The sequence below is a fragment of the Punica granatum genome, chromosome 6, assembly GCF_007655135.1.
Source record: "Punica granatum isolate Tunisia-2019 chromosome 6, ASM765513v2, whole genome shotgun sequence".
In the NCBI taxonomy this organism is placed as follows: Eukaryota; Viridiplantae; Streptophyta; class Magnoliopsida; order Myrtales; family Lythraceae; genus Punica; species Punica granatum.
Window position 1 is genome coordinate 3,191,798 of NC_045132.1, and position 60,110 is coordinate 3,251,907.

The 60,110-nt window shown below is 38.6% G+C and overlaps 4 protein-coding genes across 5 annotated transcripts; all 4 read left to right on the top strand.

Annotated features, from left to right (window-relative positions):
- The first annotated feature begins 410 nt into the window (after nucleotides 1-410).
- LOC116211309 (AT-rich interactive domain-containing protein 6-like) lies at nucleotides 411-6,251 on the top strand. The gene is made up of 13 exons (XM_031545629.1): nucleotides 411-644; nucleotides 1,084-1,883; nucleotides 1,984-2,023; nucleotides 2,346-2,398; nucleotides 2,653-2,698; nucleotides 3,358-3,447; nucleotides 4,177-4,284; nucleotides 4,385-4,436; nucleotides 4,577-4,652; nucleotides 4,873-4,939; nucleotides 5,029-5,079; nucleotides 5,159-5,251; nucleotides 5,719-6,251. The coding sequence occupies exons 2-13, from the start codon at nucleotides 1,093-1,095 to the stop codon at nucleotides 5,818-5,820; spliced, it is 1,569 nt and encodes a 522-aa protein (XP_031401489.1). The 5' UTR covers nucleotides 411-644; nucleotides 1,084-1,092; the 3' UTR covers nucleotides 5,821-6,251.
- Nucleotides 6,252-24,328: 18,077 nt separating this feature from the next.
- LOC116211112 (RNA-binding protein 24-A-like) lies at nucleotides 24,329-29,337 on the top strand. 2 transcript variants are annotated; one of them, XM_031545339.1, is made up of 8 exons: nucleotides 24,329-25,009; nucleotides 25,686-25,809; nucleotides 26,353-26,485; nucleotides 27,060-27,096; nucleotides 27,249-27,462; nucleotides 27,878-27,997; nucleotides 28,120-28,219; nucleotides 28,709-29,337. In XM_031545339.1, the coding sequence occupies exons 1-6, from the start codon at nucleotides 24,812-24,814 to the stop codon at nucleotides 27,967-27,969; spliced, it is 798 nt and encodes a 265-aa protein (XP_031401199.1). In that variant the 5' UTR covers nucleotides 24,329-24,811; the 3' UTR covers nucleotides 27,970-27,997; nucleotides 28,120-28,219; nucleotides 28,709-29,337. The 2 variants fall into 2 exon arrangements, with proteins under 2 accessions (XP_031401199.1, XP_031401198.1); XM_031545338.1 differs by having other exon boundaries at nucleotides 24,335-25,009; nucleotides 27,222-27,462.
- Nucleotides 29,338-34,650: 5,313 nt separating this feature from the next.
- Nucleotides 34,651-42,009, top strand: LOC116210785 (trafficking protein particle complex subunit 11). The gene is made up of 9 exons (XM_031544838.1): nucleotides 34,651-35,143; nucleotides 35,404-35,468; nucleotides 35,631-35,745; nucleotides 35,863-35,986; nucleotides 36,685-36,765; nucleotides 37,287-37,628; nucleotides 38,371-38,537; nucleotides 38,640-39,484; nucleotides 40,094-42,009. The coding sequence occupies exons 1-9, from the start codon at nucleotides 34,803-34,805 to the stop codon at nucleotides 41,581-41,583; spliced, it is 3,570 nt and encodes a 1,189-aa protein (XP_031400698.1). The 5' UTR covers nucleotides 34,651-34,802; the 3' UTR covers nucleotides 41,584-42,009.
- Nucleotides 42,010-54,568: 12,559 nt separating this feature from the next.
- Nucleotides 54,569-57,966, top strand: LOC116211258 (plant intracellular Ras-group-related LRR protein 4). Its single transcript, XM_031545550.1, has 5 exons — nucleotides 54,569-54,846; nucleotides 55,204-55,897; nucleotides 55,996-56,909; nucleotides 57,318-57,480; nucleotides 57,570-57,966. The coding sequence occupies exons 2-4, from the start codon at nucleotides 55,225-55,227 to the stop codon at nucleotides 57,459-57,461; spliced, it is 1,731 nt and encodes a 576-aa protein (XP_031401410.1). The 5' UTR covers nucleotides 54,569-54,846; nucleotides 55,204-55,224; the 3' UTR covers nucleotides 57,462-57,480; nucleotides 57,570-57,966.
- The last annotated feature ends 2,144 nt before the right edge of the window (nucleotides 57,967-60,110 follow it).

The window sequence follows — 60,110 nt, forward strand, 5'->3', positions numbered from 1 at the left end:
TAGCAATGTTTAATGCACCCGCTCAATTAAACCGTCCCGACCATCCCGTACGTGCGATTACTTTCTGGGCCTATATGGGCTTTTGAAAAACTCAGCATCGAGCCCAAACATTACTCGCCAGGCCCATTTCATCGCATGGCTCTTTTCCATAACGGCCCAGGCCCATTAGCTCAAGCCATTGGTCTAAATAAACGACGTCACTTTAAGGTCCATGTCTCCGGTGCCCGCGTGTGCAGTGAAACGAGTTGATCTTCAGGTAGGCAGCAGTCTACTGTACACCGGGTTCATGTGAGCCCAGAATTGGCAGAATCCGATCCCTGCTGGTCCTACAAAGGGGGCTCTCGTGGACCCGGTTCAGAAACAACTCCCCTTCCCCGGCATCAAAAGCGTGATGTGATAATTGCCTTTGGCTTTTTTCCTATGTACATTCTCAGAGGAGCGGAAACAGAGCGGGGAAGGGAAAGGAAAGCTTTTCCTCGGCGATGGGCGGTTAGGGTTTTCCTCCGGCGACCTGAGTTCCGGCCACTGAATCCCAACCTTCTCCCCTACTCTACCTCTGCGGGATTTTTCCGGCTCTTTCAGAGGCGGCGACAGCTTTTCCCTCTCTCTGCCCCTCTCGGTCTCTCCCTCCCATTCGCCCCCAGGTGCGTGCGCTTTATTTATGATAGCTCGTATGTTTAACATTCCTAGAGGTTTTCGGTATTTTTCTCACCTCTCTGCGAGGATTAGGTCGTTTGCATGGTGTTTTACGCTGAAGTGTGCTGAGGCTACAGTGGCTCGTAGTTCTAAGTGCTCATTCCGCAATGTGGGTCTTTTTCTTTTAATCAATTTAGATGCGAATAGGTAGGTTAGGGTTCCGGTTAGATTGTAGAGTAAATTGGAGCTGAAGAAAGTGAATTGTAGTCTCCTTTTAGCTGTAGCGAAGCTTCCATGTTAGTATTGAGGATTTGTAGCTGTAAGGGCTTCCGTAGTCTATAACATGGACCCTAGAATTATTGCTAGTTACTAAGATGAGATTTCAGTGTCAGGGCACTCATCAATTCTGAGTGTAGTTTGTGAATTTTGTCATTTTTTGTCGTCTAGAAACAAGAGATGGGTGACGCGAAGGAGAACAAAGAAGTAGGACAGGATTTGCCACCTGCTGAGGTTCCTGTGGAAGCGTTGGAGCCAAGTGAAGTTCGTGTTGAAGCCCTTGAGGAAGAATCTTCTCAGGCAGGGACCAAAGAAGAACACCCGAATTCTGTGCAAAATGGTGATACTCCTGTAGCAGGGATGGCTCATGATGATAAGGAAAGTGAAAATGTGTCCTGTACAGTTGAGCCTCCAGCTCAGCAATCGGCTGATTTGGCTCCTTCGGAAAATGAGAAAGCTTCAGCCAAGAATGAGAGTGAACATGTCGAATCTGATCCAACTTTGGATAGCAAAGGTGTAAGCAATGCATTGCCTGAACAGAAAACCAATGGGGTTGATGATAGTAATCTCTCTTCGGCTGAACCTGTCGCAGGGGAGGCTCTTGTGGATGCTAAGATGGAAGATAGTGGAAAAACTGAATCTAAAACTGGGGCAGATGTTGATGGTGTTGCTCCAGTTAATGATGACACTTCTATTACCCCCAATGTGGCAACTGGTGATGCAAAAGCTGAAAGTGCTGGTGGAGAACAAATGAAAATCAACGCACAGGAAGTAGAGACTCCAGTGCCAAAGGATAAAGGGAATGTTAGTTTAAAGGATATATTTCTTTTGGATGAAAACGATGAAGGCAGTGAATCTGGCACAGAAGAAGAGCAGGCAGCCTTCATGAAGGAGCTCGAGAATTTCTTCAAAGAAAAGAACATGGAATTTAAGCCTCCTAAGTTTTATGGAGAGGGGTTAAATTGCCTTAAGTAAGCTCTTTTACTTTAACATGTTGTTCGTTGTAGTTGGATATTTCTATACCAGGAATTGCTATTGAGCTAATGGTAATCTACTTCTGTTGATGACAAGGTTGTGGCGTTCTGTAGTTCGATTGGGAGGCTATGACAAGGTATGCAGACCATTCTAATGTGTGTTACTATGCATTATTCTGTTTTATTGTTAGTTTAAATTGGGCTGGCATGGTGCATATGTCTTGGATTCCAACATTAATCCCATGCAGATATTGCAAAAAATGTCGACTTCAAAAAGAAATTGTCACAATTGTGGTCTTGTAATTACATTCCTGTATATTGTCATCAATAGATAATATGTCTTTTCAAATCTGTGTAAATGCAAATTTGCATAAGTAGGTTGTGCTTTAGCATTTTCTTGAATTATATATTCTCGGCATTTGTAGAGAGCTAATAGGTCGCCTCTTTATTTTCCTGCAGGTTACATCTTGTAAGTTGTGGCGGCAAGTTGGAGAGGCCTTCAGACCCCCCAAGTGAGGATTGACTACTTTCGTCTTCCGATGATTCTGATTTATTCCTTTCATGAATAATTTTAGTGCCATCAGTTGGTTTTCTGGAGAATTTCTGTTTACATGGTTGTAAATTTGACCAACTTCTACAATTCTAAAACATAGAAAAGAAAAGCAAAATATGCTTCTTTACTGCTGTATGCTCCCCCTGGGCACAATACGTTTCATAGTTTTGCTGTTTTAGTTGACATCTGATCTTGCATACTATTTGTGTGCAGGACATGCACGACAGTTTCTTGGACATTTCGTGGTTTCTATGAGAAGGTGGTTCTTGGTTTCTTAATTTTATACAATTTTACTGGTTGACACCTTTCCTATGTCAAAATGTATCAGCACTCTCCCCTTCTGAGCATGCACGGTGACCCTCAAATGACTCGCAGAATTTGTTTTTGCTTAAATTGTAAAATAGAGTTTCTAGATTTCAATTGGTGATGAATCATGTAAAAGCAAAGATGGTATGTCTTACTGAAATTGTTGGTATTTCATGTTTGAGAATGTCTAGAATCATTCTATTCTGTGCAATGAAGGCATTTAAAGGAAGTAACTAGCAGGTGCTTATCCTAGAGTATCCAATTGATTGTTGAAGTGTGTGTGCATTTATTACTCAATAAATCCACAAAAAATTTCTTACTGCTTTCCAGTTTAGTTTTACTTGATGCCCTGCAAAAACTTCTGCACAGATTCTAGCACATTTATACATTATGTAAGATAGTCCTTGGAAATTTTGGCACCACACATGTTCCTTTTCTGTAAATTGGAATTTTAGATGCCTATATCAAACACCTAACAGGCTAATCTCCTTCCGCATCTTGGGGGTTTTCATTCAATTGATTTCATGTTGGAATTTTAATTTTTCAGACATTTGTTCTGCTGGAAATCTTTTCCTGATTTTATTGTGACTGACATTTTCTCTTGTTTCTCAGGCACTCCTCGACTATGAGAAGGACAAAATTCATGGTGGAGAGCTTGGACCTGTTGCTTCCCCTGTGGAGCCGACGGGTGCTGATAATCCGGTATTCCCTGCCTTAAGTTAATTGTCTCTTTTAACTGACTTTCATGGTGCCATCGTTTATCTGAACCATAAATATCAAACATATGAATGTGCTGAAAAAATTCCAACATCATGAACATGGTATGATTTGGAGTCCCATCATACTTAGGAGCACCGTGCAAATCCTGATCAGGCTTTTGGAGCAAATCTCGAAGTTTAAATCCTGATTTAACTATCTATGAGGCTGCCCCGTGCGGGGTTCAATTCCAGATGTCTGCTTCTAACCTTTTGTGTGTGTGTGATTTATCGGTTCATTTAACATCATCAAGAGCCTTTTCTGTTTATTCTGCTTGAAATTTATGTTCTCACAATCATTTTTCACCATATGTAAACTTGCCTGGGAAAAGACGGATTTGAAGCTGAACAATTTGAGTTCCTACAAGCAACAGCCAAAGCTATCTGATGAGGAATTGAAAATGGAAATTACCTTTCAAAATCTCATTGAAGTTGTTCTTTAATGGGACCACACCCCATACTAGAACTAACTTTGTAAATGGGAACCGCTGCCCATTAAACACGAGAGCAATGAAGGATCCAACTTTTATGCTTAAAGTCATGCCGATTTTTCTTTTTTGCGAGTGAATTGACTAGTTTTATCTACTGTCTGATTCTTTGCCTAGTTTACAAGGAGGAACATGGAGATACAATTCACTGTTAATGTAAAGAATCTCTTTTTGGTTTTTATTATTAGGTATCTGGATCCAATAGAGCAAGGAGGGATGCGGCAGCACGTGCTATGCAGGGTTGGTACTCCCAGCGTCTACTTACCAATGGCGAAGTTAGTGATCCAATTATAAAGGTACCCGTATTGGATGATTTTTCCAGTATACACCTTACATATTCAGTTACATGCATGAGCTTCAAGTTCATACCCAATTAAATATATTGTATGTTTGCAGGACAAAAGTGCTAAGTCTTTGCAGAAGCAAAAGCAGCAGCTTAAAAGCAGCGGTAAGCTACATAACTGATTGAATTCCTTTACCTTACACTGGTAGCTCTTGAAAATATGGTCCAATGCATCAGCGTTTTTTCCTCTGGAGTATCACGTGGATAAATTGGTTTTACATTCTGGCTAATTCACTGAATTGCAGGTTCACTCAAACGAAAGAAATCGCCCTACATGGAAAATCCCGTGAAATCTGCGCGCAGTAAATCTTCTGAGTCACAGTTAAGACTGCCTTGCTTTTTATGCCTTGAGGTTAAAAGTTTAAATTGCTTTGCTGCTTGAATGAGAACTAGCTATTCATGAATTTTCATGGGTCTTGTTTATGTGGTTCAAATGCAGTTATTTTGTTAGTCTTTTTTTTTCGCTTCATTCGATTCTTTAGAACTGAATAACTTATGTTCTGGGCCAACAAATTGACTGGACTTGAGTGTCGTCTGCTAGATTGGATGTTGTCGTAGTTGACGTGGGACCCCCAGCTGATTGGGTGAAGATCAATGTACAAAAAACTGTAAGACCTCGGATTTTGCTTCACTTTTTCAATGTTCAAGTTATTTGATATAGTATGTTGTAATTTCTTCGAAAATTTGATGTCCACAGAAGGATTGCTTTGAAGTGTATGCTTTAGTCCCTGGGCTTCTGAGAGAGGAGGTTAGTGCCTCTTATCTGAAAATTATCTCGCTTATTCTATTGAAATATTATTTACTCCCCCAAAATGGAATATGTACAGGTACGAGTTCAATCAGATCCAGCTGGGCGGCTTGTCATTAGCGGTGAGCCCGAGCATCCAGATAATCCCTGGGGTGTAACACCTTTCAAGAAGGTTAGTACTATGTTCAATTAAAAGCACTTGCCGCTTCTAACCAAACCACGGCATATAAAAAATGTGGGCTTGCATAGCTCTGATGGAGGACGAATAAGTTAACCTAATAATAATTAGAATGCTGCACGACCCAGACCCCGTGAAAAGGATATGAGGCCCCACTCTATTCCTAAGTCCTATCACCAAATGAAAGTACTAACCGGGATTTCCTAGTGAGCAAAAGCCCGAGTCTACAGTGGGCCCTGTCTTCGGTCCCTGAAAGTTACGGGTTTAGAGTAAAGACGTTGCAGCTTGGTCCCCTATGTTGACTATTGCATTCAGGGATTAGTTGCGGCTCATTTGCGTTTCTTAGAACCTTGAAAATCCGCTCCTTTATCTTCTTTCTGAGAAATAACAAAAGCATGACATCTTTAGTTGCCTTGACGTTTGTTACCTTATCTCACATTAATTTGGTATCATTCGATCAGGTTGTGAACTTGCCCTCGAGGATCGACCCCCACCAGACGTCAGCAGTGGTCACCTTGCATGGGCAGCTCTTCGTCCGCGTTCCCTTTGAGCAGTCGGAGTAGGTAGCCTGCTCTCCATTGGAACCGCCTGTAGGTTGTAGTCTTTTTAGTGTAATCCGCGAGTGGAGTAGACTCTGTTGGTTATGTCAGACAGAAATGAAAGCTCTTGATGGGTGTCACCTTCATACAGGGAAACCCTGTTTTTGCTTCGAGCTTTCAAAGGCTAGGTAGTGGTAGTTTGTAGTAGTGTATGTCCTCACCTTCCGGTTGTGACTTTTCGGATCTTTCTGCTTCCGACTCCTCGGTTGTAGGATTGTTCGATAGAAACAAACTTGTTGTAAATTGAAGGAATTCGGGTTACTTTTTCGTGTAAGGCCTCCTTCCAGGCAAGGATTAAGATGGTGTGAGGAATGTGTGGAATGGACTTTTCAATTCCGAAGGTCTGAAAAGCGTATCGTTGACTAGAATGGGGAGAGATTTTACTGATTAGAGCTCTTTGTTTAAGATTATTATTGCAAGTGGGACAACCGCGTGAGACGATTCTGTTTATACTCTCCTGATTTCCTGCTCGTCTTTTAGTTCTTTTGGCAATTTTCTGCGAACGTGCAATCGAAATATTAAATACGTTTGTTGTGTTTGGTACGGGAAAATACAGTAAAACAGGGATTCGAGTTCGGGTTCTGGCTGAATAGGGTCGCGGCGGTGTTCTCTTGCAACTCTGCATCAAGAGACGGGATTTGGTACTTGAACCAATTGAATAAGTTGTCGGATGCTTCCAGGAATAGATTGTCACTTCTCTTTGCCACTTCTTAGAACATTTTAGTTTCATATGAGAGCATGTGGCACTTCGATCGACTGGTAATCAAATTTAAAGTATCAACTGGTTATCAAATTCAAAAGGTCGAGAATCGTGATGGCTCATCATGGAGACGGACACCGGAGCTTTTCATAAAGTCCGTTTTTATTATTTTTCCTTTTTCGGTGAGAAACGGGGCCGAAGCTCGATCGTAAAGTATGATTTTGATGATTGGGAACGGAGGAATCTGCTTTTCTTTCTTAAATTCAACCAAAGGCAATCTCTTCTTTTTCGTTCTTTCTTTTCCCTCCCTTGCCCTTTTTGATCTTTTAGCAAAGTCAAACTAATGGATTCATTCACCCCACAGGAAAAGTCAGACTAATGGGAAAAACAATCGGAAAAACAACGGTGGGTGTGGGTGATGCAAACTGGTCTTTAGAGTCTCCCATTCTCACCTTCTCTGAACCTTCCCAGATGATCGAGAACGGAAACACTAGCTTACAGAAAGCGCGATTACATCCCGGTTTTCTTCGATTTTCATGGAAACGTATAGAACGATATTTTTCTGTGGTCTTCGACGAAAGGTGCTGGAATATCGGACAGTTTCGGGCAAGTAAACATACTGAATTGTGCCAAAGAATCTCTGTTTGATCTTAAAAACTCAAAATCATGGAAGGAATATACACAGGAAAAGAGATGATGGAGAGCTTCTTAATTCTTAAACCCCCTCCATGTATAACTTCACAAGCCCAAAAAAGAAAAAATGTGAACGATTGTTCTGTTTCTACACAATCTTCGAGAGCAATATCGTGTTCGACGGCATGTCATCATGGAATGACTTGTCCCAGTTGCCCGGCCCATCGTATTCGAGCGGCAACCGGTCCCGGCCTTCCTCCAGGAGCTGCTGCCTCTGCTCAGCGGACACAGAGTTCCTCTTGATGAACTCCAAGCAATCCTTGATGGCTTCCGAGTAGAACGAATTCGACTGCATATAATTCATCTCCCTCACCAACGGTTTCCTGCTGCTGCTGCTGAACCTGCTGTCCCTCCTGCTCCTCCTCAGGACGGAGGCGGCGTTGTTTTCTCGGCATATTCCCCTCCGGAGAGCCCGAAAGGCCCGTCCATATGCCCGCCTCCACCGGCTCAAGAGCCCGACTAAATACACGAACCTCGTCCGGAGTGTCTTAACTGAAAATCTCTTGATGGGATATACCCGGAAACCTCTTCTGCTCCCGCATCGACTGTAGCCCAAGTCGCTCATCGTACTGTTGACGGACCGGACCGTACCGAACGAACTATTAATGGAATGAAAGTTTGATCTAAAAGCTGACAACGATCCGACTCCGATCTTTATAAAATGAGCACTTCGAGGAGGGAAGAGACCTCGGATGATGTTGATATGTTTGAAGGTTGGACGGTGTTGTGTTGTGTTGTGCTGTGATTGAGGGGTATATATATTATATATAACAAACAATGTTAAACAATTAGATTTTTTTTTTTTTGAGGGAGAGGATTAGACTAATTGAGAGTGATTAAGTAATTAATTAATGTGTCTATGTGGGGCCGTAAGGGACAAGAAAGAGCGTAAACGGGCAGTGTCATCACTAAATTTTTTTTTTGTCAAATTAGGTGACTGAGAGAAAACAAATGTGACTATGAAAATATTTATATACACTCGGCTGAAAAACGAGTGAGTGTTATCTAATGTTATCGATAATAAGGGCTGTGGCCCGACCATCGCTAGGAACAAGAAAAATCATTATTAAAATAAAATTATAATATCGTGTATTCTTACCTGAAAAACGAGTGAGCGTAGTAGTTTAATATTATTAATTCTAATGGTTTCGGCTCCGTCTTTCACCGAAAAAGATTAATATTTATAAGTATACATTTATATATTTTGATAACGAGGCTTATCGACGTATATATATATATTGATATCAAGGATTACCCATGGTATGGGACACCATTTATATGGTTATGTAGTTTAATATGCATAATTCTGAGGTGATTCAAATTTGAAGTTTTATCAAGGATATCTCCAATATTAGACCACCAAACAAAACTTATTGGGTCCACGCAAAAACATTACTAATAAATAATAATGTTGTACTTGTGTTTACATGAGTGATTGAGCATATGTTTCCCATTACACATATAATTAAGCATTTCTTTTTGTTAGTGTAACAATTTGACTCGGATGATGCATGTCTTTTGTGTTGTAAAGTGACTATAAAAAGTTTCCATTTTCTTCGTTGAAAATTGATGATATAATTTTTTTGCTTTCATTGGAGTGGGAGGGGAGAGAGATTATATATATTTTCGTAGGTATTGCATGTAATTAATTGTAAGTGTCACATGTTTCATGTTTGGCAATTGCTAATTTTATGGCTTGGGTATAATACGTACTAGAAATTCTATGGTGCAATTATAAAAACTGATGACAAGTACACTCGAGTATTTATTAAAAATTTAAGTAAAACTTTTTTAAAATCCTTGTTATTTACAAGCAATGTGACTAAGAGATCTTTGAAAATTCGTATATATATTTTGCTTCATTGTAATTAATTTTCTAAGAAATTTAAGTAATTTATCTCAACTAATTCTTCAAAATATGTATACCTATTTAAAAGATGTGTAATTTTCATGAACTTAAACTACTTTATTGTAACTTTAAATAATTTACTTGTCTATATGGTGCAATCACTTTAAAATAATTGCATTTTGTACATTTTCATATAATTATGCGAACGACTGTTGAATCTTCAAGTCTTTTAGAAACATTTTACCAGTGACTTGGACTGACTCAGTCGGAAATTTCGATCGCAATGTCGAGCAAGTAGATTAATCTTGATTCCTCAACCGGATTTGATTTAACAAAAGAAATTAGAGACCGTGCATGTCTCTTTCGCTAGATCCCTTCTGTTAATCAATTATGTGGATACACCTGTCTCTTGAAGTGGTTAAAATTTAGACCTAAAAGCGCATATAACGTTAAGACATGCTTGGTATTTACCGACATATATTAAGAAATGAAAATGTTATTAATTCCTCCTTAATAATGCTAAAAACTCCTTTTAATGTTCATAATATTTGATAAATTGTCCATTAGCGGAATAAAAGCTGCGAAACGGTTCGTTTTTTGGATCGTGAAGTGTGATGCAGCTGATAAATTGTATAACGTGACGGACTTCACTTGCAAGCAGACATTCAAAACACATTGACATATGTTTTCGTTCACAATCAAAAACTCTGGGTTTGAATCTCTTTGGTGTACCCTATTAGTGAACTCTTCTTCTATTTTTTTTTAGCTAATGTATAAATATCTTTTATAACCAAAAAAATATTTAATTCTCGTAATTATCTTAATTGTCTAAGTGCCCATTAATTCAAGATCAAGATGCCCAGGGATTTGATAAGTCCAGCATAGATAGAGGGTGAGAATTGTCAAGTGTGTAGATAGGTGATCGAACCTTTAATTGCCATGGGAACAGAGAACTTTGAAGCCCCTTCGATCGAAATATGTTTGCTCCAATCAGAATCTGAGTTGGTAGCCCAAAAAAAAACACAAAAAAATCTTTGTTCCCCAATCTGTCAGGAAATATGATCAGACAGGAATATACGTGTCAAGACATGCACGTCATCCTCTACAGATGTGCTGACACGTGGCTGGATGAAAATTAAAACTTGCATGCAGGTGCAGCAGACTTTGATTTATTTCATTTTTTGACTTCAAAATTAGCAGCATGCCTGCTCATTCATTTATATATTTCATTCAGTTCCCATGCATATATATACAAGAGAAGAAGATCAACGAGAGGGGGAAGTATTTACAAGATTTCAGAGCTACCTTGACTTCAGTGATAATTCTATTAATTCTGCCTCAATTTATGGATATCTAGAAGAATAGCATCACATATATGTATGAATATACATTTCACCCCGGTATAAAGTAAATAGAAACGAGGCTGGAAAGCTCGGTCAAGCTGATAGATTGGCGTCACACGAATTATTAGCAATCCTTTTATTGAGTACAATAGATATATAACGCATACTATACATATTTAACAAAATTAATCTTTTAGATTAAATGGTTGGTCATCTCAAAATTTCACTTGTTTTTCTTGAACAATTAATGAAGTTCAATTTTCATTGCTATGCAATTGATGCTAATGTATAGTGCAGTGCATGTTCACAACCCTCGACCTAATACCAAGAAGTCCCCTGTCTGATTCTCAATAGTAAGGCTATTACGTTACTTTTATTTCCCCTTTTACATTTGTCTCTATTGAATTTTCATTTAACTTATACAGACTTGGGACCATTTCCACTTAAAAGTTCAAGCTGATAAGTGTCGGTACCCAAATATTATATAAATCAATGGATATTGATTCATATTTTTCATGTGGAATTAATATCCTCAACACCCGCTCTCACGTAAAACGTGTGGTCCATTTCTGCCTATACACGTTGTTTCGTGCCCTTAAACTTCCGCCCTCAACAACTGACCTTGAGTCGGGCTCATTTCTTGTGCTCGAGCGAGGAGGACTAACAAGAGACGCTCTTTTTTTGGTTGCTCCCGAATATACTAGGCTTGGCGTGGTATGTGTGCGCACACGCACGTGGATACGCATACGCGTAACCTGAATTCTGATACCATATTAAACAGTCTCTTTCGAAAAACATGGGTCTCATTTGTCATCAAAATATACGCGATTTTTGGCGAGGTATGACTCAAAAAATAAACAATTTTTTGGCAAGGTATGAAATAAGAGAATTTGGACATACTATTAATAATATTCTTCCTTGTCTCCTGAATATTCGAAGAGCACATATACTAATGTATACATTTAAATTAGTCTTGCAGAGGTAAGCAAAGAATTAATGAAAGAATGTAATAACTAAAATAAAGCCACCCCAATCCATAAAGATAATCGATAATAACTTCTGTAGATATAGACTGGAACTAGCTGTGGAGAAGTACCTATATACTGAAGATAATGATCCCATTTTTTTTGGGGGGAGTAATATTGATCCCACATTAAAACGGGCTCCTTTGAAAGGAAAAAAACTAAAATGATTATATCTTACAAATAAATGACTGTAAGACAATGTAAACCAAAAAAAAAAAAGAAGACTGTGTAAGACTAACTTCTTTTTTCCCTAAAAAAAGAAAAAAATCTTTTTCTTTGAAAAATTAAGATGATCTTCTTCCGGTTCAAGTTGTTGGATCAATTTTACTTGGAAGCATGAACAATGACGGATGCACAAGATTAAACCCTCTCCAAGGGCTAATTGCAAACCCACGTATTCCAAGTGTCGTTGTTCCAGAAGAAATATAAAACCTGCAATTTTTTTTTTCCGTAGGCGACCTGAATATGTTTTAATTGAGACTAAGATTGTGTTTGATAACTTCAATTAAGTGCTGAATTTAATTTTTCAGCACTTAATGAAATTAAGTTTGTTTGATAATATAACATAATATTTGACTTAACTTGATGATTCAGTAAAAAAAAATGTTGAATCATTAAGGTTTATGATAACTTCATTTCAGGGGCAACTTTTGGCTTATTTTCAATGATGCCCCTAAACTTTTTTATTTTGCAATCTAGTCCATTTCATGATTTTCAATCAGAATGTTAGAGAGAGAGAGAGAGAGAACGGGGGTGGGGCAAGAAAGGGCGACGGATGAGGGAGGAGGGCAGTGGTGGCCCCAATTCCGGCTAGGACAGCGCTAATCGAGGTCGCCAACAACGTCACGGGTCGCCAGCGGCCTCGCCTGCATGGTGGTGGCTGGGATCGGGGCCACCACCGCCCCCTTCCCTTTCCCACCCTCTTCAATCTCATTGTCTTCTCCTCTTTTTTTCTCTTTTTTTTTTTATATATTTTCAGTAATTGAATTAAAAAATATGGGGCTAAACTATAAAAAAAAAATATTGGGCAAAATATAAATATACACTAGAAAACCATGAATTTTCAACGCTTAAATTTATCAAACAATTTTGACTTAATCAATTAACCACTTATTCTCTTAAGTGATTAAATTTTAAGTGCAAATAAACATAACCAAATAGTACAGATTGAATATTTGTTAATGACCGATTTTACTTTTGGAGTGTGGACAATAGTGCGAGGCCAAGCATCCTCGCCTGGAAATAAGAGATTTTAAGAATGAATTTTCGTTTAACAACTCGTTTTGCTATCTAATTAAGATCCATATTATGGATGAAAAAAATAGTCTTCAATCGATTGCAGTTAATAGATGCCACGAAAGTGATCGCATTTCTTTTCTTTTATCCTTTTTATTGGTGTGAACCATATCGTATTTAAAAAGTTCAATGGGTTCCGCCTAATTTAAGTTTAAACGAAATCGGCACAATAAGGGTTAAAACTCTTTATGTCATGAATATTTTCCATTCATAATTCGAATTCGAAACCTTAATGGTCCGGGAGCATCACATTAGCAAGTATTTCTGCACACCTCTACCATTATAAAGGCCGAAGAGGTAGTTTCATCTCACTTTCGTATTTCCAGATTTGCCCTTATAATAATTGCATTTATCTATATTATCTACATTACTATATAAAGAAAACTTTTGGTGTCCCACTTATTTTTCGTATATATATGTGATATGTGAAGGAAACGTTTGGTGTCCCCCAGTAGTTATTTTTGTATAATTTTACAAAATTACCCCATCATCTCTTATTATTTTATTGGAGAAAAGTAAAATTAAATGATAAATGCATGAATAAAACTGTAAAATTACTTAAATTTTAAATTCACATATCTTCATCTCTCATCCTCTTACACATGACCACCTCCCTCTTTCCTTTTCTTATCCACATATCTATCCCGCTCTCACAACCTAAGTTGCCTTTTTTCTTTCGTACGAACAGTTATTTCTTTGTTTTTTGTTCAAATTTATCAGAATTTTTAAAAAAAATAAATAAATAGCCTAATTATGTATAGTTAAAAATGGTTTATAATTTTTTAAGGCATAGGATTTCAGTTTCGTAATTCACCCAATAAAGTATTACATAATGATAAGAATACACTGGTGAACCACGAAGGTTTCAATCATTTTTTTATTATGTATGTCGCACGTAGCGAGAGGGTACAAAGTCTAATATATATAGATATAGGTGGCCGTCGCCAAATGGATACAATGATTACAGACAATAATTTGAGAGCACTCCAGATAGTTTAAAAGATCAAGAGAAGCGACAACTTTTACTGTGTCGTCCAATGTTGCTCTGTATTAACCCGAATAGGATCCTTACTTGGTTACTCCTAGCCAAAAAATTAGAAAAATTAGTTGAAAGAATTTTACTTGAATTTCATTTCCCGATAGATTGTTCATTGTCTTCAACCGCTTTTGGAAATAGCAATTTTATATTAGAATTATCAAGTAATTCCCGATAGAGTCGAAAGGGAGCTCCTGCATGTACAATTCGGTAAGCTTGATGTAGGCTATAGTGATGCTCTGATATCGGCCTTTGGAAGCCGTTAGAATTTGTAAGCAGTGGACTGCTTAGGAAATGAGGCAATTTGGTCACATATCCTCTTTCCAGGTTAAAAGATCGTCCAATGCCACCGCAGGCGCAATGTCTTGCCAAGGTGAATGGATTATTTCCTCAATCCAGGAATGTTTCTCAGACACTAATTGGCATGCTTCTCGATTATGGGGAGAGGGACCATGCTACCATGTTGATCAGGTGGAAGTTCCGGAAGGGATATAGGCAGCAAAAGGAAGATGCACCGGACGTGATATCATTTACTTAAATGATAAAAAAGAATATGATGATTCTTTTCTTGGGCTGCCCACTGATCCGTCGACAAAAATGCCGTCTCCGAAGATCAATAGGACATTTCAAAAATTCACGGAGTTTACTAAGCTTGTGGGATGATGGAGGTGAAACAGTGTACTGGACCGTGGAATGTCGTCATTTAGATCTAGAAACATCAAATATATCTCGATTATCCTGTATTAGTTAAAAAAATAGAAGATCATTTGTCATACTTTCTAGAGGATTATCGTTATCTTGAAAAACAATAACCAGAGTGCACTGCAATTCGCCTAAAGACCGAGGAATGGGTGCTTCTCGGTTGTGAAACGTATAAAGGAACCAAGTGTAGACATGACCAAGGAAACAAAAGCGATTGTTTGGTTATTTTCTAAGCTTAGTCGAGGGATTGGTTTCAAGCTGATGTTGTTGGCTTCCAATTTCTTTATCCAACTGCAGTTGTAAATCATCATATGAAAAAACTCTTCGGAGGCGGCGGCAGCTTCTCCGTCTCACCGTCCCTCTCGCTCTCTCCCTCCCATTCCTCCCCATGTGCGTATGGCTTAGTTATGGTAGCTCATGTGCTTAACATTCCTAGAGTTCTTCGGCATTTTTCTTACCTCTCTGCGGGGATTAGGCTATTTGCAAGGTGTTTTTGCTGAAGTGGTGCTGAAGCTATGGTCACTCGTAGTCCTAAGTGCTCGATCTGCAATGTGGGTCGTTTACTTCGAATTGATTTGCATGCTAAGGGGTAGGTTAGGGTTCCGGTTAGCTTGTAGAATAAACTGGTGCTGAAGTATGGGAATTGTAGCCTCCTCTTAGCTGTAGAGAGGCTTCCATGTTAGCATTAGGGACCTCCTTAGTGTAATTACATGGCTACAAGAATTACTAGTAAATACTAAGAGGAGATTTTAGTATCAGGCATTTGACTTATATATTTTAGTGTTCATATATTTAATTCTTAGTTTCATCCGGGTATTTTTTTTATACTTATATATTACATTTTATGTATATATGCCTTACTCTAATGCATCTTCTTCTTCTTCTTCTTTCTTTCTTTTTTTTCCCCCCTTTCTTTGCTGCGAGTAGCTCGGGTAGGTCGTCCACTAATCTATATTAAGACACAAACAGAACTATTCATTTGTTAGTTATGAAATGAAAATTATTTGTCTTCTTGCATTTGATTTATATTTTTTAGTGTTCATATATTCAATTCCTATCTAAATGAATAGATGTGAATAAGTGTTATCACATATATAATGTTTTATCCAGGTAAGTTCTTTTTTTTTTACGTATATATTACATTTTATGTATATATGCCTTACTCTAATGCATCTTCTCTTTTTTTATTTATTTTATTTCTTTGCCGCTCGTAGTGCGGGTGCATCATCCACTAGTTCCCTTTTAGGGGAAAAAAAAAGAAGAAGAAAATATACTATTTCTAAATTTAACCTATTCTATACTTCTCATTATGCATATTTGAGACCGGGCCTTCTGTTCAAATCTGACATCCCTCTATGGAATAATGGGCTGGGTTGGGTCTCGGGCTTGGACCTTGGCCCTCTTGTGTACCAACTTGAACATAAACTTCTCTTTTCCCTTCACACCCTAGGAAAGTTCATTAGCATCATCTTCTTGGACTGAGAAACGAGACCCAGTGCAGGTGCATCCCATCTAGAATCATGAGGTTCAATGTTTGAGTTCGAGTTTCGCCGATGGAGTACTCTAGTAGCCACTACTTTAGTCCCGAATAAGGCGTACAGGCTCCCCTGCATAAACAAACAGGAAAAAAAAAAACCTCCTTTTATATTTTTCAAATAGATTGGAAGGTTTTGTTTGTTTTTCAAGTAATAATTTTACTCAACTCAATTCGATTCTTTCCTAAATTTAATAATATAACCATTACTGTTTTATCTTTTTCTGTCATTTAATAAGTTTTCACTCATATTTTTTTGCTAACAATTTTTTATAATTAATTTTTTAATAATAAATTCTCCATATACTTTCATATATATTATATACATACATATATATATATATATTGTCATATATTAATATATTTGTCAACACTTATAATCATTGCACAAAATTAAATTGAGTTGAATCACTTATCCAACTCGTAAAACAAACGCAAGGTTAATTATTATCATTTGAAATGAGAAATCGCTACTAAGTCACTATCTTCTTCGGTGAAATCATCTGTTTTATCAACTTATTAGCCGAAAATAATTTCAATATGGATTTTGGCTTGTCCTTGAAATGTCATTAGCCCATTGAACTTATAAAGGGGTTTTTTGGATTGCAAGTTTTTTCCATTGTGTATCCTATTATCCAGATACTCAACAGTTCTCGACTAATCTAGTTCAAGCTGAGTCAGCTCACTAAGGGACAAGACTATCATAATTAAGAATTTTCTTCTTCACAAGACTTAAATCCTAATTTCTATTTGAGGGGAATAAATGCCCTAAAAGTTTGAGAAAAAGGAGGTTAACACTTAACACAGGGAGAAAATTGACATGAATTATTTCTGATAGGTAAATGTTACGGACAGACCTTCCTAACCTCGAAGATGATCGAGAGAGCCCGAAGTCGTTGAGGTTTGCTAGGGAATGCATGCGATGGAGTCTTCTAGAGAGCCTCGGTCCCCGAACCTTCTAGAAGTTTTCCGATCCTTCTGTAATTAATGTCGGTAGTTGGGATAATTGCATTTATACCAGTAGATGGTAGAAGTAGTTGGATGTACATTAAATACCGAGTGCCTATATAAGGGCCTCACCTTCTCAATTGTACATACACTTAAAAAAAGCAATACAAGTATCATTCTCCAGAGCTTCTCTCTCTAGTTTCTCTCTCTAAAAGTTCTGTGAAGGGAAAGGCTGCCTAGAATAACAATTCTAGGGCCACACAGGTAGGGAACGCTAGATAAAATAGCAAGCCCGTGACAAGTGGTAACAAAGCGAAGGTCTAAGGCGATGGCAACCACTAACCAATTGAAGGTGGTGATCGATGAGACGAGGACAAAGTCCAAGAAGCAGAAGGAAAGCTCGAGGGATCCACTAAGTTCGCTTGAGGGCCGCATGACAAAGATAGAGGTTGTCATGGCGGACATCCAAGGCAAGACCGAGGATGCGTCCAAGGGCATGGAGGAGCTCCGCTCGGACTTTGAGGAGCTTCAAGAGGGTTTGTAGGGCACCTTGAACACTGCGGTGGACGAGTTGACCAGGCGGGACAAGACGCTGGAAGCCCTTTGTCTCGGCCATGCACGCTGAGATCGATGAGCTCAAGGCTGAGCTCGTGCAAGTGCGAAGGACTCGTGTCGACAAGGGTGGCATGAGTCAGCTTAACGCACATCCAGATGTCCCCAGGCCCAAGGAGTTCAAGGGAACTAGGGTGGCCAAGGACGTGGACAACTTCATATAGAGTATGAAAACTTACTTCCGCGCGACGGGAGTAGAGGATGATGTTGTCCGCGTGGGGATGGTCTCCATGTACCTTGTGGACGTCGCTTTGCTATGGTGGCGTCGGAGGTGCGACGACCGAAGTGGTAAGACGGTCAACACTTGGGAGGAGTTCAAGACTAAATTCCGCCAACAGTTATATCTTGAGTATGCGAAGGATGAAGCTCGCGCCAAGCTTCGACACTTTGAGTATAAGGGTAAACTTCGGGAGTATGTGCGGCAGTTCACAGAACTCATGCTTCAGATTCCGTCGCTGACTGACAAAGAAGCCTTCTTCCAGTTCATGGATGTGCTGAAACTGTGGGCTAAGCAAGAGCTACAACGCCGCGGCATGCAGGATCTACACAAGTCTATGTCGACGGCGGAGTCGCTGGTGGAATTCCGCTCATCAAGCAAGTCTGACTCGAAGGAGAAGGGCAAGCCCAAAGGTGGGGGAGATAAAGAGAAGTCCCACCGATCTGATGGCGGCAAGACGGCCAAGTCAACTTTCAAGGACAAGGCGGGGTCGAGCAAGCCAAAGGGGAAGGATGAGCGGATGCTCAAGTGTTTCTTATGCGATGGTCCGCACATGGCTCGAGAATGCCCTACCGAAGCCAAGCTCGCGGCATTGGTGAAAGCCGATGAGGATAAAGAAGAGGAGACGCGGTTGGGCTCGCTGCGTATCCTTAGCTCCATTATGACCAAGAAGGCCAATCGGTCGAAAGGCCTCATGTTTTACGAATGTTGAAATTGTTGGGAAGGCATTTAGCGCTCTCGTAGACACAAGAGCCTCCAACCTCTTCATATCCGAAGAAGGCGCGAAGAAGCTAGGACTTCGCGTTGCAAAGACAAGGGGGCGGCTCAAGACAGTGAATTCCGAAGAAGTCCCGACATGCCGTGTTGCTAAGGACATGGATATTCGGATCGGACAGTGGAGCGGAAATGAAACTATTGAGGTAATCCCTCTTGATGACTACGACTTTGTTATTGGGATGGATTTCCTCGACAGGATCAATGCACTACTCGTCCCATTTGTGGATTGCATCTGTGTGTTAGATGCTATGTGCCAATGCGTGGTGCCGGTCAAGCAATCGATGGGAAATGGGCAAAAGACCTTGTCGGCCATGCAACTGAAGCGAGGGATCCAGAAAGGAGAAGTCACGTACCTTGCGGCTTTGAAGGTAGATGGGGATACGGGCTCGAGAGACGATGTACCAGAGAAGGTCACCCAAGTCCTCGATTCCTTCAAGGATGTGATGCTGATGGAACTTCCGAAGAAGCTTCCACTTAAGAAGGAGGTGGATCACCGGATCGAGTTGGTGCCCGATGCTAAGTCACCCGCCATGGCTCCTTACCAGATGGCGCCGTCAGAGTTGGCGGAGTTGAAGAGGCAGCTCAAGGAGTTGCTTGATACTGGCTATGTCCGACCTTCGAAGGCCCCGTTCGGTGCCCCGGTGCTATTCCAAAAGAAGCACGACGGATCGTTGCAGATGTGTATAGACTACCGAGCACTAAACAAGCTGACGGTCAAGAACAAGTACCCTATACCGTTGATTGCGGATCTCTTTGACCAGCTTGGGAAAGCTTAGTGGTTCTCTAAGTTGGACCTTCAGTCGGGGTACTACCAAGTGCGGATCGCGGAAGGGGATGAGCCTAAGACCGCATGCGTAACGCGATACGGTTCCTACGAGTTCCTCATCATGCCCTTTGGGCTGACTAATGCACCAGTCACTTTTTGCACCCTCATGAATAAGGTACTCCACCCATTCCTTGATCGATTTTGTGGTGGTTTATCTTGACGATATCGTTGTATATAGCCGGTCACTCGAGGACCACGTCGAGCACTTGAGACAGGTGTTCGAGGTGCTACGGGAGAACTCCTTGCACGTGAAGAGGGAGAAGTGTGCATTCGTTAAGAGGGAAGTCCCTTTCCTCGGCCACATCATTAGCAGAGGTCGGGTCCGAATGGATCCATCGAAGGTGGCCTCGATCATGAAGTGGGAATTGCCAACCACGGTGACAGAGTTGCGTTCGTTCCTTGGTCTCGCTAACTATTATCGACGATTCATCAAGGGCTATTCAAGCATCACCGTGCCACTCACGGACCTCTTGAAGAAAGCCCGAGCCTGGGAGTAGACAGACGAATGTCAAGCAGCTTTCGATCGCTTGAAGTGGGTTGTCACGGAGGAGCCCGTTCTCGTGTTGCCTTGTTATGGGAAGCCATTCGAGGTGGAGATGGGTGCCTCGGACTTCGCTATCGGCGGGGTGCTGATGCAAGATGGCCACCCCATCGCGTTTGAGTCCCGGAAGCTTAGTGACGTTGAGCGGCGGTATACGGTCCAAGAGAAGGAAATGACGGCAGTAGTACATTGTCTCCGGACTTAGAGGCACTATCTCTTGGGCTCAAAGTTCGTTGTGAGGATGAACAATATTGCCACGAGTTACTTCCAAACGCAAAAGAAGTTATCCCCGAAGAAAGCTCGTTGGCAAGATTTCCTAGCCGAGTTCGATTTCGTGAAGGAGTATAAGCCAGGGAAGACCAATGACGTGGCTAATGCATTGAGTCGACGGGTGGAACTCCCCGCGATCAGCCGACTTAAGAGTCCATTGTTGGGTCAGATCAAGGAAGGGCTGCAGCATGACGCTAAAGCCCGCATTCTCTAGAAGCTCGCTCGCAAAGGGAAGTCGCTGCAATTTTGGTGCGAGGACGACCTTGTTTACTCCAAGGGTCGTCGAGTCTACGTGCCGCTCTATGACAACCTCAGGCGAGAGATTCTACGGGAGTGCCATGACTCAAAGTGGGCTAGTCACTTGGGGATTCACTGCACATTGCCCCTCGTCAAAGAGCGGTACTATTGACCCCAACTGCGCGATGATGTGGAGACTTTCGTGAAGACTTGTCTTGTGTGCCAACAAGACAAGACAGAGCAGAAGTCGCCCGCAGGACTCCTCGAGCCTCTCCCCATTCCAGAGCGTCCTTGGGAGAGTGTTTCGATGGATTTCATAGTCAACCTTCCGAAGTCGGAGGGATGTCAGACGTTGATGGTCGTGGTTGATTGATTCTCGAAGTATGTGACTTCATCCCGACCAAGAAGGACTACCCAGCGGAAGAGGCAACCCGACTCTTCATGAAGCACGTGGTCAAGTACTGGAGCGTGCCGACCACAATAGTGAGTGATCGTGATCCTCGATTCACGGGGTGATTCTGGACTGAGCTTTTCAAGCTTTTGGGCACGAGCTTGAACTTCTCTACAAGTCTCCATCCTCAAACCAACGGCCAAACGGAGAGGGTTAATGCACTCTTGGAGTTGTACCAACGACACTAAGTGAGCACAATGCAAAAGGATTGGGCGACGATGATTGATGCAGCCCAATTCTCCTATAACCTACAAAGGAGCAAGTCCACCGGCAAAAGTCCCTTCGAGATTGTGACGGGCCAACAGCCATCAACCCCGAGTACGGTGGCATCGGGCTACAAGGGGAATAACCCAGCGGCGTACAAGCTTGCCAAGAGTTGGCAAGAAGAGGCGGACTTGGCACGATCTTGCCTCAACAGGGTGACGAAGCGAATGAAGAAGTGGGCCGATAAGAAGCGTCGCCACGTCGAGTATAGTGTGGGCGACCTTGTGTTGGTGAAACTACACAACATTCTCCGACACAAGGACATGCACAAGGGCCTTACACGGAGATACAAGGGCCCATTCTAAGTCTTCCAGCGTGTAGGTAACGTGGCGTACAAGGTGGAACTTCCTAAGAAGCTAAAACTCCACCCGATATTCCATGTGAGTATGCTGAAGCCATTCCAGGATGACAAGGAAGATCCGAGCAGGGCCGAGTCCTCACGTGCACCAATTGGGACTAAGGCGGCATACGATCGGGATGTCGAGCAAATCTTGGCTGATTGGGTCGTGAGGAAACGTTGGTGCAAGCCGAAGTGTGAGTACCTCATCAAATGGAAGGGTTTACCCGAGAGTAAGGCAAGTTGGGAACCTGCCGAAGATTTGTGGCAGTTCACAAAGCAGATCGAGGCTTTTTATGCAGAGGATGACGAGGGCGTCGCCAAAATAGGTGGGGGAGAATGTTACGAACGGACCTTCCTAACCTCGAAGATGATCGAGAGAGCCCGAAGTCGTTGAGGTTTGCAAGGGAATGCGTGCGATGGAGTCTTCTAGAGAGCCTCGGTCCCCGTACCTTCTGTAACTAATGTCGGTAGTTGGGATAATTGCATTTATACCAGTAGATGGTAGAAGTAGTTGGATGTACATTAAATACCGAGTGTCTATATAAGGGCCTCATCTTCTCAATTGTACATACACTTAAAAAAGCAATACAAGCATCATTCTCCAGAGCTTCTCTCTCTAATTTCTCTCTCTAGAAGTTTTGTGAAGGAAAATGCTGCCTAGAATAGCAATTTTAGGGCCGCACGGGTAGGGAACGCTAGATAAAATAGCAAGCCCGTGACATAAATCTGTATCCATATATATATATATATATTTAATTACTTTGTTTTGTTTAAATCTTTTTTTTCCCAAGAAAGAAAAAGGAAGAAATAATTCTTCATCTCAGACCTTTTATGCAGTATATGGCAGTCAAAAGAGGAGAGAGGGAGGGGGTTGGAATTCCATGTCCATGTCGATATCCAACCATATCCATGTTTATGTCCGGAACCATCCAAACGATAGTAATTAATGTTAGTCACTTTCCTGAGCAAAAAAGGAAGGAAAGCTGCTGCTTCTTTGGATACCTTCATGATTTTATCCACTACCCCAACAACAACATTCCCCAAAAAAAATTTCAAAATATATTGACATCATAAAAATAAAAAATCATGTAATTGGTCTTTGCTATAGTCTATTTTTATTTATTTACCTATTTTTACAAAAGAAGAAGAATATCATTCATTTCATTTATAAGATATCGTCGGTAAGTTGAAACGATTGATGATACAAGTTACGTGTGCCGACATATTATGCGCTTTTATTATAATGTCTCTTAAATAAAAAGAATAAAATATGATTTAAGCGAAAGAAATTTGATGTTGATTCAGCAATTTATAATAACATAAAAGAAGGTAGCAACTGCAAGTGCAGTGATCCATGTCAAATATATAAGAAAATTGAAGTAGAATCCCTTGGCATGTTTGATTATTATTATTATTATTATTATTATTATTTTGGGTCACATCCTCAAGCCAATGTTTAAATTTTAATGGTTGCATGGGCATGAAACAATGTTGACCATCAGTTCGACGGAAATTATAAAGGTATGTTGAGGAATTAGGTAATAAAGTATTTAGGACTAAAAGATTCTCTTTTTATTTTTATTTTAAATATTTTAAATATGTATTTTCATATGTATATGGTATATAATTTGATCTTCCGAATCAATTCTTCCTCGTTCGTCTTCTTAAACTGCAAATGAAGTTTTTTTTTTCTCTTGACGGTCAATTTCTATCAATTGTATCTATGTTCTGCTCTGGACGACCAGTGAAGGGCGTGTAGGAACGGTTTTTTTAATGAACTGAGTAACTGTAAAACAACAAAAAATACAATGAGTAATAAATTTTTTGGTAAATTCTAAAGGTGGAATAAGAAACTATACTTAACAAGATAAGGTGAAAAAGGACCAATCACTTGATTTATTATCCACATGTTGATAAAAATATTTTTTTGCTATAATTTTTTTAATATTTTTTCGTATCACGTGATGAGATATAATTACTAAAAATATATCTATTTATAAATAGAAAAGAAATTCATAGGAGATAATTGACTCGTGCAATATTTAGTTCACGTTGTCATGAAAAAGTATAAATTTTTTTTTTAAAAAAAAAGTGAAATCGCACCTAAATTTTGACTGATTGAGTTCTGCCCCTGAAATGCTACATATAGCTTGAGATCCCTTTTTTTTTTTTTTGTGAATAGAAAGCAGCGGGGTTCGAGATTTGTTGACGAGGACTCCCCCGAATTGAGCATGCCATTCCTTCAGGTCACATACAGAACTCTTGTCCTATGAGCCGTGGCGAGGTGACGGAAGGAACCCGGACCCCAAATGTTAGCCGAGGCATTACCGCCAGGCCACCGGCTTGAGAGGCAGTATATGTATATGGGGCATCCGTCCTCTCCAACTCACCTGTGGGAGCGGCAGACAGGACGCCCAATATTCAATTAACAGATCACCACAACATAGAATAAGCTCGAGGCCAAGAATATTTCCTCAATTATGAATATAATCCAAAGATAAAAAGAAACAGATAAATAAAGTACGTAATAATGATGCAGTTGACAAATTGTACTTTATATAAATAGCAAGTTGAAGGGTTGGAAAACATCCCAATTAGACTAGTATTAGATTATCAAATCAATAAATTTGAATATCTTATGATCTCACGAAATACATCTTGTGACCTCGAAGAAAAGTATTTGGGACAGAAGAAATATGTGTCCCGAAGATTCTGAAAATACAGCTCACCTCCATCAGCCTTTCTTTCTTTCTTTCTTTCTTTCAGTCCCAAAGGAAGGAAAAAATAAATAAAAATAAAAAATAAAAAAACAAAACATCATAGACATAGTTCACATTCGATTCCACTCAAAGCCTTCCCTCTCCTCGTCGTCCTCCGCCCACCAGCCCCATCCCCTCTTTTGATCCCTTCCGCTGCCCCAAAATCAAATCTTTCTTTTTCCTCCCATCCCTCTCTGCTGTTTCCTCTTCCTCCTATTCCACTGTGCTCTTGCTAGGGTTTCTCTGCTTTTTCCTCTTACTATTATTAGCTAAGAGCTCTGTTCCTGTAGCCTGATCACCCACAGCACTACAGCACTCCCCTCGAAAGGCACCCTTCTGGCCCTTTCTTGCTTGGCTTCACACTCTGAGGTTCAAAGGGTCTCCGGTGATCCGCCCAAGATGGGTCCTTTGTGATGGTGGGGGCGAGCTCCAGTTCCTCACATGGCGGGCCTCACTTAGTCCAACAAACTTGAATTAGCCTCCTGCTTCAGCTCGCTTGATCGGCTCTGATACCGTGATCTTCAGTATCCTTTCGATGGCGTATCACCAGACGGTGGCCGGGTCGCCGTTAACTGCCGTGAGGGACACGACGTACACGAAGGTGTTCGTGGGAGGGCTCGCGTGGGAGACTCAGAGCGACTCCCTCAGGCGCTTCTTCGAGCAGTTCGGGGACATCTTGGAGGCCGTCGTGATCACTGACAAGAACACTGGCCGATCCAAAGGTTATGGTTTTGTAAGTACTGAGCTTCCCCACTTCGGAATTGCAATTTCGGTTGGTTGTGTTTTGCTCTATGGGTCAGAGTTTTGGCAGGGGATCAGCTTCATTTCTCAGCTTTTGTGATTTGTTTGCTAATACAATTCATGGAGGAACTGAGTTATGCCCTACTGATTAGTTGTATACAGTTCGGGCTGTTAGAGGAATGTCAGTTCTCTAGTCTTGGGTTCTTGGCTTATATATATGATGTGGTTCTGGAATAAGTAATTGCGGTTGCCATATCATAGTACAAAGCTGTTCGAGTTCTCTGTTTTAATGCGTCGAAGACGTCTATACACTCATTATATTTTCAGTTGTAGGGAAAACGGAAGTAAATTTTGTTGTTGTTGTAAAATGCAAACCGATCAAATTAATTGAAGAGAATGAGAATTTTGGTAGAATTTTACGCAAGAAGGAAATCGGCGACCGGTCTCCACAATTAAAACCATTGACCTTAACTATCTGTTTCCATGTGGATTTTGGAATCTTCGGTTTCCTGTGAATATGCTGGTCTAATGAAATATTCCTCAGTTGATGGATCTCTTATCTTTTCCCTGTACTTTTTTTATGATATGCTTTTTTGTCGTGGTAATAGAGTGCTGTTGACTACAGCTATGATGTGGTTGTACTTGTATTGCATTTATATGGAGGTTAGGTGACATTCCGTGATCCCGAAGCTGCGAGGAGGGCTTGTGAGAACCCAAGTCCGGTAATTGATGGTAGGAGGGCAAACTGTAATTTGGCTGCTCTTGGACGCCTCCGGCCCCCTTTTTCTTTCGGTATCTATTTCTTGTGGCACCTTGTAATTTACTATATGAAACCGATAATGGAGTTGCACTATTGAGCTATTCACTTGTTCCTTGGATCGATTTCTCTGGTCCAGAGATACTGTTGTTACGTTTTTGGCTTCTATTTTCTGCTGTTTATTTATGACAGAACACTCTTGTCCATTTTAACGCCCCATGTGCTTTACGAAAAAGGAACGTAGTTCTGTAACATCAGTTGGACATTGGTGTACTCTGCAACAAAAACAGGTCCTTTTATTTTTGGGTGTTCATTTATGGAGGGTTGTGGGTTGATTGGAGATGGTATATGTCTAGAACCGCTTGTTTGATGCAGAAGTCAGGCTTTCTCTTTAAAACCAGTTATGGTATCTTGATGCATCTTTCTAGAAAGCGAGTATGCTCAACGATGTTTTGCAACTTGATTTTTCTAAAAGTCGAGAGCATATGGTGCTGCTATTGGTCTGATACTGATGTACATCTTTTATTTTTGGCGGTGTGGTCATATATCTTTATTCCTACTCTGTTCTTGTTCTACAGGGCGAGTAAGACCAGTGATACCTCTGATTGGGAGTGTGCAGAACCCGAGAAGTCCTTACGTTGGAAACCCCAGTTATCATCAACCTGGTGGTTCTTATGGTTATCAGCCGGGATTCGTATATCCCCCCTACGGGTAAGCTTAAGTTTGAGTTCATGGGAACATTAACATATAGTAAGTGCAGGAGATTAGTCTTTCCAAAACAATCTTCAACTAAATCATAATTACAGTAAGTATCTATTGCATGTCCACTTGCCATTTTCTTTACTAGTTAAAGTTGAGCTGACATGCTGATGGAATTGGGACAGTGTAGGGGCTGTTGATCCTAGCTAGTGATTGTGTCAATAAATGTGTTTTACACGTTTCACCAAAAAAAAAAGTGTTCTACATGGACTGCTCTAGTTTTTCTCTATTTTCAGTGAGGTAAACTGCAGAATGGTAATTTAAAGGAAAATGATTAATTGTGTCATACTCATTGAAGCATCTGAACAAGCTAATCGTGTCAGAATTGATAGTCATTGGGACAGATAGTGCTAGTTTTTGAGTTCACAGGAGAGATAGGAAGATGGATTTACTATAAAATTTTGGCACGACAGGGATTTAGATGAGAAATTATCAGGAATTCAGGATGGCAATGGGCAATGTTTGTTATGTTGTCTCCTACGACCCTATCTTCTTTAAGACATTTTTTTTCCTCTTCGTTCTGCAGATACACCACATATGCCCCCGAGTATGTCTATTCACAGGTAACTTCAAGCTAAGGCAGTTTGGGAATTTTAGCGGAACTAGTATTCTATATGGCACGACTTCTTATTAATTATCATATAGCTTACTTGGGATTGTCGTCTCTGTTTTCTTCACGGTTGTTCAGGGTGCTTACAACCCTTATGTACCGCAGCAATACCTTCATGTTTATGGTGTGCCGGGGGTACCTACCACAGGACCTTACTCTTATGGACAACTGGGGCACCCTACTTCGGGAAGTCATGGGTACACATCGCTCCAGAACTATGGAGTGCCAGGTCAGCATCTAGTGCAATTCGCTGGGCCCAACCTCAACGGACCAACCACAGCTCCTCCAATTCCAACTATTCAGGCACCTTATCCCACAGGCAAGAAAGATCTCTCTCTTGTCTAAACTGATCTGTCCCGGTGCATGAGTAACTTGCTCATCAGAACTTGATTAAACCTGCTTGTTCCATATAAATTTGTAAATATGTTCGCAAAGAGATGGTAACAACAGTTGAACCTGAAGGTTGGGCCCGTGTAACCCATGAGAAACTTTGCCTTGGCCATTTTCACATCTGTTCTGCTTCTGATATATAGGCCGATTACAGGAACCACGTAGCTTATATAATGTCTGATATCTGATTCCATGAATGAATTATACCAGACTCGATTTTCGCATGGATCAATACCTCAAAGGCTTGTAAATGAGTTTCTTGCTTTTCATGCCTAATTTGAGGGCCACTACTTAATAATTGTAACCCTTCATTTGACCTTATTAGTCGCATTGGCTTTCTCCAGGTGTGGGTGGACCGGTTCCGGGACAGCCACAGATAATTGTAACTGCTCATTCTCCACAGTTCACTAGTGGTTCTGATCAAACAGCTGGTTGAGTTTTCCATTGGAAAGTCACATCGTCAGGCAAGTTTTCTTCATGTATTCTTTTCCCTTGATTTTGGAAGATTTTATAATATCTTTTTTAATGTATAATAATTTTAAAATTTTTAGTAATTTTTAGTTTTATGGTGTAATTTTCTCTGCAGGTAATCCTTAGATTGCGGCGGGACTTAGAGCTGCAGTACCGCTACTTCAGCGGCAGGCTCCGAATCTTAGCCTTGCAAGTTGTCATCTTGGCATCTAGAGGTGATACGAAATGGCTTATCTTGTTTTTCCTAAATAACAGTGCTGCCGTCGACCCATTTAGAAGGGATTTACATAAACCAGATCAATCACAGCTAGTTGAATGGAAACATACAAATACATGTCGTACTATTTTCGCATGTCATGCAATCAAATGATATTGTTCCTTATCAAATGACAAATAATTAATTACGAAATCTACAATATATTCTTTGTTTTCATGATCTCATTGTAACAGTGCAAGTGCAAGTTGTAATGGATGTAATTGACCCTATGTACATTGATCCTTCTCTACATTTCTGGCTAGATCTAGATATTATTTGAAGTCTTTCAAAATGCAATTCAACATATTGTCCGTTTATTTTTTGCTGTCAAATTTGGAAATATATAGAAATGCAAACATTTTTCTATAGCAAAAGGTGGCTCTCTCCTAGAGCCTGCAAAATTTCAGCACCCTTTTCTCCGACTGATTGATTTTTTTATTCAATGCAGGTCATCTTTTGTTGTGACGATCAAAGATCGAAGTCAGCTGTAAGATGTTGAGTCACTACTCTGAACCCAAACCCCAGAGTCTGAGGCCGTGGCAAGAAGGTGTTGGGACCACTCTTCCATCGCCCTCCAAAGAACGTGTTCTCGGCCTTTCTCCCCGAGTTGGCTGCCCAGGAATGCGGTTTTCCCTCGCAGCCAAAAAACATGTTGAAAGAAAAAAGACCGATCTTGTCCTGTGTCATGAAAGAATCAACATATGATTCTACTGCATCATCCTAACCGAACCGTGGAGCAGGTCCAGGTTCAGGTTTCTAGTTCGGTTTGCATCAGTAGCTGTGGTCATCATATATCTCCATTTCTGCATCTCTCGTTTGCATCTTTAACGTTTCTGTTTACAGAACTCCCAATGCTGGTATATTCTTTTACCAGTAGGGCGCCCGTAGAATTTCCCCTTTTTTCATCTCCAACTTTTTGTTCCGGTTTCTTAAGGAAGCCAAATTCATAACCAAGTGTGGGCAGTACACTATTGCACTTCTTTCTTTTCCCAGTTTCTTTTTCCTGGACTCTACTATTGCGACGATTTCTTTGTAGTCGTATTCTCGTGTTGGACTAAGTGAGTAGTTTTTATCAGTCGAGATCCCTGTGCTGCTAAGTCTTTGCTGAAGCATGTTGGCTGTGACAATTAATCCAGCAGATGGACCTTCGTTGGCTAAGATCAAATCCCGATTGTCCCACAGCTGTGGTCGGGCATTCTCCTGTGGTTCCATGATATTGATTCTGCGACTCCTCCCCATGAGCTTTGTCGTGTTCATCTTTAATCCCAGCAAACCCAATCTAGATTATCAAATGTTCCGTCGAAAATTTATTTTCCAACTCTGTTCATCTCCAGCACCTCCGAATCGGTTGTCTGTCAATCTTCACCTTCTGCCTGGCTACATGGGGCAGAAGAGTCTCTGATGGAGGAGAAGAAGATGGAGTTCCAGCGGCAGGTCAAGTCTATTTCGGAAATTCTTACGTTCAGCCGTTGGACGTTTAGTCAGTTGAGAGAAAAAATTCTTTAATAGTTGAAGAGTAACGTACAAGTGTAAAAAAGTTCGGTGAAAGTTCTGCACGAGTGTGGAAAATTTTCACACCAACAATGTTTTTAGTGTTAAAATTTGTTGCACTAGGAAAAAACGTTTTGTACACTTGTAAAAGTGATCTGAAAAAGTTCCGCACGAGTGCAAAAAAAATTTGTACTTGAAGGATAATGTTTTAAAAGAGAGTTAAATACCACGATAAAATAAATTTTCCTACAAAAAGGACGGCTTTTCGTATCAAAGAAAACATTTTCTCTGGTACGGACTATTCCTCTAGTACAAAAAAACTTATCACAAGAAGAACAATGTGTCGAGAAGCCTTTCACACTTGTACGAGATGTTGGCCTTTTAAGTGCGAAAAATTTTCGCACTTGTGTGAAATTTGTTACAGACTAAACGGGAGATTGCAATCCAAAAGACTAATTTATTAGGTGGGAGAGCTTATTTAGTCCATAACAATATGAACTGAACCGATTGAAGGTATGAGATATGTCCCATATTGATTGTATGGGCAATTAATGTGAGAACATTACGTCAGACTCTACACCAAATCTGCTTAAGATTATAAGGAAAAAAAAAGGATTATGGAACTCCTCACCGTACTTTTAAACGAAATCAACGTGGACAAATTTCATACCTTCAATTGGTTGAATCCATAACAAAATCCTTTTCCACTTGTGGGAGACGTTCTTCAAATATCGCACTTGGAGCTGCTAAACATTGAGTCATGGAACTCTAGAATTCACTGTCTTTTTGGGTGGGATAGAGAAATGTAAACCCCGATGCTTAGAAGACACATGCTTTTTTTTTTATTATTTTTTCGATTGTATGAGTGGTCTACTCATATGCTTATCTATATTTCTTGAATATATATTTATTTTATTGCTTTATTACTTTTTATTTGATAATTCTATTAGGTGAATTAATTGTATATAATTACCTTTGTGCCACTATTTAATGCACTGTTTTCAAATTTTTATATATAGATATATATTTATATTCTTTCTTACAATGTAATTTTTTTTGAAAGACTAATTTTCATAAAGATGAATAATATTTTTTAATTATATTAATTTTCAGAAAAAATTTCATAACTTTTTATTAAAAATTATAGAAAGCAAATTAGTTCAATGATAATTTTGCAACTAACCATCTCATTTAATAAGCGTAGTCTATTAAGTGAACTAGACCAACGGGCCCGTGCATATACAGGGCTATATCTTGCTATATTTAATACAATCATTCTCTTAGTTTTTATTACGACCTCTATAAAAATGATTTTCATTTATTCTCATACATATTTATAATATTTCACGGATACAATGTCTCCTTTGTTAGTTGAGTGATCTTAGTACTCCACCCACTATAAGAATGTAAAAAAAATGCTCACATGAACACATCTTATTCATACATCTAACAAAAAATAGAGTAAACAATAAATCAAATATTTCATGTATTGCATGATTATATATATATATATATATATTACTAAAAGCCAAAACCAAGCATTGAGAAGTGCCACGTAGGATGAGGAAAGCTTCTCCTTGCATGGCATTTCCTATGACCGCTAATAATAATGCGACAAGTGGCACAAAATTGTGATGCCGCATTACTTCTCGAAACCGAAATATCCTGCATCATGAAGACGAAAAGACTAATTCATAATGATCAATTAAATTGCCATATCAAATCTTCCAAGATGCGAAATCGTTCTGCACAGTTTGCATGAGATGCTTCTTCAAAAGTGAAGCCGCTTGCTTCTCGTAATAATTTCCTTGAATAGCTTCTCGAAAGTTGAAACCGTTTGTTTCTCATAAGTTTGCTTCACTTTTGTGTGTCGTTTTTTATATCTTGCAATATAATTTTATATAAAGTAGGAGAATTTTTTCATGATTATGGGAATATCATCTTTCATAAGTTGGGGCCATATTAGTCCTATCAATTATAGAAGTATGAGTAATATTTGTTCATTGAACCAACCGTTCATTAAGATCATACAATTATAGGTTGGGGCAATATTAGTTGTTCGGAATTATGCACTCTTAGATAGAGAAGATTTGAGAAGAATAGGAAATTGTCGAAAATTTTCAATTTCTAAATATATTATGAGCTCTTCTAATAAAATTATAATAAATTAAGATAACAAAAAAGTTTCTCCTTTACTGTTACCATTTCATACATAAGTCAATATATATGAATATTATTTGCGTATTCATAAAATAAAATGATCGGTCACATAACTCTTGCGGGCCCAATCGTCTAGTTCTTAAATAGTTCATGAACTGTGAGGACAAAACTTTTGGTCACTACTTGATATAAAAGCATACCCATCTAATGTATATACAATACAGTTTACTTACCCCAAGTTTACTTAGCGTCTTATGATTCCAATATATTTTGGTTGCTACAGGTGATGATGAGCTTTCTTGCTCAAATTTCCTTTCATGTCAGAGCTTGTAAAAATAAAAAAGGTTCTTTTTGTGGAACACAAAACTCTATTAAGTTCAGAATAATCAAACTAAATTTATTACAAATAATCATATATATATATATATATATGAATAATCATATATATATGTTTATTTAAGGCCCGTTTGAATTGTTAAACTAATTTTAGAATCATGATTTTGATTTTAACTCAACACACTACACAACAAAAATACACGTTTCCCAAGTCAAATTTATAATACTATCTCATTTGTCTTTTTCCACAATCAAAATCAAAATCAAAATCAAAATCAAAATCAAAATCATAATTCTAAAATCACACTAATAATTCAAACGCAGCATTAATTATTTGGGCAGATATATCACAAATATCTAGTTAATAATTTTCCAAGAAATGGTTTTATGATATCCATGCATGTATCCAATCCAATTATTGTTTTCTTTTCATATATGAGCATAAGTTCTAGAAGCTTGTGATTGTTTTCCTTGTACCGTGGAAGTTTCGTTCTTATATATTTCTATATCATTCCTTATAGATAATTATTTGCAATTTGATATACCAATTTTCTTATATAGCATAATAATATATTTCAATTGTTAATTTCAAACATTAAATAATGATCTTCTACAATTTTTGCAAAAAATTATAGTAATTTAAATAGTTCAATGATAATTTGCTACAAATCTTTTTAAGAAATATGCATCACATTAAATCAATTGTTTATAAACATTTATGACTTATATATAATTTTAAAATTACAAGAAAATTAATTTGTTGTCCTTTATTAATAGTATTTATGAAATCCTTATTTTGAGTATTATTTTTTTATTCCATTTATGACCATAGTTTACAGTACTGACTATTGTGTTTACAAATTTTTTATTTATTAATGTATCTATACTTTAAGCTAAAAGAGAGTTCTAAATGGCAACTCTTCGTTAATCACATGTCATCAAAGAGAGATTTAAAATAAAATATTCTAAAATTCCATTCTCTTCTTTCTCCGAAAAAAAAAACTTTCAAAGAATAAGAATATGGGATATATATATATATATATACACAATAAAAATATATATAAAGGTTGTAGGCTTTCAAGAGGAATATGTCATTATTTTTGACATATTTATATTTGTTTCAATATAACTATTCTATGCTTAATAGTACGAGCACTTGAAATATATTTCAAAAGTTTTTAGAACATTCCACTAAAAATAAATCTTTCTAAGCACAAAATATTATTTTCATTTACGTACATTTAAGGGTCATATATTACTTATAGAAAAGAATAAATATTAATTTTTCTAATTTTGTAAGTATAATTTTATTTTTCAATTTTCTTAAACTTCATAATCTTCTATAACAAACTTGTTTTTTTTTTTATATAGAATTATCTTTTACATTATCATATATGTTTATTAATTTTGATGTATTAACATGTATTAATTACATTTTACATACATATTGATTGCTTAAAAGTTTAAAAATAACTATGTCCGTGAATTTAACATGTATTTCATGGTTATAAGTTAGTGTAATTTTTGACAATTAACATTAACAAAGATAAATAAAATATAAAATTATTGTTTTAAAACTTTATATCCGTGCATCGCACGGGTGAAATAATCTAGTATAATTATAATAAGTGGCTATGACAAATTTTTGGGGAATTAGCATAGTTTGTTTTGCTATATAACATATTTTTTTGTTTCAATTGTAATTTGAAAATCAGTTCTCATTTAAATTTTTATGTTATAATATTCTTTTTATTATTCTTCGTTTTTAGTGTCTTTTTTTCCTTTTTAATTTTTTTTCTATAATTTATTTAATTTATTATAATTATAGTTAGTAAGAGATTTAGTTACATTTATTGCATATATTATGAACCTAAACTAATTCATTATACACCAAAGTTAATTTTACTTATATATAGAAGAAAGATATATTACATGTAGTGATATAATAGTTGGGAAAAGAACAAGTAAAAAGTGAAAATATAAGACAAAATTGAGAATACAAAAATAAGAAAATTTGGTTGACGAAGGGAGCAAATGAAAAGAAACATCTTCACTCCGTTACCAAACACCACATTAACATAGAGTTCGGTACCAAAATTAAGTTTAATTTAATTTAATTTAGTTTGATTTGAGAAGATGAAGATAAAAATATTTGGAAAAAATATGTGAGAGAATTTGAAAAAGAAAATAAAAAAGTAATGATTGTGTTGTTAAATTGAGAAAAAAATGTTGAAATTGAGGAAAAATGTTGAATAGTTGAAAAAATTTAATATTAAAAAAATATTTATAATAATATATAAAAATATGTAAAAGAGAAATTTTGAAGAAAAAAAAGTAATGATTGTGTAAAGTTTATTTAACAAACAAATACAAATCATAAAAAATATTTTGCTTAATAAGAGTTATACATAGATCAACGGAGCAGTGACGGTGACGGGGGGAACGACTTCTCAGTTCTCTGTACAAAGATCCCGTTCCGGCCGCTGCAATCGCCTATCCAAGGCTGCGACTGGATTCGATCTGATCAATCAGCTCCGACGATCGGAGGTTCGGCAATGGATGAGTACCCGGAGGAGCTGCGGACCCCGCCGGTGGCCCTGGTCTCGCTCGTGGGGTGCCCCGACCACCACCCCACGATCTCCGCCCACCTCCACTCTCAGCAGCCTCCCATCAACGTCCTCGCACTGCCCGACTTCTCTAAGGTTCCGGTAGTCCTGGCGAAGAAAGTGAAGGACTCGGTCGGCGGAGATCCCCCTGGCGGTATACTCAAGCGCGACTGGCTGCTCAAGCACCGCACTAAGGTCCCGTCCCTTGTGGCGGCGCTTTTCAGCTCGCTCGACGTCTCCGGCGACCCCGCTCAGTGGCTCCAGGTCTGCAGCGACCTCGAAAACCTCAAGTACGGTCCCTTTAATTTTCATACTCTTATGTGCCAGAACTCAAATCACTATGAGCTTCCATTTCTTGGTGTTGGACTCTTCTTCCGTAGCCTTTTACCTCTAAATTCCGGATTTTTCGGCTTTTCGGATGATCGGGTTGCTACCAACAATTCTATAGCTCGCTGCATTGGTCCCTGCTTTCAGAAAAATCTGCTCGATGCAGTAGCTTGCTCTCTCACCACCCATGGCGTTTGACTCGATATTGTGTCTTTTCTTGTAGAGCCGCAATTCGTCCTCGGAATGTCAAGCTGGTTGTTGTCGTGGTCTTGCAATCGGCTTCTGCGGGTATGATCTCCATTACAAATCCGTGCTAATTCTTCCTGGATGGATGAAGTTACTCCAAGCAGATAATGCGAATGCCCATTGATAATTGGGGTTTATTTCTATACAAGCTGAGGTTCTTGTTGCTATAGTAATGTCTGATAATATTTTAGCTGCTTCATGCAGATGATATTAATGAAGATCGAATGATTGCTTTGCGGAAGCGAGCTGAGGTGGACTTGAAGTACCTTCTTATCTATACCCCTGATGATGCTTCAGAACTGAAACAATCTCTTGAGAGGCATGTACAGTTTCGCTTTGTGTTGTTAATATGTTATGTACTTTCCTTTCCCTTTTTTTTTGTTTTTTAACATTTGGAGAACATTGTTCTGATGTGAAGCTGCTCTTTTATTTGCAGGCTAGGGAGTGCTTTTTCTGAATTAGCTAGTACATACTACAGGGAAGAAGGACGTAGAATTAGAACAAAGGTGGAGAAGAAGAGCTTTAGTTATCCCGAGTTACATATTCGCTATTGCTTCAAAGTAAGGGCTGTTACTTGTGTCAATCTTATACGTACAATTTCTTCTTACATGAAAAAAAAGGGTATCATCTCTTGTTGAATAATTTTGACACCATCCATGTCCCAAAATAGTACTAGATTCTGGTCATGTCGGTTCCATTTTATACAAGCTCAAGTAAGGGCTGTTACTTTTATCAATCTTATACGTACAATTGCTTCTTACATGAAAAAAATGGTATCATCTCTTGTTGAATAATTTTGACATCATCCATGTCCCAAAATAGTACTAGATTCTGGTCATGTCGGTTCCATTTTATACAAGCTCAAGTTTTTCATTTTGGAAGAAGAAGAAAAATTAAGTCTGTGATATAGGATAATATATTATAGGAAGCCACCTTAGAGCTGTACATTCTCCTGAAATGTCTTGAATGCCAAGCAATGTCTCATTGGCTTTATCTAGTGAATCTACTTGCAAATGAATATAACTGGGGAAAAAAAAAGAGAAATTTATATTCATGATATCTTAGGCTGTAATTTGCTTGATCTAATTGTCTCGTGGAAATTTTTCCAAGACATCCATGCTATCGTTTTTGCCAGTTGTTTATCCTGTGTTTGAATTGCTTATTTTCCATGAGTAACTTCTTCTCAAATTTCTTCTTTTGAATATTAAAATTGCAAGCTAGTTGATCTAAAGATTATTTTTTAATTGGCTATGGATAGGTGGCCATATATGCAGAGTTTCAAAGAGATTGGATTGAAGCACTGAGGTTTTACGAGGAGGCTTATCGCATACTACGAGAGGTTCTTTTGTTGAGAACTTATCTTTTATCCTTGCAAATGTCTGAAGTATTTTTCCTTCCACTTCGGTTAGCAAGTCATTTTGTGAAGCATATCTAGTATTTTCATCTGACTTGGACAGTATCTTTATATAGTTAAATAGTGAGGGGGGATATTTATTCAGTTAAAGTGTGTGAGGTGGTTGGTTATTAGAGGAGTGCATTGAGACTGGTGACATGTATCGAGTTTGACTCTCTTGTCTCAGCCTCATTTAACGCATTGACGCCTGTCACATGGCTTCCTAAAGAGGCTGGTTTTATAGTTTGTGGACAGTCCATTTGATAGTTTTGTTCTATATTTATAAGGAGTCACCTGCCAACCGAATGAGAAAACAAAGGGGAAAGAAGAGAGGAATGTGTCTTTTTCCTGCTTTTCCCTAGCAGACAATACTTACATTTAGTAATGCATTTGCGTACTCATATTGTCAATTATATTTACATGCCTTGGCATTTTCATTGACGGATTTATGGTCTTACTTCATGTAGATAATTGGCACCTCGACGAGACTGCCCCCAATTCAGCGCTTGGTTGAGATTAAAAGTGTTGCAGAGTATTTACAGTTCAAGATATCAACTCTTTTGCTGCATGGTGGAAAGGTTGGGGAGGCAGTTCAATGGTTCTACCAGCATAATGTTGCATACAAAAGAGTTGTTGGAGCACCAGAAGCTCCATATCTCCATTGGGAATGGATGAGCAGGCAGTTTTTAGTTTTTGCTGAACTGCTGGAAACAAGTTCTGCCACAACCCAGAGCATTTCATCCCTTGCATCCAGTGGTGCTGATAGAACTCTGACAGAGTGGGAATTTCGTCCTGCATATTACTATCAGGTTGGCTTCTTCTCTGGCTAGCACCTTAAAGTAGTTCTCTCTGTCAAGGGAAGCAATTTACAAGTCGACCAAAGTACTTGAATTTGTTACCTTTATCACTTAAAACTGGTAAATGTCAATGATCGTTTGTGATTCATGAAATTTGCGGTTCATCATCTTGTTTTTTCTCTTGTGAAATGTGGGTGCAAATATGCCTACTGAAAATTAAAGGGAAAGAGCTAGCTAGCCTTCTTTTTATGGGCAATATTATCTCCAACAATAAAAGGAAAGCCAGCAAGTTATCCCTGGTGGATGAATGTCTTTGAACATCCAATATGAGCATGATACTGACTCTCCAGACACTTGCTGGACTAGTGTAGCGTTGGCACTAATGTTTCTTGAACTTCCAATATGAGCATGATACTGTTAATGCATGGTTCTCCCATAGTTGATTAGCTGTTCTTGTAGTTTTGATTTATTTTGATAGTGGCCTTTTACTGATAATACAATGCCAATGTCTTTTTTGTTATTAATTTATAGGCCTGTGATGTGAAATTTTACCTTTTGGCTACAGTTGAACTTCTGCCATTCTTATTAATGCCAATTTGCTGTTTCATTTGGTTGGCTTGGCCTTGGCTTTGCACTTCGACACTTCTTTTATCCAGCATCTGCATATTCAATGATATTAGAGGAGATACTTCTAGAACTTTCAGCCCATTGTTCTCTTTTATCTAAGATTTAGTGACATTTTACCTCGAGGTAGTTGGCGGCAACGTACTTGAAAAAGAAGCAGTCCTCTCTGGACATTTCGCTGTCAATGTCTGAAAATGCTGCTGAGACCGACAGCAGTGTTGATTCCGTGGTACCCTCTAGCTATGTGGGACAATTTGCTCAATCGCTTGAACAGGGAGATGAACTGTCTATGCAGCCGTAAGTTGCTTTCCGTATGTATGCAGGCTTCCTTTTACAAATGTCTCTAATGGTAGTTTATTAGTTTTCACTTATGCTCTGAACTTCCACGTGACTCTGCAGTCTCACTGATGAAGACTATATCCAATACACCCTGGTGGAAGGGAAGAGATTTCAAGATTCCTATGAAATTATCGCACTGCTAAAGAAATCCTATGAATCTTACTGTAACCTTAAGGCCCAGAGGATGGGCTCTATTTGTGGGTTGAAAATGGCAAAAGAGTACTTCTCCCTTAATGACTACACCAATGCAAAGCCGCACTTTGAAGGTATTGTCACTTTATATAGACGAGAGGGATGGGTCACTCTGCTGTGGGAAGTGTTAGGGTATCTGCGAGAGTGCTCAAGGAAGCTTGGTGCAGGGAAGAGTTTCATAGAATATTCCCTCGAAATGGCTGCTTTGCCTGTTCCTCCAGGCATCAACATTACATTTCTTGGACTTATGGAATCGGGGCCCAGTGGACCACCATGTCTGCAGCAGAAAGAGTGTATTCATAAGGAGGTCCTGTATCTCATTGGTAAAGATTCTGGAGATGGATCATCAGTTGAAGAAAGCACTAATCTGAGACTGACTGAAGAAAACCCGCTTCATCTAGAGATTGATCCCGTCAGTCCCCTTAGGACAGTGTTGCTTGCCTCCGTTGCTTTCCATGAACAGATGATAAAGCCTGGTGCATCTACCTTTGTTACTTTATCGCTTCTCTCGCAGTTGCCCCTCAGTGTCGAAATTGATCAGATAGATCTTCAGTTCAATCAAACAGACTGTAACTTCACCATTATAAATGAAGAAAGATCTTCGTCAACCACCACGACCTATGCCGCAGAACAGAATCAAAGGACGGAGACTGCTTCTTCTCTAATGCTCACAGCGAACAGATGGCTCCGCTTGACATATGACATTAAGTCAGGTATTCAATCTCTTTTACTGTTATTGCCTCTCTTGTTTAAGTTTCGCCCAAGTCATATGGTAGCTTGTTGCCGGTAGAGTTGGAGTAGACTTATGCGGGGAAAAATCTTGATTAAGCTAATGCTTAACACCAGGACATTATTTCGTCCTTATAAGTTTATTGTGTTTAGAGGCTAGGAAGGTAAAATATGGGGTGAGAAGGGAGGAATGGAGAAGACAGAATGCTAAGAGATCTGGATCACCAATAAAGAGGTTTTCTATGTTGCGTCTAAACTTCCCTCGTGATGCCTGTCCACCTTCTCCCTCCCTTTAATTCTTTATACAACGAAAATTCTAAAAGAATTTTAAGTGCACACCATTATTAAGTCTTATCAAACACCGTGAATTCGTTGTGGTTAGCAGCATGGGACCACACTTTCAGTTGTTTCTATAAACTTTGCTCCAGTTTTGATCTGATTATGGATGAGGTGGGGTGCATTCATTTACTTCAGGAGGGGTCTTGCAGTAATTTCTAAATCTTCTTGTTGGTCAGCAATTAATTTCTTAGAGCTTCTTTTGGTGTTATGACCATTTAACAAATTTGTTAAGCCAAACTACTTGTCTCATTCAGAACAAAGTGGGAAACTGGAGTGTGCATTGGTGGTTGTGAAACTTGGACCGCACTTCACGATTCTCTGCAGAGCTGAAAGTCCTGCCTCAATGGATGATTTGCCACTTTGGAAGTTCGAGGATCGAGTGGAGACTTATCCTACCAAAGATCCAAGCCTAGCATTGACCGGTCAGAAGGCCACCCAAGTTGAAGAACCAGAACCACAGGTGGACCTCACTTTAGGTGCCATGGGCCCTGCATTGGTTGGAGAGAGCTTCATGGTTCCTGTCACAGTATCAGCAAAGGGCCACAGTGTTTATTCTGGTGAATTGAAAATCAATTTGGTTGATGTGAAAGGAGGTGGGTTGTTTAGTCCAAGAGAGACCGAAGCATCTTCCCTGGACAGTCATCATGTTGAACTTCTTGGCATTGCTGGAGCAGAATGGGAAGACGAATCTCAATCGGGTTCTGATGGTAATATTAATAGAATTCAGCATTCTTTTGCTTTGGTCTCTGTCCCAAGCATTAAGAATGGAGAAACATGGTCCTGCAAATTGGAGATCAAGTGGCATCGCCCGAAACCGATCATGTTGTTTGTATCTCTAGGATACTCTTCCCAAGAAAACGAGTCGGCTTCTCAGATAATCCATATCCACAAGAGCCTGCAGATTGAAGGAAAGACCGCAGTCACGATTAATCATCGGGTCATGCTCCCCTTCAGGCGGGACCCACTGCTACTTTCAAGGGTTAAACCATCTAATGAGGCCGATCAATTGATTTCATTGCCGTTCAGAGAGTCCAATGTGCTTATAGTGAGTGCTAGGAACTGCACGGAGGTTCCACTACAGGTGGAATCTCTGTCCATCGAAACTGATGTTGACTCTGGCTCCGCAAGCACGTCATGTTGCATAAAACCGGGAACTGGCACTGGGTCCCCAGGCCCTGCTCTTCTGGTTGCAGGGGAGGAGCTTAAGAAGGTCTTTACTGTGGTTCCAGAGGTGGACTCCTCGCCCCTTAGTCTAGGGACTGTGTGTTTACGGTGGAGGAGAGATTCTGGATCGCATGATCTGTCCACTTGCACCATCATAACAACCAAACAGAGGCTTCCTGATGTAAATGTTGAGGTATCCCCGTTGATCTTGAGCTTGGAGTGCCCTCCTTATGCAGTCCTCGGAGACCCCTTCACGTACTTTGTTAAGATCCAGAACAAAACGCCCCTCCTCCAGGAGGTGAAGTTCTCACTAGCCGATTCCCAGAGCTTTGTGATGTCAGGATCCCATAATGGAACCATATCCGTTCTCCCAAGGTCTGATCACATCCTGAGTTACAAGCTTGTACCGCTCTCCTCCGGAACTCAGCAGCTGCCAAAGTTTGCCCTTACTTCAGTGAGGTACTCAGCTGGGTTCCAGCCTTCTGCTGCCGCTTCGACTATCTTTGTGTTTCCCTCAAAGCCGCACTTTAAGGGAGCTAATGACGGAGAAAAACAGTTAGAAACTGTTGCAGCCATCTAAACTTCAGAGAAACCAGGAGCTTTCGACGGTCTTGCCTCAATGAACAGAAATTATTTGAACAAGCAGGGTGAGACTGTGGGTAGATTTGTATACCAATGGTCCTTGGGATGAGAGGAAGCTTCTTGACGATGTCGGGTTCTATGTTCTCTCTCCTTTCTTCGAGCCCGAATCACGATGGAATTGAATCGGACTCAGTCCCTTGCGAATCAAGTAAGGTTGCTCAAGAAACTTGGAAATCCATGATACGATATCATTTAGTACCCGAAGAAGAGTTTCATACGATTGGACAATGTTGTGAGCGATAGAATGATTCAAATTCGTTGATGTTCATGTTCGAACTTCATGGTTTAATTAAAACTGATCAATCAAATCACAAAAAGCGAAATAATTCCTTCTGTTTCTTTATGAAATTTATTTACAGGAATGTCTTGGCGTCTCTAATTTCTTATCCATACACTGATATTTGCCAACATTCCACCTTTTTTGTGCTTTCTTGATCTGTTAATCGAAGACTTGTGATGTCTGTTCCATGTTCCGTCGCCCTTGTAGTTGTCCAAGCTTTGTAACCATCCCAGACCTATGAGCACACGAGGCGTTCGCTGTATTGCCCTTATATGTCGTGGGTATGCATTTGGATTGCATGGTAGGCTAATTGGTGTGCTTAGAATGACTTTTTTTTGTCCCTCTTACGACACATTGCGCAACTTATTTGGACTTTATTTGTGACCTTTATCTGGTCATGTAGGAGAAAATGATAGTTTGATTTTCAATATACTTTAATGAACACCAGTAGTAAAATCCACTAGCTATTTTCAAATGGCGCCAATAGATAGGTTGCTCCATGATTATACATTACCCACTAATAAAAATCTTATATCGGTATTATATTGACTAACCTTTGGAAATTGGAACCAGTTTGATCGATAATATGCACCTGGCCATTTTTTCGTTTGTCATATACACCAAAGACTGAGAAATGGCAGAGGGAAAGAGATGGTACCTTAACTATGCCAAGCACTTGAAGTCGCACTGCAAAGTCTATCGCAACGGTTTCTTGGTTCTCTACTCTTCGATCCACAAGGTATCTTTTAAGTTGCTTTGCCTATTTTCTCATCGAGTCACTTGAGTTCACTAATCTACATGTTACGGTATATAAGAATCGAAGATTGTCACGGTCGATAAGGTCATCAGATCAGGTGGATAGATCATATTTAATGCTTAATTATCTAATTCATGTTGTTAATATTGAGGAAGGGATAAAAAAGGCCTTGAAAAAAGCTTGATTCAACAAATGAAGTCACGAGTCCTTCCATTTCTACTGATAGTCATGTACGTCTGTACCTTTCGTGTGTTATTTATTTCTTTAGTACTTGCTTTGAAACTTTGAATTGATATATTTTTTTTTCTTACGGTTCATATTTCTAAGCCAAGTGACGAAACATTGAGAAAAATAATACGCAGAAAATTACTGCAGTCCATTTATTTATTTTGCCCAAGAGGTGCCATTACTTTTAAAGAAAAAGGCAAGTGCTGAGTTGATATAGGGGTATAATAGGAATTATGAAAGTCAATAAAGACAATCGGATGGGTAAAATGGAAAATAATAAATGAGAAGAAACAAATGATGAGCTTCATACTTAGTATATAAATATATAGATTTGACTCAATGCTCTTAATAAGTCCGCATCGGGAAATATTATTCACATTTGACAAATTAATTCCGCAATGACCATTTCATGCATATCTACAAAATGTGAAAGCGCAATACCTTCCCGAATTCAAGGTATACGATACAAGGAGCTTGTTGGGCACAGAGAGATGACGGAGGGGCTAAATTACTTGTAATGTGAAAGTTGAGGGACCAAATTAGATATTACATTTTCTTGTTATTTCTGTTGCGACTGAGGTACGATAGTAGAAGACAATATGAACGAAAAAGTAAAAGGGACACATGGAATTGATTACTCAGTTCGTCAGTAATTCTGACTACGTCTGGGGGCGCCGCCAAACCAGGTATATCACTAATTTTGAGTTAGGGTTACAAGAGATATAAATTACTGTTTATAAAGAGAATAAACCCTAATTACATCACCAATGAGCCGATCTCGACCCGGATTCATAGTATTTCAGACTCCATAACTCAACAATTTCGAATTTCTTTAATTAGTAATTTGGTTTAATTTCTATCATTATTAATTTTTTGGAATAATAAAATAATAAAAAGAGAGTGAGAATGTAAAAGACAGTTCAAGTCATTATATATATATATATATATAATGTAGGGGACAAAACATGTAAGAAGATGATCCGATGTGATCCATAACATCACACGTGAGGCCTTCCTCACCTGCCAGTCATGGGTCCCCCACCTTTCTCCTCTTCCCCATACTCATCCTCTGGGAAAAATCCGATCTACGCAAAGTTTTGCGAGCATCCGTTAATTAACCGGCCGACCCCATTAGAGGGGATTGATTCTATTCCGCGCTCGGTTGGCTTGTCATTTATTCAGTCTTTCTGGCAGAATTATAAATTCGCGAGCACGAAATATAAGTCGTGTCGATGAAAATCGAACCCATAATCTTTTATAGGAAGACAAGGCTAATGCGCTATCGTTGCATATTGAGCAGATTCTCTTAAATGGGATCAATTAATTTTTTTTCGATTACAAGAGAGCCCATAGGTTTAGTACATTAAAATATAAATAATAAATATCTAATAAAGAGATACGAATAATCTCACTGGTATCAAACATGAGATTTCTTAATCACTATCACTGTACTATTTCCTTTTTTATTGGGATCAGTTAGTTACATTACCGTATCTTAACGAACAGTTATGACAAGAGGCGAGCAGATAGCAGCACGCTCCAGGCAATGCCAGCTGGATGGGGGCCTGGACTTGTTACCACCCCCCAGACCAGCTGACACGTGTCAATTGTCGAGGTTGGACACCTGTCACCTGCATCCACTGAATATACGCGAGCCAACAGAGTCACACGCCATCACCTGCTCTTGGTGTGCCGTTGTTCAGCATTAGCCCCCGTCACTAAACCTCATCCGCAGCTCATCGATTCATCCCCTCCATCGGAGGCAATTTTCTTTGTTGAAGATCGTAGTAGGGTGTCCTTCGCCCCGATCCCGAAGCCCCGCACCTGACTATAATATCAAAGCCGTGCATTTGGTGTACTATTGCAAATGCAGGTGGTGTAATTTGTCCTCCTGTGATACGGGATTCCTTGATGAGTACCACCAGTGCGTGGGGGTCGAGCCACCCTACGGTGATCTCGGACTGTTCTATCCAGCAACACACAGAACCGGTTGCTTGTAGAGACGGTACAAAAACAAAATGGTTTTGTCCGAAGTTTTCTGGGATGGTTTTGCGATGCTATTTAGGCGCTGGTGGTATTAGTTGGGCGATGCTTTTGTCGACGTATTCCGAAAGCGCTGAAGGAACCACCATTGGTAAAGGTCGGAGTCCGACGATGCTTGTTTAAAGCATCAGCTAAAACTACCCTAAGCCAACGCTTTCAAATAATCGGACAAAGTTAAAATCTAGGCAGATGTTATTTACCGGGGTCGAATTTGGGCGGGATGAATTGAGACCCTTAGTCGAGTTAGCCCATTCTACTGAAGAAGGTCGAATCGGCTTATTTCTTCAACAGCATTGGCATGAAATGGAGACCCTTGGATCCAATTTGGGCAGAATGATACTTGTCATGTAGCAGGCCCGAGTTTCTAATACGGATACCGACTGATTCACGAGGCCTTGAACATGTCGATTTTTATGAGATGCATCTCACTGCGACAATCTCTGGCTCGTGGTATATGCTGTGCGGCTTCTTATGGATCATATTACATAGCGGGACGATTAAAACAACTAGAAATTGGTTTGCGCATTGCGAGAGTTTATTATATTTTTTTATTTAATTAAATATATACATATATATATATATAAGTATTAAAATTGATATTCAATGTACAGTGGCATAATTCTATCAATTCAAAGGTTAAATTGGATCAAATAGTTTTTTTTTCCAGTTTAATTAAGGTAACATATATATTTGTATTAAAATTGTTATTCAATGTATATCGCTGTAATTTTACCAATTCGAATGTTTTGCACGTGTTTTTTTTTCATTTAATTAAGTTTATATATAAGTAATTTTTTTGTGCATTCTTTTCGTTTAATTAAATTTATATATATGTAGTTTCTTTTGCATGTGTTTTTTTAAATAGTGACTGTGCAGTTTAGATATTTCAACAAATGGCAATACTCCATCAATTAATAATTAAATAGCAATGTGAAGATGAGTTTTTAACCGGAGACTTGAGGGAAAACCGGGGAGGGGGAGAGAGGCCGGTTGGGAATTGCCGGCGGAGGAGGAGAGAGGGCACCTAAGAGATTCTCTGGCGGGAGGAGGAGAGGGTCAGCTAAGGTTTGGTTGTGTTGGGGGTAATAGTAGTTGGAGGAGGTGGAAATTTTTTTTTTTTGGGCGGTTGTTTTATGTAATAATTAAATAGTTTCAGTGTGTTTTTAGGGTATTTTTTTAATAATTATACAAAACAATAATAATAAAAATCCAAAAGTTATCAATTTGAATTAGTAACATCCGCGTAATTCAACCAATTCAACATTGTAATTCTACCAATTCGAATGTTATATTATACATATTTATTCAATGTACAACGATGTAATTCTAACCGTTCGAATATGATTGTTTTTGGGTATTTTTTTTATAATTATAAAAATAATAATAATAAAAATTCGAAAGTTAACAATTCCAATTGGTAACATTCGTGTAAGTTAACCAGTTTAGTCCTGTGATTCTACCAATTCAAATGTTAAAACAATATGAAATAGACTTATATTATACTTATTTAAACACTGATATAATTCCAATCATTTGAATATGATCTTTTCAAAATCAATTGCTTTTCATAAGTAATATTTGTACTTAATAAAAAAAATTATTTTCAAGTAATATTTCTTTGAAAAACGATTATATGTTTTTTTTCATTTGTTTTTTTGTAAAATAATTATGTAATTAAGATAGTTCAACACATGGCGATATATGGCGAAACCTACATGGGAATATGGACATATGGCGATGTTTTGGCGAACATCACTGAAGTTAGAGAGACCAAAGATTATATGTGTGGCGACCTGATTACCTGTTCCATGCATTATATATTATATATTGATTTGGCAGTGTGATTCTACCAATGTGAATGTTAAAATAATATGAAATAGACTTATATTATACTTATTTATACAACGATATAATTCCAGCCATTTGAATATGATTTTTTTCAAAATCAATTGCTTTATATAAGTAATATTTGTACTTAATAAAAATAATTATTTCCAAGCAATATTTCTTTGAAAAACAATTGTTATATGTTTTTTTTTGCATGTGTTTTTTTGTAAAATAATTATGTAATTAAGATAACACAACACATGACGACATGTGGGGAAACCCACATGGGAATATGAACACATGGTAACGTGTCGTGACCTGAATAATTGTTCAAGGTATTATATATTATATATTGATATATGTTTATTCGATTAAAGTAATTGTTTTAGTACGATATACAACATTGCAATTCTACCAAATTGAATGTTGATTTCGATTAAAATAGTTTTTATTAAAATATTTTTTCGTTTAATCTTATATGAATTTCAATATATTGCACAATTCTACCAATTCGAATAAATTAATTTTTTTCGTTTAATTAAGTTTGTATTTTTTTGCCAGGTGTATTTTTCGTATTAAAATTAAAGCAATTGTTTTGGCCCTGTAATTAATCTATCGATGTTAAAAAAATAATTTTCTACAATTGTATAAAATCTTTTTTTATAATATAAGTAATTTATTATTTTTCATAAAACATTCTTTTGGTAATATATTTGTAATTTTAATATATCGATGTATTAAGAGTTCAATTATAATTTGTTAATATGCCAATGTGTCGAGAATATGAGAAGTTTTGGATGTCAAGTAGTTGACACATGGCGGAGATTGACACATTACAGAACCTGGTGGAGCAATGTGTCAAGGCTATGAGAACCTCAAATGCCACGTATCAAGCATAGGAGAAGACTTGAGTATCACATGGCAAAACCTAGCGAAGTGTTCTACCATTATATATTATATATTGATCGATTAAATTAATTTCTTCGTTTAATTAGTTTGTAATTTTTTGCCATGTGTATTTTTCGTATTAAAATTAAAGCAATTGTTTTGCCTCGTAACTAATCTATCGACGTGTCAAAAAAAATAATTTTTCACAATTTTATATAATCTTTTTATAATATTAGTAAGTTATTATTTTTTATAAAACAATCTTTTAGTAATTTATTTGTAATTTTAATATGTCAATGCATCAAGAATTTAATTATAATTTATTAATATGCAAAAAAGTCGAGAATATGAGAAGTCTTAAATGCCATGTAGTTGACACATGGCGGAGGCTGACACATGACAGAACCTGGTGTGATATGTTAAGGATGTGGGAGCCTCAAATGCCACGTGTCAAGTATAAGGGAAGGCTTGAGTGCCACATGGTAGAACCTAGCGGAGTGTTCTTGCCATTATATATAGTATATCGATTTGAAATTTAAATTTGGTTGAAATTATTTTTTATTGAAATAGTTATTTCCGTTTAATCTTATATGAATTTAAAGTACAACGCAATTCTACCAATTTGATTAAATTAATTTTTTTCATTTAATTACGTTTGTATTTTTTTGCCATGTGTATTTTTCATATTAAAATTAAAGCAATTGGTTTGGCTCTGTAATTAATTTATCGATGTGTCAAAAAAATAATTTTGCACAATTGCACATAATCTTTTTTATAATATTAGTAATTTGCTATTTTTTATAAAACAATCTTTCAGTAATTTATTTGTAATTTTAATATGTCATTGCATTAAGAGTTTAATTATAATTTGTTAATATGCCAATCTGTTGAGAATATGAGAAGTCTTGGATGCCACGTAGTTGAGACAAGGTGGAGGCTGACACATGGCAGAACCTGTTAGAACAATGTAAGGATATAAGAGCCTCAAATGCCATGTGTCAAGTATATATGAAGGCTTAAGTACCACATGGCGAAACCTAATGAAGTATTCCTGCCATTATATATTGTATGTTGATCCAAAAGTTAAATTTGATTGAAATTATTTTTTATTGAAATAATTTTTTGTTTAATCTTATATGAATTATGTTCAGCGCAATTCGATTAAATTAATTTTTTCGTTTAATCAAGTTTGTATTTTTTTTGCCATGTGTATTTTCGTATTAAAGTTAAAGCAATTGATTTGACCTTATAATTAATCTATCGATGTGTCAAAAAAATAATGGGAAAAGTACAAAAATTCATATTGTGGTTTGAGCTTGCGATAAATTGGACCATGTGGTTCTTCTAGGGACAAATAATATTTTGTGGTCCACTTTGTAAGATATAATAGACATCACCGTCACTTTTGGTCCTCAAACTTTTCTTTTTGTAATTTGATCCTAAAATTTGAAAAAAAAATGGGGGAAGGGGCTTGGGCCACCGGTCAACGACCCCGACCCCACCACCAAGGTTGCCGACACTCACAGAGGATGCCAGAAACCTTGAGGGTGGGGTCGAGGTCTTCGATATCCTCTGTGGGTGCATGCAACCTTGGTGGTGGGGTCGGGGTCACCGACCGACGGCCCCGACCCCTTCCCTTTTTCTTTTTCTTTTTTTCGAATATTAGGACCAAATTTAAAAAAAGTTGAAAGTTTGAGAATGATAATGGCAAAAAGTAAAGTTTGAGGACCAAAAGTGAAGAAAAAATTAACGGTGAGGTCCATTATGTCTCGCAAAGTAAACCACAAGGTGCTTTTTGTCCGTCGAAAAACTGCAGTATCCAATTTGTCTCAAGCTCAAATCACAATGGAGGTTTTTATACTTCCAAAAATAATTTTCCTCAATTGTATATAATCTCTTTTATAATATTAGTAATTTTTTATTTTTTATAAAACAATCTTTTAGTAATTTATTTATAATTTTAATATGATAATGCATCATGAGTTTAATTATAATTTGTTAATATGTCAATGTGTCGAGAATATGAGAATTCTTGTAGTTGACACATGGTGAAAGCTGACACATGGCAGAACTCGGTGGAGAAGTGTATCAAGGATATGAGAGTCTCGAATGCCACGTGTCAAGTATAAGAGAATGTTTGAGTACCACATGACAGAACCCGACGAAGTGTTTTTGTCATTATATATTATATATTGATTAAGTTGGATATTTAAGGAATATATCTCAGCATGTCAAGCTTTTCTTCTAGAAAGTTTAAATGCTGTCAACATCGGAGATCCTCGACCTAGACAACGTACAAGAACTATCATGACAAATGATTAATCCTATATTTAATATATTTTGAATCCTTAAATTGGTTTGTTCGTCGATGTTAGCCTACAATGAAGATACTATAGACGGCTCGGTATATTAAATTCGATGCAAGTGATCAGATGTCAACCGAGTCCACATACCTAGGCCTTTCATGCAAATTAGCAATCAAGGAAGGAAGGTCGAGGATATGAAGTCTTCTAAATCGAGGATGAGCGTTAGGTTAGGCACTAGCTGGTAGAGTTCATGAAATTCCCAAGACAAAAGTATATATAGTTTATCCACCCAAAGAAAAATACACGTAGTTTGAGAATTACCGCAAAAAATATGAAAACCGGTCTCGTAATTATTTCAAAATCAGTAAATAATAATGCCTTGTTTGGATTCAAAGGAAATTAATTTTAATTTTAATTCAACACACTACACAATAAAAACACACGTTTTCCAAGTCAAATTTATAGGTCATGTTTGGATCGTGAATTAAAAAACTTTAACTCAACACATTACACAACAAAAACACACACTTTCCAAGTCAAAAATTTTAACTTTAACTTTAACTCAACACATTACACAACAAAAACACACGTTTCCCAAGTCAAATTTATAATCTCATCTCATTTATCCTTTTTTACAATCAAAATCAAAGTTACTTTAACTCTGAAACCAAACGCACCGATAATCACATCTCATTTGTCATTTTCCACAATCAAATTCAAAATCAAAATCAAAGTAACTTTAACTCTGAATCCAAACGACCCCTAATGTCCAGAAAACAACTCTTCAGAATATCTCATTCATGATATTAGTGTTTTAAGTTTCTCCATGCTTTGTCTAGTAAATTCTATTTTTCGGCGGAGTGAGGAACTATAGATCAAATAATTCAATTTTCTCCCACGAATTGTTTATATCGCTTGATTCTTTTGATAACTTAAGATAAAACATTCTCTGTTTTTTCTTTAGTTTGCATTATAGAATTTGAAAGCTCAAACGAGGTCGACTAATTTAATTTAAATCAAATCGGCCCATTAAGAGGTGAATTTATCCCAACATGCACTTTTACTATTTATAAAATTCGAACACGAAATTTTAATTAATGAAAACAAATGCCGGAACACTTGAAATCAACTAACTCACGTTGATATAAAATTTTCCTTTTCACCACATCATTAGCAATTAATATGCAAAAGTAACAAAGTTACTTAAGATAAAGAGTGTATTTATTGCTTAAACTACACATGACGCGGAGAAAATGAATTGATAAAAAAAAGAAAATCCTGTTCTATAACTTACGAACTTTTTTTTTCCGTTGAATATGAACTATTATTTGTATATTAATGAATTCCATTCATTCATTTTCTGCAATTAGATTGGTGATTTTTAACGCTGTGTGATCGAAAATTTGGACCTGAGGTACAAAATCTATCGGGGGTCTTCCTGCCCTCATCCTCCTACTCTCCCACCATCTTACCCTTATTATGTTTATAAAATGACGTATATGCCCTTTGGGGTCGAGCCAAGAGTGTGGGGCCCATCGTATTTGCCCGAAGTAGTTTTAACACACAAGGACGGAAATTTTGATGGGCAATAATTATTCCCAATAATGGTTAGACATAGGATTATGTGTGAGGGGGACCCCACTTCTATGCATTACATAATGACCATATGAAGTATGGGATAATATATTCTAGCTCCGTAAAGTTGGTGCATTTAATATTGGCATCATGTTACCGAGATTGATTATAATATATAATATTATATATATATATATATATATATTTAAAAAGTACCTCAATTTCGTATTAAAATACGTATCATGTCCATAGATATAATCATAGTAAAAGAACTCATAATGGCTATGTTTAAAGAGTCAGCAATCAGTCTTGTGCAGTTTGGTGGACAATTGCACGTTCTTGTGTGCTTTAGATTTTCTCGCTACATTTGTATATGCTGCTTAAAAGACATGGTAAACTCTTGCACGGATTTTGAACCGCTAAATTGGTCATTTTACTCAAATATTGTTAAGAGTTAGATTCGTTGTAAAAAAATTGAAGTAAAGAATTGCAAGTTTATACGGGATTTAAGGTTTGTATCAATCTCTATCATTTTGAGTTTTACGCTGAACATAAGTCCAATCACTGATAAGTCGTTGAACACAGTTGAAGTTTTACATGATATCTTAGTGGATGACATGCTCACACCAAGCTAGGTTGTGTCTATTGTTTAGCAACCAATTTGCCTTGTATTCAGATAGAGGTTTGGAACTCGTGGTCAGTTTAGTATGAGTACGGGAGAGAAAGCCCGACTCGCTGTAGTCAATAAGTTCAAGAGTGTGGAAAGCCCACCTCATAATCAATTATTCCCCTCCTCCTCCGGCCCAAATATTGAAGAAGCAGTACACATCATGGTTATAAGTTCCGAGCATGGAAGTAGAAGTTTGATTCGTACTCGGTTATTGAGTGTGGGAGTTCAAGTGCACAACTCATAAGTAGGCAAAGTGTCAAAAACTAACAATTTGTCATATGATCGTAAGTGTTGAGAGTTAGAATATATAAGAAAAATTAAGTATTAAATCACATAAGTTCACCACTTATCAACTCGAATTATTAAATTAGATATGCACCCAGTGACTTATGGGTCATGCCCAAAATTCAGGATTACCATGACGCAGATTATTTTTTTTTCGACACAAATAATCTCATCATTGCTTATTTGCCCATGCTAAAAACAATGTTATTTTTTATGGAGCAATTTGCATTTCTATTTACTTTTCTCAGTGAAAATACAAGAAATTACTTATTGGTTGACATTAATTTGCGCCCTTAGGACATAAGGCCTGATCACGAAAAGCTTTTAGTACTTTTACTAGAAAGGAGAATTTCATAAGTGCTATATATATCAGAATTTTGTTTCTATAATTTTTTTTAATGTGAATTATAATATTAAAAATGCTAATTGGGTTTCGACTAATTCAGTCAAGCCGGATCGGTTTACTAATGGGCAAGGCTCTTCCAACGTGAATTTTCTCCATTCACAAGTATCGAACTCAAAATCTTATTTAATGAAAACAAGTGTCGAATTGTTTAAATCAATTTATGTGGATTTATTATTATATATTTTGATATCATGATCATGAGAATTCCCAAAGCTGCAAATGGTTCCAATTACTTCATTAATGTGAATCCAAAAAGAGTGAAATTTTCTATTCATCAATCCTTTTCTTCTCGAACTTTTCTCATCTTCCCCAAAAATGAAGACAACACAAATCAAAATTCGTCTCCCTGCCCCCAAATCCTCCTTGCATTTCTCGAAATAAACAGTATTCAAAAGGAAACAACTTAAATTTTATAAGCAATAAGATTTTTTTATTAAAAAGAAGACATATATGAGATATTTATTAGTTAATTAGTTAACCTAATTAATTAAACCATGAAAAGTAATTTATGACTAACAAATATAAAGATGCACATGATCCTTGTTCTGTTCCTGTTGGCGGGGGAAGCTGATTAAAAACAGTGTGCGGCATTTTCTGTCATTTCGTGAATAGCCCAGGGGCATATCCGTCAATTTGTCCCCCTGTGTCAATACAACGGGAATTTCAGCAGATCTCTCTCTCTCTCTCTCTCTCGATCGATAACCGATCTGTCATAATCAGTTTCACGGCATTTTTCATCAATTCACCAAATGCAAATAAATAAATAAAAGTACTTCTCAATTTTATTTATGGATACCAGTTCACGTTAACCTCAATGGGATCGGTCTAGTGGTTTATATGCACCCAAATTTACACAGAGATTCGGGTTTGAATCCCCTTGAGGCCACCGGAGCGCCTTTGACGTAATTATTCGCTTCGTGTGTCGCCGGGGGTTCACGGAATTTCGGAGATTAATCGAGCAAAGTCCGTACACCCCGAGTTAACAAAAAAAAAAAAGATACCAGTTCACGTTGCGCCTGATTCATCTTTAGGCAATGCGAATACTTTACAAGCTCATGAATACATAAACTCGGCCATGTAACCGTGCAAGTGGCACAATAAATTGACTTGCATGATTTTAATTTATGATCTAAACTCAGGTCCGCATAATTGGTGGCATCGCTCGACCACCCAGCAACCTTACTTACTGGGGTTATTTCGGTTGGAAATTCATTCATTGAACTATTGAAGAAATTAATTAATTACATCACTATCTAAAATTATCTCATATATCTAGAAAAAAAATAAAAACTACTCGATTTTTTTCCCTAAATGACATTGTATAAGCTTATTACAGTCTCATTAACTAAGGTAACTTCGGTCATGGATTGACTGAGGAGACTCGGCGAGGCAATCGTCCCCTCTAAAATTTTGACGTTATACGAAAAATTACAAATATTTTTTAAATTTTTAATGAAATTACTTATATTCGCTCCTAACTTATCACAGTTACTTCATGATGACTCGAGCCTTTACTAAAATAGTCAAGCCGGTAACCCGTAGCCAACTTTATTCTGCTGGAAAATAAAATTTTATAGTGATGAAATTAAATTAATTAATTACATCACCACTGTCCAAAAGCTAATATTATCCTATTTAAATACAGCAAAATCCAGACAATAACGAGAAGGAAGATTCATCCATCCCCTCTCAGACAGAGGAGAGAGAGAGAGGACAAGGAGGAGGAGGAGGAGAAGAAGAAGAAGCAGAGAGAGAGAAGGAATGGAAATTGTTGCGTGTCTTTTGGCTCGACGGCGGAGGCTGCTGCGGCTAACTGCTCGAATCACATAACTGCCACCGGGGACCCGACCCGTTTCGCTTCCATTTCAACCCAACTCAACGCTGGTCCTACTCCTTCTTCATCTTCTTCTTAGTCCCGAGCTCCCCCGAAAGAAAGGTTCGGTCTTTTGGAACTAATCTGTTTGATTCTCAGTTGACTGGTTTTCATTTCTCGATTTTCTTTGATGGTTTCGTTTTGATTTTGTCTGCTTATGCTTTTGTTTAATGAGGGGGGAATAATGGTGATGGGTTGGGTTAGGAGAAGAGATCTTTCATCAAATTTGTTTCTATATATGGGTCTGTTCGTTCATGGCGGATGAGTTAATTTTGGTAATGGTTCTAGAAACCTGTGGAGAAGTAGAGAGGAAACAACAAAAGAACAAACAGGAACAAAAAACTGGGTTTTTGTTTGATTCCCAATTGGGTTTTTGCTAATTGGGGTTCTTGCGTGGGATTGGATGAACTGTGGATGTAGGATTTTGAAGGAGCAGAGGAGATGGAAGTCTTGTTGAACTTTCAGTCGGTGGATGAGGTTGTGGGGGAGATCATGAGGATCCACAGATCTCTCCCTGCTCGGCCTTCGATTGACGAGGTCGAGGCCGCTAGGTCCCTGATTCGCAGCGTCGAGAAGGAGGATCAGGTCCGGCTGGACGCCGTTGGGAGGCAGACCAAGGGGGTAGATGTCCCCGAGGAGCTTTTCATGATCCTGCTGGAGATGCAGAGGAACCTTCTTTATTTCCAGAGCAAGGAGCAGAAGCGGGAAGCCGTGAAGCTCCTCGAACTCGAGCATGCCCACGCCCTTTTCGACGAGTACATTCAGCGGGCCTCTGAGTGCCTCTCCTCGGGTTCGGGCTCTCAGAAGACAAGCAGCTACTCCAATGGCTCTGCGCCGAACGCCGCCAGCGGCCCACCAAGGGCTGCTGCTTCCCCTGCTCCCTCCTCTTCAGGGATCTCTGTTGGTGCACCAGGTAAGCCCTCCAAGGGCACTTCTCCGAGCTTGTATTACTCCGAGAGAGAGCCATCAAAGAGTGGCGAATTGTTCACTAGAGACGACAGTTATGTGAAAAAGGCCAAGTCGTCCTTCTACACAGACGGCATTGGGGCGGGCCCCGGTGTTTCGACCATGCCCCAGATACAGGATTCAACTCTAAAGGCTGGAAGCTCTTTAGGTATGCTCTTGTTCAAATTGAAGTCTGCTCCATTAGTTGAGTTTATTCTTACACCATGAGTTAATTCATCAAGAAAAGGTATGTTTACGACTGTGTAGGTCAAGATGGTGATAAATTGAGTTTGATAAAGCTCGCGAGCCTGATCGAAGTATCAGCAAAGAAGGGCACTCAAGAGCTTAACCTCCAGAGCAAGCTAATGGACCAAATTGACTGGCTTCCTGATTCAATCGGGAAATTATCAGGCTTGCTCCGATTAAACCTATCGGAGAATCGGCTGCTTGCTCTCCCTTCAACGATCGGAGGCCTCTCATCCCTAACAAAACTGGACCTGCACGGTAATCGTATAATGGAACTCCCTGAGACCCTTGGAGATCTTCTCAGCCTGGTCTTCCTAGACCTGAGTGGGAACCAATTATCTTCTCTTCCTACAACCTTCGGGAGGCTTATCCGTCTGGAGGAGCTTAACTTATCCTCTAATCAGCTCTCTGTTCTCCCCGACTCAGTAGGATCGCTTGTGAGCCTGAAGATATTGAATATCGAGACGAATGACATTGAGGAACTTCCACACACTATCGGGCAGTGCTCTTCGCTAAGAGAACTCAGGGTAGATTACAACCGACTCAAGGCCCTTCCTGAGGCTGTCGGAAAGATAACAACCCTAGAGGTCCTGTCTGTCCGCTACAACAACATAAGACAGTTGCCTACTACGATGTCCTCTCTCATGAACCTGAAGGAGCTAGATGTGAGCTTCAACGAGCTCGAGTCTGTGCCTGAGAGCTTGGGTTTGGCGACCACACTCGTGAAGTTGAACATAGGGAACAACTTCGCTGATCTCAGGCATCTCCCGAGGTCAATCGGGAATCTCGAGATGCTTGAGGAACTGGACATCAGCAATAACCAAATACGTGCCCTGCCCGACTCGTTCCGGATGTTAACAAGGCTTCGCATCCTACGCATTGAGGAGAACCCCTTAGAGGTTCCGCCAAGACATATTGCAGAGAAGGGTGCGCAGGTAAGATCTACTTTCTTGATCTCAATATATCTTGAAATTAGAAAGTCCTTGAAAATCATGTCTATTTGATTGAAGAAGATCAATATCAGTCGTCTGTTTCCTTTGGTTGAAAAATGGGTAAAATTAGTATTGGATTTCTATTTAGGAAATGAGGATCTTTCAACCAAAGCATAGAAACGGGTAAGAAATAGAAAAATAACTAATCGGAGCCTTTATCTGGAACTATATCATTGTGATCATTTAAGTCTGCGGCCCCGTCACCCATGTGCATGGGCCATATATTTATATCCTGATATGCGATCTGGTTGGTTCGTTCCGACTTCACATGGTAGTGCCGGCAAACTACCGGGGAATTCCTCACTTCCGGGGTTATCGTTCTGAGGCTTTTGTTTGTTTTGGTCCTCTCAGGCGGTTGTGCAGTACATGGCTGAGCTTGTCGAGAACAGAGACAAGCCGCAGCCTGTGAAGCAGAAGAAAGGGTGGTGTCAGATGTGCTTCTTCTCGAGGCCTAATAAACGGAAGCATGGGAGTATGGACTACATCAAAGCCTGACTGGTGCGGATGTATTAAGGTGAGATTTTGAACTTTGGAATCTGCTTGTGCTGTAGTCGATTTTGTGAAGACCATTATCAACAAGTTCGTTTGTTCATTTCACTGCAGATGAATCATCAGCGGATATTGTCCGATGTGTCTAAGAGAGAGATCATTGCAGCGAGCCTAAATCAACGGGTTAATCCAACCATGGAAAGAGCGATCTCACCGCAAAGATTCTGGAGCAGCTTCTTCCGACTCTTGCTCTCGAAACTGTAGATTTTTCGGTACTATCTACCTTCTTCTTCTTCTTCATATTACAGATTCGGTTCAGTTCTTTCTTTTCTTCATTGCATTTGATTCTGTATTCTCCAGTGTTCTCGAACTTAAATTGAGGTGTACAATTTAGTCGGCATAAAGAAATTCACGAAACGAACATGTACTCTGTAAACTCTTGTATCCTATTCAACCCACTTCCCAATTGTTGTATTGAAGTTCTAAAGTATCGAATCCCCTTCTTCGCTCTCTTCGACAAGTTATTGTCGATTTCAACATTCTCTTTTCCGAACAGTGTACTGAGTACGGTTATGGGGGAGAATTGGATACGGGCCTCGATACAGTTGAGATCTACTATGTACATAGACATGATAGCATCAAGTTGCATGGGCGATAAGAAGCTGCTGTCCTCGGATTCTGGTCGAAACAAGGGTGCCGGTGTCGGGTCCCGGCCTGCCATTAAACAAGATAGAGAAATGCATCAATAAGGGCCATTGCTCCAACTGCTGCTGAGTTGTTTTTGGTTGGTTAGTGAGACATCTTTCTCCGGGGCCCATCGTTTCATCCTGATAACAGGCAAAAGTGCAGCAGCTTCTGCAGCTCTTGGGTGTCTGACACCCCAAAAGCAGCCCATAGCTCTGATAACTCCTCATCAGAACTATAGTCCTAAATCTCTTTCTGTTCACTGAAATTAAGGAACAATGAATATGATCTCTGTTATAGCAGACTTTTATTATTGTCTAAATTTTCTAGTTATTAAAAACTTTTTACCGTCCATTCTTCAAATCATACCGTCGACTGGTACTGATCCAGTCCTCCAGCGCTAATCTACCAAACTAGAGTGATTAATGGATAAGTCTGGATTGCTGTTCCCCATGATGGTCCCTTACTCCTTTAGGCACTGACCTCGTCATCAAGCGCTGACCTTCTGATTATTCGGAGGGCTAAGGATCAGTTCAAACACCCACCATATACCGCATGCTGATCTGACAGTTCAGGAGGGATATGAAATCATCTAGAGAAAGGGTCGAAGAACTCATAACTATCAAATAACTATCACGAGTGAAATGCTCAACTTTTTTTCTCCTTTTTTTTTTATTGAGTGATCAGGAAAGTGTAATTTTATTACCCGAAAAGGGCCTTTTTTATTATAATTAAATATAATCTCTTGGATTTTAGCTTATTAACAATGTCATCCCATCAGCATCAGAGACCTCTCGCCCTTTACAGCTCAGCTTAGTCTCTTCCAGGAAGGTCCGGAGAAGGTCTATCTTGTTATTTATAAGCTCATACCAACTCAAAGTTTCGATTATCAAGTCCAGTCCAAATCGGTCGCCGAAATAATAACGTCACTCTTCCGACTATTGACCGAGGTATCGATCTACATATTCACCGATTGATCCAACGGAAACATAATTTCCGTGAATTTTATACATCGGAAGATGTATCGATCTCGTTGGATGGCCCAATTGAAATTCAGGCGGTTGGGGTTACATAAAGGAGGGGTCCTAAGTTGTTAGTTTAACAACTGCAAATTGCATGTGGCGTGGCAAACCTCTGACCAAATATGGGCCGTTTTTAATGAAAGTGATTGAACAGTTTCTTGTCTTCTAATTTATCTTTTTTTTTTTTTGGACCGAGGTATACGCATATAGTGCAGTTGATAAACTCAACTAACGGTAGACGAATTTTAACTGTACTGATAACGGGCCGAACCCTTCAGAAGTACATTGTGTTAAAGGTAAGTGGATGCTCAAGTGACATTTATTGTCAGCCAAAACAGCATATCTCGTTATCGCACCTGGAAAAAAGAAAATCACTTATGCAATTGTTAATATATATTTTTTAAGACATGTTGGTGTCTATACGTGGGAAAGTCATGAAAAAGTTGTCAAGTTTCCCCATGACAAAGCAACAATACACGCACTTATCCACAATAATGGGTAGATATTTGTCTTCTGAGCTTTCCTTTCGGCTTTCCACCTATTTCTTTACCAAACTGTTAGTTGGAATCTTCACATGAATCATCGGTGGGTCGTTTTCGCTCATGCGGGACGTGTTAAGATGGTTCGTATCCAGCGCAACTTTACTACCAGAGCGTACTCACTCGTGTAATTTGGTCTCTTTGTACCGATGAGAAAGTTGTCATAGTGAAAAAGAAAGTCTATATTGTGAGAGGAACAACCTATAAAAGTATCATTTGCAGTTAACTTTTCGTGTTAAAGTGAACAAATCGTGATTAGTTCCCATGAGGATAGATCTTTTTGCACCAGGCCGGCAATAAATTCGACCTTGGTCCTTGAACTTGTTATGAAAATGATACTTGGTCCATGAACTTGTTGAACCATGGACAGTATATACTATGCTCATGGACTCGGTATTTTCTGGGTATTT

Excerpts from the sequence above, each read along its gene's own strand:
- LOC116211309 (XM_031545629.1), top strand. The coding sequence starts at position 1,093 with ATGGGTGACGCGAAGGAGAACAAAGAAGTAGGACAGGATTTGCCACCT. Across the intron at positions 4,437-4,576 it reads GCAGCAGCTTAAAAGCAGCG|GTTCACTCAAACGAAAGAAA; the intron begins GTAAGCTACATA and ends ACTGAATTGCAG. Across the intron at positions 4,653-4,872 it reads AGTAAATCTTCTGAGTCACA|ATTGGATGTTGTCGTAGTTG; the intron begins GTTAAGACTGCC and ends GTCGTCTGCTAG.
- LOC116211112 (XM_031545338.1), top strand. The coding sequence starts at position 24,812 with ATGGCGTATCACCAGACGGTGGCCGGGTCGCCGTTAACTGCCGTGAGG. Across the intron at positions 25,010-25,685 it reads GATCCAAAGGTTATGGTTTT|GTGACATTCCGTGATCCCGA; the intron begins GTAAGTACTGAG and ends TATGGAGGTTAG. Across the intron at positions 27,097-27,221 it reads CCGAGTATGTCTATTCACAG|GGTGCTTACAACCCTTATGT; the intron begins GTAACTTCAAGC and ends ACGGTTGTTCAG.
- LOC116210785 (XM_031544838.1), top strand. The coding sequence starts at position 34,803 with ATGGATGAGTACCCGGAGGAGCTGCGGACCCCGCCGGTGGCCCTGGTC. Across the intron at positions 35,469-35,630 it reads CTTGCAATCGGCTTCTGCGG|ATGATATTAATGAAGATCGA; the intron begins GTATGATCTCCA and ends TGCTTCATGCAG. Across the intron at positions 35,746-35,862 it reads CTGAAACAATCTCTTGAGAG|GCTAGGGAGTGCTTTTTCTG; the intron begins GCATGTACAGTT and ends TTTTATTTGCAG.
- LOC116211258 (XM_031545550.1), top strand. The coding sequence starts at position 55,225 with ATGGAAGTCTTGTTGAACTTTCAGTCGGTGGATGAGGTTGTGGGGGAG. Across the intron at positions 55,898-55,995 it reads AAAGGCTGGAAGCTCTTTAG|GTCAAGATGGTGATAAATTG; the intron begins GTATGCTCTTGT and ends ACGACTGTGTAG. Across the intron at positions 56,910-57,317 it reads TTGCAGAGAAGGGTGCGCAG|GCGGTTGTGCAGTACATGGC; the intron begins GTAAGATCTACT and ends TGGTCCTCTCAG.